Below are 72,089 nucleotides of genomic sequence, written 5' to 3'. Positions count from 1 at the left end.
AACACAATTATTTCTTGATTTTTTAAACTGAATAAATAATTTCTTATATAGTGCACAATTGTTGTTGAACGAGCCAAATTTAGAGAACTATTATTTAATTCTTTATTTTACTTTTTTATTATTATAATATTATTTCTACTATATTACTATTTGAGTCTTTGTCATTTGTAATTATTTTCTAATGTGATATAACATTTAGAATATATAATTAATAAGTTTCTACTTCCGCCCAAATTAATATTTTTTCTATTTTATTTTTTAAAAGAAGTGGTCAATTTTAACTATGTAATTAAAAGTTATTTTAATATTATTTATATTATATAAGATTATTAATTAAATCTCTAATATCTTTTTTATTTTCTAAGTAATATAATATCTAAAACATATTACTGATAAGTATACTACTTTCATCCCGAATTAATAATTTTTTTAATTTAATTTTGATGTTCATTTTCATTTTAAATATTTAATTTAGATTATGATTATTTTTCATTATAATGTTTGCACAAAATTTACATGATAATTCAAACAATCTACTTTATGTTCTAGTGAAAAATTATTAAACTACACTTTTTAAAGAACATGAAAAAAATATTTGATGCAATAGTTCAAATTGGAATAGGAAAAGTAAATTAGTACACAAAATAATTGGATACAAAATGAAATTGTTATTTAAATAATTTTTAGCTACACATAAAAAATAAGGACCAAGTATGTTCATTTTGAACTCTGTAAGACATTAACAGAACATTTATTAGAGTAACTTAATAATCTTGAAAATTGAATATTTATGTAAAATTTAAAATAAAATTTACGATAATACAATATTTATGATGCAATTATATTTCATCAATGATTTCACTTTTATATTAATGTTCGTTATTATGTATTATTTTATTGTAACTTATGCTATTTAGAAAGTTAGAATAAAATATAATTTTATATTAAATGAATAGTTCGAATTTTTATATATATAACATAAAAATTATAGAGTGATTATTTGCCAAAAAATAATAATAAAGAAATGATCTATTGAAATAAGAAAATAAGAATGAAATAGAAATAGTAATATAATATTGAGAAGAGAGAAAAAGAGTCTTGTATACAGATTAAAATAGCGAATTAGGTTGTAATTGATTATCTGAAAAAATGAAAAATTCTATATTTGGATAGTAAAAAAGAAGACATGATTAGAAATGCCCTAGTTACACAAATATTCGTAGATCTACAAACTCTAATGTAAAGACGATTAGGAAAAAGTCAAGATTGGAATAAGAATAATAATTCTATAATATTTTATGAATCATTTTATTTTATGTTTGCTAATAAATATTATCTTATATCAGAATTATTTTGTTTCATATAAAATATAAATGAAAAATAAATCATATAATAAGTTTAATTATAAAATATTTTTATTTATCTGATCCTTGATTACTACAAAATTTTATTTGGTGCTTTCAGGAGGAGCTTGAAAAGTCAAACTTCACAATATTAGAGGGGGAATTGCCTTGAAATGTCATTTATGTTTCATTTAGAATTAAAATATCACTCAATTATTATTATTTTCCTTCAAATATATTTGACATTTCACAAGCATCACTCTCTCCTAGTTGGCATGACATGTTATCAAAGTCTTTTTTTAATAATAGACTAATTTAATTCATTAAATCTATTTAACTACAATAAATCAATAATGATCATATTATTTTTATTTTTTATTAGTTTATTAAAAATAAATTTCACATTTTAAAATCTTTTATCATCCTTAAACATATTATTTTTTTATGTTATGTAGAATACATTTTTGAAACGTACTATAATCTCATCAATTTTGAATAGTTATAAACAAAAAAATATTGATATACAAATCACTCATGAACGTTAATTTATATCAATAAACTATAAATTATATAATGAATCAATAATATTAAAGATCGATTAACTATTTAAGAACTAATTATTTGGGTGCTTTAAAATTCATATATACTTACCATATCTTTTTTTGCAAAAGAAAATAGAAAGTGGATAATATTTATATTAGATTATAAAATTTTAACCTTTATATATCAGTATATTAATCTCATATAATATGTTTATAATTGAATTAAAATAGGAAATTCAATTAATTATTAGTTTACTTATGGGTGTTTAATTGTATGAGAAGTTAAAATATAATATATAATATAAAATAAAAGAATAAAAATAAAAACTAGATTTAAAAGTAAATAATAATTTTTTCTCTCTTACCAACTTTTTTGTCTAACCTTACAAATTTATCTAAATAGTTTTATGAAAAAATTGCTTAATTTTAAAAATAATTCAGTTAGGAATTTTAAAATCAAGTAATAAATGCACATAGTGATTTTTTCATTGGGTTTTGTTTGGTAAAAATGTATAAAGGAATTAGACTTTTAAATTTTTTATTATAATCTGCATAAATTCTCATGTAATTTATATACTATATATGTTTTGTAGAGAATAAATTTGATAAATTAAATAGGTCTATTTAGTTTTAAAATGATAATATGATGAGAAGAAATATCAACTAGAATAGAAGGAGAATTTTGAGGCATTTGGTATTTTTTTTTAGATTAAAAATACAATATTATTCACTTTCTTTTCTTTTTCTTTTTGTCAAAAAAATATCAAAAGCATGAATTTCAAAATACACAATAAATATTATTGTAATAGTTAATTGACCTTTAATATTATTGATTTATCATACAACTTATGATTAATTGATGTAAATTAGCGTTAATGAGTGATTTGTATTTTAATAATTTTTTGAATGTATGTGTTTATAAGTGTTCAAAATTGATCATATTATAAATACATTTTGAAAATGTATTCTTCATTACATAAAAAAAATTTTAATTACGATAAAAGATTCTAAAGTATGAAAATTTATTCTTAATAAATATATATTTTTAAAAAAATAATATGATCATTATTTTGTTAAATGGATTTGATGAACTAAACTATTATTAAAAAAGTTTTAATGATATGTCATGTCAACTAGGAAAGAATGATGTTTTTGAATTGTCAAGTATATTAGGAGAAAAATACTGATAGTTGAATGATCAAGATTCTAAATAAAACATAAATGATATTTTAAGGCAATCAACTTAACTTGGGTGACCGTTTAGAGAATTGACTCACAATCATATATATGTATAAATGAGTAACCTAAGTCCGCTGATGTGGCTTGCCTCATTGCTCAGGAAATGAATTTATTTATTTTTTTAGATTTTTTTATTTTCTTAGCATTTTTTCTTCATTTTTACTCATAATTTTTTTTAAAAAAAATTAAATACACAAGATGAATGGCACTACCATTTTAAAACATTTGCTAAAATGTGGCATACTAAAAGTCAAATTCTAATTAATTTCTTATCTTTTAATTAGACTTTTATTATCATTTAACTCAATTCCATAAAAACCACCACTGAATATCATTTTGCTATTCCTCTCCTTCATTTATTTACATTTTTATTTGAAAAGATTTTATAAAATTATGTTAACATAAATTTTATTCTTTTTTAGGTTTCATAGATAAAGATGTATGATTTTAAATTTGAACATTTAAAAAAGCAAATGACACTATAGAAAAAGGTAAGATGAAGATGTTCCATATTTAAATTGCATAAATATCTGTATTCAATTACGTAAAAATATATTATCTAAATATGTATTCAGAATATTTTTGATGAAGTGAATTCATAATTCATTGTAAACGTATGATTCTTTATTTTTTCTTGTATAATTTGTGATATTTCTGTATAGCATTATTTGTATTCATATTTTACTTTTACTTAAATTTTATAATTATTTTATAAATTATGATCACATAATTTTTTATTCTTTTTCAGATTTTATAGGTAAAGATTTATGATTTTGAATTTGAACGTTTAAAAAAAACAGTTTATACTATAAAAAAGGTAAAATGAAGATGTTCCATATTTAAATTACATATATATATATGTATTTAATCATGAGAAAAATATATTTTCTAAATATGTATCCAAAATATTTTTCATGATGTGAATCCATAATTCATTGTAAAGATATGATTTTTTTGTCTTTTCTTGTATAATGTGTGACATTTCTGTATAACATTTATTTGTATTTATATTTTTTCTTTATTTAAACTAATTATTTCACTGTAAAAATAAAATATAAAATTATTTCAAACATATATATAATAATAAAGATATATATAAAAATGGTGACTTGATCCTCCCTAGGGTTTCAATCCATTTTATCTTCCTTTTTTGAGCCTTTTTTCTAATTTTATCATTAAAAAAAATTGCCTAAAATTATTATTCTCTTTCCTATAATATTTCTCAAATTCTCATCAATTATAACAAACTATTTCATTTGATTTAAAAAGAATTTCTACAAACAATTCACGATAATTAAATTTTATGATTTTTATTTGTTTTATAGTTTTTTCCGTTCTTTGCTCCCTTTTTTTGACTTTTCTTTTTTGTTTATTTAAAACAAAAAATTTATATGTTTATATGATATAAATGTATTTCTTCTATCTACTTTATTTGTGTTATTTCGTTTTATTTTAATTTTTATGTTTTATCTCCATAACGTAAATCTATAAAACTTTAAATTTTTTTATAATATCATTAATTCCGTGACTTTTAAGTTTTCATATTCATAATTTAACTATTAAATTATAAAATTTAAGATACATTATGATATCTCTCTATTTTTAATGAAAAAACAAATTCACAAGTTTTTTGTTTAATGAAATTTCAACTTAAGATTATTCCTTATATTTTATTGTTTTTTGTAGTATTATTATATTATCAAATTCATGCTTTAACTTGACACGGTCAAGAAAACTCTTAAATATTGATTAGTTTGTTAAAGCATTAATTTTGTTTATTTTTTTATCTATTTTCTTTTTATAAGGTTCCAAGGAAGATGAATGTTTATTTATTTTCTTCATGTAACTCTTGTAGTTTAAATTTTTACAACTTTTTATTATTGCAAATATGTAATTTTGTTTAGATGTAAATATGAATTTATATTTTGTTTAAGTTCATAATTTTTTATTTAATGAAACCCCTACTTGAGATTATTTATCTTTTTTGTTTCATATTTGAAATAGTGTTTTTCTTAATTTTTCTTAAAAGTCTTTCTCAGATAACTACTAAGACATAAGTTGAAGAGCCGAAGAGGCACCTATACGTTTCTTATTTCAAGATAAGAAGAGCATTAACTACTACTGAAACTATACTACACCATATTTTTACTTCAAGTTGCTAGATTTTCATTTGAGGAAATGTTTTAGTTTTTAAACATAGAAAGTGTATTTTAATTTTTTATTTTGTTGTGTACTCTTCCGTTCTATGATATTTACCTCTCGTAGTATTTTTTTTTGTTATATGACATTAAATCAATTTATGTGAACGAAATATGAAAAAGTACTTTTTCTTACACAATGTATTATGTTTGTTAGAGGTTAGTACAATGTGAATGACAACATGAATTCAAATTTTAATCTATTTCGTTTAATTTGAACTAAAAACGTTTCTATATTCAAATAAATGAAAAGATTAATTTTATATTTTGATATAATATTTTAAGACCATAAAGGAGGATCATAGAGGAGGTGATGTGACACCTCTCTATGGCCTCCATTTCAATTTCTTTTTTTCCTCCTTTTTTGACTTTTTTTCTCCATTTCTTTTCATTAAATAATTTGTTTATTAATTAAAAAATTCATTCATGTTTATTATTCGAATCATATCTAATAAGTTATAACAAAACCTCTATCTATTTACATTCCCTACTTAAATAATATTTTTCTTCAACTTATTTTTAATTATTCTTATGGTTTACACAATCTATAAATAATAATTATCAATGTTCAATGTTCAATGTTCAATGACCATTTGTCACGATCCAAAATGAGTTTTGAGTGGCACCTACACTTAACCTCCTAGGTAAGCGAACCAACAAACTAAACCCAACATATACCAATAGTTCAACTATGAATAACAAAAATAATGCGGAAGCTCCAAAACTTATTAATGTAACGAATTAAATAAGCTTCTAGAGTTTAACACTTATTATCCCCAAATCGGGAAGTCATCACATCTAGGACATCTATTCTCAAATTACCAAGTATAAGAGTATTTAAGAAACCAAAATAAGCAAAAAGATGGGCCATGTCCGAAATTCAAAGACATCAAGACGTGAATGAGAGACTCTAGCACGAGCTAGAAATAATAGCTCACCCCGAACTTTGATGTGCTGGATACTGGCTAGAGCTGAGGGCGAGTCGAAGCCGATGGTACACTTGATGCACTCCACAAAAGAACAAAGAAGAAAATACAAGTAGGGGTCAGTACAAGGAACATATACTGAGTAGGTATCATAGGACAACTCAAAATAGAAACCAATATATATTGAATAATAATATAAAATCAACTACAATACTTAACAGGTGACAAACAATAAACACACGAACGAGTGACAACAACACCATAGTAGGTGTTGGATTTTATTTGCCCTGATTTCTTACCATAAATAGGTTTTCCTTTTAGGAAAAGGTTTTGGATTAACTAATCATTTTTCTGGTAGGAAAAAGGTTTAGAACTCTATAAATAGAGGAATGTTCCTTCTAACTTAATCAACATTCACAATGTAGTCTTAAAGGCTTTGACAGTTTTGGTTAGGAGAGAATTTATGGGTCACAAGCTTGATACGTAATCACTTGTGTGAACCTCCCATGTATTCCGAGTGAATTGGTTGAGGTCGTTTCCCTCTGTATTTTGTACTCTCATATTTATAGTGGATTGCTCATCTCCTTTGTGGATGTAGGTCGATTGACCGAACCACGTTAAATCTTTGTGTCTTTTGGTATATTTCTCGTTGTCTTCTTACTCGTGATCTTTCGAGGTTTGCATTGCTAGCTTTCACATTTACACCTGCTTATTTTCGGTCCTAACAAGTTGTATCAGAGCCAGATTCAATGATGGAGTCAGGTTTAGTGGTTCGATAATCCATGATTGAACCAGGTTAGAAGGAGGTGTTCATCTTGACGGGTGAAGTTCTAGCCACAACCTTTTTGACAGTAATGAAGATTTTTTTTGGGGAAATTATTTCAGAGAAGTTCTATGTATTAAGCATAAATTTTACAAAGGAGATTATGGAGAGGAGAAGCAAGCTGTTGAAGATTAAGTAAAGAAGGTGGACAAATTTATTTTGTCAGAAATTCAGGCCAAGGGGGAAATTTGTTGGATTTTGTTTGCCCTGATTTCTTACCATAAATAGGTTTTCCTTTTAGGAATAGGTTTTGGATGAACTAATCTTTTTTCTGGTAAGAAAAGGTTTAGGACTCTATAAATAGAGGAATGTTCCTTCTAACTTAATTAACATTAACAATGTAGTCTTAAAGGCTTTGAGACTTTTGGTTGCAGAAGAATTTATGGTTCACAAGTTTGATAAAGTGATCTCCCATGTATTCCGAGTGAATTGTTTGAGGTTGTTTCCCTTTGTATTTTGTACTCTAATATTTATAGTGGATTGCTCATCTCCTTTGTGGACGTAGGTCGATTGACCGAACCACGTTAAATCTTTGTGTCTTTTGGTATACTTTTCATTGTCTTCTTACTCGTGATCTTTCAAGGTTTGCATTGCTAGCTTCCACATTTACACCTGCTTATTTTCGGTCCTAACAGTAGGTACACCATCAATCACAACATCAAGCACACTTATGAAGACTCATGCCTCCACACCATACTCATTTGGAAAATGGGTTCTTTGAGATTGAGTATATTAAGTTAATTCAAAATTCTTTTTCTTTAATGTTGTCTTTTTGGAACGTGACACTCCGATCTCATATACCCTGTCGGAACGTGACACTCCAATTCCATAATACCATGTCGGAACGTGACACTCCGATCCAATAATACTATGTCGGAACGTGACACTCCGATCCAATTATCTCATTAATTTATTTCGTCAAGCCTTCTTTATTCAAGGCGTCATTTTAATAGAGAGGGTTCAAGATCAGAAATTCAACAATCTCATAATTTTAGGCTAACCACAAACCACACAATCAAGACATATAACCACATAATCAAGTACATAGGAGACTTTACAATATCACTCAATACATATCAATTGCTATTGAGAGTTAATTTATCAAATAGAAATAAACCATAACATACCTCCACCGAATAACCAAATTCAAGCAACTACTTCTCCAACTCTTTTTCTTTTCTTATTGCCTCCGAACTCTTGCAATCTATCAAGTATATATATACACAAGGTGTAAGTTGACAATTCCATAAACACTCAGATTATTCTGTGTCTAACCTATACCCATCAATTGACCTAATTATATGATCACTTTCATAAGATTCAAATCTAAGGGTAAGTCTTAATTCCTCCAATTAACATAAATTAAATGAAATTTAAATAATTTGATATACTTAATACTTAATTACCTATCTCCATATATCAAATTTGAATCAAACGACTATAGAATATTGAATAATTATAATTTGAATTGTGCCAGCAATAACCTTAACTACAGAAACGGAGGACAAAAGATGACAAAACACTTACACCCTCACAACCCCAATTCCAATTCCAATATTTATATATTAAATTAATAAACCCACAATAACTCTCATTGGTCAGCAATGTTTGACCTTACTTTCCTATTAACATTCACATTAAAACAATTTCCCTTATACTACATACAAAAGACCATTCAAGATCCCTTTTTATCATATAATAATAATAATAGTTTAACCCTTAAATCAGCCATTAAGCCTTCAATTTTCAGAACATACGACATCACCGTTAACGCCTACAACAATCATTACCTGATTCAATTTTTACATTCTAACACAACGATCATCATACCAACGCGTTATAATTTTCCTACCTTATCATTTATTTATATTTATTGCAAAGTAAAGCAAATTCATGAAATACCTGAAATTGTTATTTCAACCTTTTTGCTACGTCTATGCAACTCTTCAATTTTTCTTTTCTTCTAAAGGTTTTTTTCTATCCTAAATATTATATGATTATTTATAAAAATAGTAAAAGTAGTCCACTAATTTCAAAGTTATCTTCTTTAACCACCAACAAAATGAATTATTAAAACTAACCCACTAATTTCACAATTATAATTATGAATAGTTCAAAATACCCATTTAAAATCTATTGGAAAGTATTTTATCAAAGAAAAAGTTCTAGTGCTCAAACCGATAAATGGATTGTTACACCATTTTCATTTTCTCATTCTTTCTTTTTATTAGTATAGGTTTTTCCTCTTTTAAATTTTTTTCTTCATTTTTTTCATCAATCATGTACTTAATAATTTCACCATATGGTCTTCATTTTGATAAAGATCATAGATATATTTTTCAAGATTCATCAAATGGATGTTTGCATTACTTTTATACAATTTTATCAAAATGAAGAAATTATTTTAAAATTTCATCAAGAATATGGTCATATTAGTACAAAAGTTTGAATGATTTTCAAATATTTGTAGATTCATTCATTCATGTACTGTTTGATTATATTATTCTCTCTTTTTTTATTAGATATATAATTTCATGTTATTCAATAAAAATTAAATTATGAAACTCTACTAATCAACACATTAGAAAACTCAATTAACATTTTTTTACTCATTTTGCTTTGCTTTGCTTTCCTCCTCCTCCTCCTCCTCCTCCTCCTCCTATTATTATTATTATTATTATTATTATTATTATTAATGAAGATGAAAAGTTATACGAGCTTCTTCTTCTTCTTCTTCTTCTTCTTCTTATTATTATTATTATTATTATTATTATTATTATTATTATTATTATGTGAATGAATGAAGATGAAAAGTTATACGGGTTTATTTTTATGTATATCTTTTCGTCAAGTTCTAATTAATATTTTAATTTCTGTCACGGATGAAAGATATAATATTGCACATGATACATTTCTCATAGTTATTGCATATTGATGCTCCTAAAAAGTATATGATATGGTTTATCATATTAAAAAATAGTCATAGAATAAATAAATAAATAAATCATCTTTTGTAGTATTTTTAAAAAATTTAATGAATAAATAAATTATTTAATGAATAGAATGAAGAACGAAATTTCCCATTAGTCAAATTAATTATATTAAAACTAAAATATGTGAGAAATAGAAAAAAAGTGATGTTATAAATCCATTGAATAAGTGGATAGTCCATAAAGTTAGTACATGAACAACCATTCATATTCACTAGATTTCAATGATCTTTTTGAATAAGAATGTATCTATTTATTATGATAATTAATATGGTGATTTCTCACTCTATAAATAGGGTTGTTCATTCACTATTGTATGATATATATATATATATATATATATATATATATATATATATATATATATATATATATATATATATATATATATATATATATATATATATATATATGAAACTTACATAGACTTGAATAAGAAAAGTATTCTCCTCTATCTTATACTTCTTGTCTTCTCCTCTTTAGGATTATATTCTTATGAGCTTGATTTTATAATACGATATCAGCACGAGTCTTTGCCAGTTCAAGTAAAGACTTTAAATAATGCATAATCTTTCTAAACCTGAATTTCCTGCTCTAGACATATCGAGAAAAAGCTATCTATCGTAAGTAATTGATGCTCATCTTGATGAAGTAAATACGACAAATTTTCACAAATCTAGGCGTGAAAAAGGTCGTGGCCCCAGTCGTGGTCGTGGTCGAGGAAGAAATTTCAATCACGGTGATCGTCTTGCACTAAATAATAACATTCAACACCAGCAGTGTAAAAAGAAGAATGAAAAACATGATGTAGTGCAGAAGAAAATTTCAGACAACAAATGTTATTGATGTGGAGGAAAAGGACATTGGTCACGTACCTGTCGTACGCCAAGGCACCTGGTTGAGCTATATCAAGCTTCCCTGAAGGAGGTGAAAAATAACGCAGAAGCCAACTTTATCACGGAAGATACTGTTGAAACCATGCATCTAGATGTAGCGAATTTCTTTGAGAATCCCTAAGGAAAGATAGATCACCTGATAGGTGATGGGTCTGTTATAATGTAAATATATTTCATTTTCGTTGTTTATATGAACTAGTATGAATATGTTTTCCTAGACTTGTAAATAACTAAAAGGTTGTGTAATGTTTTTATTTAGTAATAATATTATAATGTTTATTTCTTTTATATTTTTTATCTTAAAGAGTATATGGATACCTGGATGATCAATCATGAAGATATTTGTGTAATTGATAGTGGAACAACGCACGCCATATTCAAAGATGAGAAATACTTCTCCTACTTGCTTAGAAGAAAAGAAAATGTTACTACAATTCTTGGTAATTCAAACTTAATAGAAGGCTCCGGAAGAGCTACTATATTTCTGCCTAAGGGGACAAAATTTGTTATAGAAGATGTTTTGTTCTCTTCTAAATCCCCAAGAAACTTATTAAATGTTAAATATATTCACCGAAATGGATATCATGTTGAGACAATAAAAGAGATGAATGTTGAATACCTTGGTATTACCAAGTTTGTCTCAGACCAAAAAAAATGTGTTGGAGAAAATATCAACTTTATCTTCTGGTCTGTATTATACAAAAATAAGTATGATTGAAGCACACTTTATCGTAAATCAGAAGTTTACTGACTTAAAGACTTTTGTGCTTTGGCATGACCAAATAGGTCATCCTGGATCAATAATGATGAGACGAATCATTGAAAACTCAAATGGACATCCATTAAAGAACCTGAAGATTCTTACAAATGATGATTTTTTGTGTGTTGCTTGTTTCCAAGACAAATTGATTACTAGGCCATCACAAATGAAGGTTAACATTGAATTCCCTCAATTTTTAGAACGAATACATGGGGATATTTGTGGATCTATTCACCCATCTAGTGGGTCGTTTAGATATTTTATGGTCCTAATAGACGCATCTTCAAGATGATCTCATGTGTGCCTCTTATCATCTTGCAACCTGGCGTTTGTAAAATTATTGGCAAAAATGATACGATTAAGAGCGCAATTTCCAGATTATCCCATTAAGACAATTCGCTTTGATAATGCTGGCGAATTAACATCCCAAACTTTTGATGCTTATTGCGTATCGGTAGGGATAAAAGTTGAACATCCTGTAGCTCATGTTCATATTAAAAATGGCCTTGCTGAGTCATTTATTAAGCGCTTACAACTGAGAGCAAGACCTCTACTTATGAAAAATGAGTTTCCTACTACTGTTTAAGGTCAAGCTATCTTACATGCATCATCACTTGTTCGTCTTAGACCGACTCATTATAATAAATACTCCCCATGACAATTGGTATTTGGCCATGAATCAAATATTACTCATCTTCGAATTTTTGGATGTGCTGTATATGTGCCTGTAGCACCACCTCAGCGCTCCAAGATGGGCCCTCAAAGAAGGTTAGACATATATGTTGGATTTGATTCACCCTCCATGATTCGCTACCTTGAGCCATTGACGGGAGATTCATTCACTACAAGATTTGCAGATTGTTGATTTGATAAAACAAAATTTTTGCAATTAGGGGAAGAGGAAAAGAAACTTAAAATTGAAATTGCATGAAAAGTTTCATCATTATCTCATTTTGATCCACGCTCCCCTGTGTGAGAACAAGAGGTCCAGAAGATCATCCATTTGCAAAACATAGCAAATTAAATGCCAGACTCATTTACTAATTCAAAAAGGATAACAAAGTCACAGATAACTGCAGTAAATGTGTCTATCCGAATCGACGTCCCAAAAGGACCATCTACAAGTGTCATAGCTTCTGAATCACAAATACGCCTGAAGCGTGGTAGACCATTGCGTTCAAAAGATAAAAATCCTTGAAAAAGAAGTACAAAAAATGACACTACAAAAGAATCTCACGAAGAAATTCAAGATCTGGTTAATCCTGATATGTCTGAAGAGATCAGTGAACCCAAGACTCATGTCACGACCCAAATCCGGGCCGCGACTGGCACCCACATTTACCATCCTATGTGAGCGAACCAACCAATCTAAACCTTAACATTTCAATATAATATCAATAGAAAGTAATGCGGAAGACTTAAACTCTTTAATAAAATAAATAACTATTATTATCCCCAAAATTTGGAAGTCATCACCACAAGAACATCTACGATCAAATGACTAAACTAAGAGTATTCTAAAAGCTAAAAATACATAAGAAGCTAGTCCATGCCGGAAGTTCAAGGCATCAAGACTTGAAGAAGAAGATCCAGTCCAAGCTAGAAGCATTAGCTCACCCTAAATTTCCGATGTAGTAAGACTGGCTTGAATTACTGTTGAGTCGAAGGCGACGACACGTTTGCTGCACTCCACAAATAAACAAGAAGAAAACATAAAAGTAGGGGTTAGTACAAAACACGGGTACTGAGTAGATATCATCGGCCAACTCAAAATAGAAAACAGTATATATCAGATAATATCATAAAATCAACTAATATCCTTAGCATGCAACATTTACAATTACCATAGCCCTTGGTTACAACACCAAGCTCATCAATGAGGACTCACGCCTCCTCATCATACTCATTTGGGAATTAGGTTCATTAGATTGAATATATTAACATCTTTCATGATTCATTATCTTTATTCCCCTCATGTCAGTACGTGACACTCCGATCCTCGTATACTATCTTGGTACCGGAACGTGGCACCCGATCCATATTCTATCCTGGTGTCGAAACGTGACACCTGATCCATATTCTATCCTGGTACCCGAACGTGGCACCCGATCCATATACTATCCTGGTGTCGGAACGTGACACTCCGATCCTCATATACTATCCTGGTACCGGAACGTGGCACCCGATCCATATTCTATCCTGGTGTCGGAACGTGACACTCCGATCCTCATATACTATCCTGGTAACGGAACGTGGCACCCGATCCCCTAATCTCACTACTTTCATTCATCAAGCCTTCTTTTATACCAAGGCATCATCATTAACAAAGTAGATTAGGGTTTCTTTTCAAGATTTGGAATTCAATAGCTTCATCATGCTTATTTATTCATAATTACATAATCACATCATTCATGCAAGCATACAATTAAGCATATAGAAGGTTCACAATACTACTAACACATATCATTCGCTATTAAGCGTTTACTACGAATAGCATGAAACCATAACCTACCTCCACCAAAGATTCGTGATCAAGCAAGCAAATTTTCCCAAAGCTTTGTGTTTTTCCCCTTCTCGATCGTCTCTCTCTCTATCGATTCCCCTTCTCTCTCTTTCTATTCTTTTCTTTTTCTTATTCCAACCCTCTTTCTTTTACCCTAATTAGTATATAATTAAGAATAAAAGGTGGCAATAATGACCCACTAATTAACTTAAGGTTACCTCTTTTAACCCCCAAGTAATTAGACTTATTAACATTAACCCTCTAACCTTATAATTAAAGTAGGAATAGTCCAAAACGTCCCTTAAAACGTATCAAGAAATCCGACCCAGAGTGGGATTACGCAGTCTGTGACGGCCCGTCGCGCCTGCGACGGTCCGTCCTGCTGCTCTGTCACAGACTTCAGAGACTCAATTTCTCTGAAGGGTTTGTGACGATCCGTCCTGCCATTCCGTTACGAAGTTCAGAGAGTCGATTTTCAGTACCCAATTTAAGATTTTTTAAGTGTTTTGAAACGAGACCCTGCGACGGTCCGTCGTGCCCATGACGGTCCGTCGTGGGGTCTGTCGCTTCTGCCAGTTTTTCCAGAATTGAAATCTGCTGCTCAAAACGACTAAACCGGTCATTACAATAGATACCAATTTACCCATCGTTCGTCCCCGAACGATCACAAGAAGGAAAACAAGGGCTAAAAGGAGTACATGAATCTGTAAACAGATGTGGGTATTTTTCTCGCATATCCGCCTCCTTCTCCCAAGTTGCTTCTTCAACCGGCCGATTCTTCCATTGCACCTTGATGGATGCAATCTCCCTTGATCTCAACTTACGAATTCCCCTATCTAGAATGGCAACAGGTTCCTCCTCAAATGACAAATTCTCGTCAAGCAGAACTGAATCCCAATGGATAATGTAGTTTCCATCCCCATGGTATCTTTTCAACATCGACACATGGAATACCGGATGTACTCCGGACAGCCCTGGAGGCAAGGCTAATTCATAAGCCACCTCCCCTACTCGCTTAAGTACTTCAAAGGGACCAATGTACCTTGGACTTAGCTTACCCCTTTTTCCAAACCGCATCACCCCTTTCATGGGAGAAACCTTCAGCAAGACTTGTTCACCCTCCATAAACTCCAAGTCTCTAACCTTCCGATCTACATACTCCTTCTGTCTACTTTGATCTGCTAGAAGCTTTTCTTGAATAGATTTCACTTTCTCTATCGAATCCCTCAAAAGATCAGTACCCCAAGGTCTAACCTCGAATGCATCAAACCAACCAATAGGGGACCTACATCTCCTACCATACAATGCTTCAAATGGAGCCATATCAATGCTTGAGTGATAGCTATTATTGTATGAAAATTCTGCTAAGGGTAAGAAGCTATCCCAATGGCCACCAAACTCTATTACACATGCACGAAGCATATCCTCCAACACTTGAATCGTTCGCTCAGACTAACCATCGGTCTGAGGATGGAACACGGTACTAAGGTCCAACCTAGTACCCAATTCCGCATGCAGTGTTTTCCAAAACTTAGAAGTAAACTGCGTACCTCTATCTGATATAATGGATAGAGGAACCCCATGCAATCGAACGATTTCTGAGATATAGATCTTGGCTAACTTCTCGGCATTGTAAGTCACCTTAACCGGAATAAAATGAGAAGACTTAGTTAACCTATTAACAATCACCCAAATAGAGTCGTACTTACCCATCGTCTTTGGAAGACCAACCACGAAGTCCATTGCGATTCTCTCACATTTCCATTCCGGAATGGGCATCCTCTGAAGTGTTCCTCCGGGCCTTTGGTGTTCATACTTTACTTGTTGACAGTTTGGACATTTGGCAATAAAATCCACAAATATCACGCTTCATTCTACTCCACCAAAAGTGTTGCTTTAGGTCACGGTACATCTTGGTTGCACCAGGATGTATAGAATACCTTGAACTATGAGCCTCTGTCAGAATAGTGTTGATCAAATCGTCAACTCGGGGTACACATACCCTTCCCTTGATTCTCAAAACACCTTCCTCATCGATTTGTGCTTCCTTAGCTTGTCCTCGCAATACCTTATCTTGGATTCTGCGCAGTTTCTCATCATCAAACTGTCTTCCCTTAATCTTGTCAAGAAAGGAAGATCTTGCCTCCACAGAAGCCAACAATCCTCCCTTCTCATTTACTTCTAATCTCATCAAGTCATTAGCTAGAGTCTGGACCTCTCTAGCCAATGGGCGTCTAGAAGCTTGCAAGTGAGCAAGACTTCCCATGCTTCCCGCCTTTCTACTTAAAGCATCCGCTACAACATTCGCCTTCCCCGGATGATACAAAATAGTGATGTCGTAGTCCTTCAGTAGTTCTATCCATCTCCTCTGTCTCAAGTTCAAATCTTTCTGAGTAAAGACATACTGTAGGCTACGATGATCCGTATAGACCTCACACTTAACCCCATATAAATAGTGTCTCCATTGCTTTAATGCAAACACTACCGCGGCCAATTCCAAATCATGAGTTAAATAGTTACGTTCATGCACTTTTAATTGTCTTGAAGCATAAGCAATCACATTCTTCTCTTGCATTAGCACTCCACCCAAACCCGAATAAGATGCATCACAATAGACAATGAAATTCTTACCTTCCACTGGCAAGGTGAGAATGGGTGCGGTAGTCAACAAAGTCTTGAGCTTCTGAAAGCTTTCCTCACACTCATCCGACCATACAAATGGAACATTTTTATTAGTCAAGTTCGTCAGTTGGGAAGCAATAGAAGAGAATCCCTTGACAAATCGGCGGTAGTAGCTAGCTAGCCCAACAAAGCTCCTTATTTCTGACACATTAGTAGGTCTTACCAAATTCTTCACTGTCTCAATCTTAGAAGGATCCACCATCACTCCATCCTTAGAAACCACGTGCCCCAAGAAGGACACTGCATCTAGCCAAAACTCACACTTAGAGAACTTGGCATAAAGCTTTTTCTCCCTCAACATTTCCAATACCATTCTTAAATGCTCCTCATGTTCTTTCTTGCTCTTTGAGTATATCAGTATATCATCAATAAATACGATCACGAAGAGGTCCAAATATGGCTTAAAAACCCCGTTCATCAAGCTCATGAACACAGCAGGGGCATTCGTAAGACCAAAAGACATCACTACAAATTCGTAATGCCCATACCTCGTTCGAAAAGCAGTCTTTGGCACATCCGTTGCCCGTATTTTCAATTGATGATAACCGGATCTCAAGTCAATCTTAGAGAAGACACAAGCACCTTGTAACTGATCGAACAAGTCATCAATGCGAGGAACAGGATACTTGTTCTTTATGGTTACCTTGTTTAGTTGTCTGTAGTCTATACACATTCGAAAACTCCCATCCTTCTTCTTCACAAACAAAACCGGAGCACCCCAAGGAGATGCACTTGGTCTAATAAAGCCTTTGTTTAACAACTCTTGAAGTTGGGCTTTTAACTCTCTTAACTCCGCGGGAGCCATTCTATAAGGGGGTATAGAAATGGGGCGAGTACCCGGTTCAAGATCAATACAGAAATCAATATCCCTATCTGGTGGCATACCAGGAAGATCTGCAGGGAACACATCCCGAAACTCATGGACCACCAAAACCGACTCAATTGAAGGTACTTGGGTAGTGTCATCCTTGAGATGTGCCAAGAAAGCTAAACACCCTTTACTAACCATTTTCTTAGCACGAAGAAAAGAGATGATATGCACCGGATTGGAAGTGTAGTCACCCTCCCACACTAACGGATCTGTCCCAGGCTTGGCTAACGTCACCGTTTTAGCATTACAATCCAAGATCGCAAATTGCGGAGAAAGCCAAGTCATACCCAGAATTACATCAAAATCATCCATTTCTGAGATAACCAAATCTACATAAGTGTTGCTCCCCACAAAGTTCACCAAACAAGACCTATATACCTTTTCAACTACCACAGACTCACCCACCAGAGTAGAAACACGAATAGACATATCAAGTAATTCACAATGTAAATTTAGACCACTAGCAAATGAGGAAGATACATAAGAAAATGTGGATCCAAGATCAAACAATACAGAAGCCATGCAATCACAAACCAGAAGATTACCTGTGATGACAACATCAAATGCCTCCGCTTCAGATCTCCCAGGGAAAGCGTAGCAATGGGCCCTCTCACCCGTCTGTCCGTTGCCCCTACCATGTTGTGATGTAGTGGCTACAGGTTGCCCATCACCTCGGCCGTTCTAGTGACCACCATTACCTCGACCACCACGTCCTCCAGAATAACGGCCTCTACCATGACCACCTCTACCTCTAACATTTGGAGGTCTGTAACTCTATTTTGGACAATATCTCTTAATATGTCCAATCTCCCCACATCCATAGCACTCTCTGGGTTCATGCATAGGTCTCTTAGAGAAGTGTTGACCGGTCGGAGGTGGACCCCCAACTACAGTCTGTAGTGAAGACTGAATTGGTCGGACTGAGTAACCTCCGGAACCTTGTCCTCTAGAGTAAGAACCATTAAACTCACCTCCCTTTCGAAACCTCTTTGATGTCTATGCCATGGTGAATTCACCTGGCTTCACTCCTTCCACCTCTACCACGAAATCTACCACTTCTTGGAAGGATTTTGCCGTAGCCGCTACCTGTAAGGCTGAAATCCGCAACTCTGACCTCAACCCCTTCACAAAGCGACGAATCCGCTCTTGTGGACTGAAATAAAGTTGAGTGGCATATCTGGATAGTGCACGAAACTTAGCCTCATATGCATTGACCGACATCCTGCCTTGCTCTAGGCTCAAGAACTCATCCCTTTTCTTATCCCTCAAAGTTCGGGGGATATACTTCTCCATAAACAAGCTAGAGAATGAGGCCCAAGTCATAGGTGGTGCCTCTGTTGGTTGACACTCAACATGTGACCGCCACCAATTTTGGCATTCCCTTGAAACTGATAACTCACGAACTCAACACCAAACCGTTCTACTATACCCATCTTGTGTAGTAGCTCATGACAGTCAACCAGAAAATCGTAAGCATCCTCAGATTCAGCACCCTTGAAGACTGGAGGTTTCAATTTCAAGAACTTACTGAAAAGTTCATGCTGATCATTTGTCATTATAGGCCCAGTAGTCAGACGTGGAAACGTGCTTATATCTAATGAGGCATCCATACAAGGAGCCATAGTGGCTGCATGTTGTACCTCTGAAACCGGAGGTGTTGGTGCAGAAAACACTGGAGGTGCCTGACCCTGATCAGACAATCCACTAAGATAAGCGAGAACCTGATTGATCATCTCTGGGGTAGGTTGGGGTGGCAATCCCTCATTCTGCACTTGTTCATTTTCCCCTTCCTCCCCTTCTCTTATTACCTCCTCAGTCGGTGGAGGAGTCACTGCCCTAGTACCAGATGGACTAGGTTCTCGTCCTCTTCCCCTAGAGGACGTCCTCCCACGACCTCTACCACGGCCTCTTGCCGCTGCTCTTCCTCGAGCTACAGCCCCAGTGGCTGGCTCAGACGCACCCTGTCCTGCCGGTGTTGGTGTTGGTGTTGGCGTAGTCGTTGCTCTAGTTCTAACCATCTGCGAAAGAGAGTGAAGATGGTCAGATACCAATTTGTATCACCTAGATACCAATTGGATTCAAGTAGTAGCACGAAAGAAAGAATGAAAGAATGGAATTTTCCTAAAGTCTTATAGCCTCTCAAAGAAAAGTAAAGGCGTCCCCTACCGTTCCTTAAGACTCTACTAGACTCGTTCTTGTGTGATGAGACCAACAAACCTAATGCTCTGATACCAAGTTTGTCACGATCCAAATCCGGGCCGCGACTGGCACCTACACTTACCCTCCTATGTGAGCGAACCAACCAATCTAAACCTTAACATTTCAATATAATATCAATAGAAAGTAATGCGGAAGACTTAAACTCTTTAATAAAATCAATAACTATTATTATCCCCAAAATCTGGAAGTCATCACCACAAGAACATCTACGATCAAATGACTAAACTAAGAGTATTCTAAAAGCTAAAAATACATAAGAAGCTAGTCCATGCCGGAAGTTCAAGGCATCAAGACTTGAAGAAGAAGATCCAGTCCAAGCTAGAAGCATTAGCTCACCCTGAATTTCCGATGTAGTAAGACTGGCTTGAATTACTGTTGAGTCGAAGGCGACGGCACGTTTGCTGTACTCCACAAATAAACAAGAAGAAAACATAAAAGTAGGGGTCACTACAAAACACGGGTACTGAGTAGATATCATCGGCCAACTCAAAATAGAAAACAGTATATATCAGATAATATCATAAAATCAACTCACTACTTTCATTCATCAAGCCTTCTTTTATACCAAGGCATCATCATTAACAAAGTAGATTAGGGTTTCTTTTCAAGATTTGGAATTCAATAGCTTCATCATGCTTATTTATTCATAATTACATAATAACATCATTCATGCAAGCATACAATTAAGCATATAGAAGGTTCACAATACTACTAACACATATCATTCGCTATTAAGAGTTTACTACGAATAGCATGAAACCATAACCTACCTCCACCAAAGATTCGTGATCAAGCAAGCAAATTTTTCCAAAGCTTTGTGTTTTTCCCCTTCTCGATCGTCTCTATCTCTATCGATTCCCCTTCTCTCTCTTTCTATTCTTTTCTTTTTCTTATTCCAACCCTCTTTCTTTTACCCTAATTAGTATATAATTAAGAATAAAAGGTGGTAATAATGACCCACTAATTAACTTAAGGTTACCTCTTTTAACCCCCAAGTAATTAGACTTATTAACATTAACCCTCTAACCTTATAATTAAAGTAGGAATAGTCCAAAACGTCCCTTAAAACGTATCAAGAAATCCGACCCAGAGTGGGATTACGCAGTCTGTGACGGCCCGTCGCGCCTGCGACGGTCCGTCCTACTGCTCCGTCACAGACTTCAGAGACTCAATTTCTCTGAAGGGTCTGTGACGGTCCGTCACACCTGTGACGGTCCATCCTGCCATTCCGTTACGAAGTTCAGAGAGTCGATTTTCAGTACCCAATTTCAGATTTTCTAAGTGTTTCGAAACGAGACCCTGCGATGGTCCGCCGTGCCCATGACGGTCCATCGTGGGATCCGTCGCTTCTGCCTGTTTTTTTCAGAATTGAAATCTGCTGCTCAAAACGACTAAATCGGTCGTTACAACTCAAGTAAATGAAGAACTCTCAATAAGTTCTACATGTGATGGGATAAGTTTAGATCGTAAAAAAATCATAGTAGATAATGTTTTCGCATATGATGTTGCACTTAACATTATGCAAGGAAATGAGGATCTTGAACCTCTATCTGTTGAAGAATGTCGACAAAGATGTGATTGGACAAAATGGCAAGAAACAATTCAATCAGAATTAAATTCACTTGCTATGCGTGAGGTTTTTGGACCAGTAGTCCAAACGCCTATTGATGTTAAATCAATTGGCTATAAATGGGTCTTTGTACGAAAAAAGAAATGAAAGAAATGAGATTGTAAGATACAAGGCACGCCTTGTTGCACAAGGATTCTCTCAAAGACCTGGTGTTGACTATGAAGAAACATATTCACCTGTTATGGATGCAATAACTTTTCGATATCTCATCGATTTAGCTATACATGAAAACTTTGAAATTCATCTAATGGATGTGTTTACAGCTTACCTTTACGGTTCACTTGATAATGAAATTTATATCAAAGTTCCGGAAAGACATAAAATGCCTGAAACATGTACTTCAAAATCTCGACAAATATATTCAATCAGATTAAAAAAGTAATTATATGTCTTAAAACAATCAGGGTGCATGTGGTATAATCGCCTCAGTGAGTACTTGATAAAACAAGGTTATATAAACGATGCCATTTGTCCTTGTATATTTATTAAAAAAACAACATTAGGGTTTGTTATTCTTATTGTTTATGTTGATGACATTAATCTCATTGGAACTCAAGAAGAGGTTCAAAAGGCAATTGAATATCTAAAGAAAGAATTTGAGATGAAAGACCTTGGAAAGACAAAAATTTGTCTCGGACTACAAATAGAATATTTAGTAGACATGGTCTTCATCCATCAATCTGCCTATACTGAGAAAATCTTGAAACGATTTTATATGGACAAAGCACATCCATTAAGTACTCCAATGGTTGTCCTATCAGTTGAAGTGAGTAAGGATCCATTCCGACCTCAAGAAGAGAATGAGGAACCTCTTGGTCTAGAATTACCTTATCTTAGTGCAATTGGAACACTTATGTATCTTGCTAATGCTACGACACCTAACATATCATTTTCTGTTAATTTGTTAGCAAGATATAGTTATTCCCCTACACGAAGACATTGGAATGAAGTTAAACATATATTGCGATATCTAAAGGGAACTAGTGATACGAGTTTGTTTTATACTAACAAAGATAGTGTGGATCTTGTTGGTCATGCAAATGCAGTTTATTTATCTGACCCACATAAAGCTCGATCACAAACAGGCTATCTGTTCACATACGGAGGTACTGCTATATCATGGCAATCTACGAAGCAGTCTATTATTGCTACTTCTTCAAATCATGCTTAGATAACAGCCATTCATGAAGCCAGTAGAGAATGTGTATGGTTTATATCAGTAATACATTTTATCAAAGAAAGATGTGGTTTGAAGTGTGACGTCAAGATACCCACAATGCTCTTTGAAGACAATGTTGCATGCATAGCTCAATTAAAAGGAGACTTTATAAAAGGAGATAGAATGAAACACATTTCACCAAAATTATACTTCACACATTATCTCCAAAAGAATGGTGATATTGATGTGCGACAAATCCGTTCGCGTGATAATCCAGCAGATTTATTTACCAAACCTTCACCGGCCTCAACTCTTGAGAAGATGGTTCACCAAATTGAAATGTAGAAAATTAACCATCTGAAACGTGATTTTTATCAGGGGGAGTAAAATATGCACTATACTCTTTTTTCCTTAGTCTAGGTTTTGTCCCACCCACTGGGTTTTCCTAGAAAGGTTTTTAACGATGCAGCAAATAATGCGTATCAAAATATATGTGTACTCTTTTTTCTTCACTAGAATTTTTTTCCACATGATTTTTATAGTAAGGTTTTAACGAGGCACAATATCTATGGACATCCAAGGGGGAGTGTTATAAATCCATTGAATAAGTGGATAGTCCATAAAGTTAGTACATGAAAAACCATTCATATTCACTAGGTTTCATGAACCTTTTTGGATAAGAATGTATCTATTTATTATGATACTTAATATGGTGATTTTTGAAGTGATTTCTCACTCTATAAATAGAGTTGTTCATTCACTATTGTATGATATACATATGAAATTTACATAGACTTGAATAAGAAAAAGTATTCTCCTCTATCTTATTCTTCTTGTCTTCTTATCTTTATGATTATATTCTTATGAACTTGATTTTATAGCAATGTGACATTTATCTTTTATTTTATTTTTTTACCCTTTTTCTTATTTAAATTAATTAATTTTTTGTAGAAGTAGTTTACTCAATTAATTAAAAATAATTTTTTTACTAATAGAGGAACATTTACAACAAAAACTTTTCACATACTAATATACTAATTTATAAGGAGTAAATAATAACTATCCATAACTCACATCTTTCTAATTTCCACTCTTAATAGATTAATTTTCCATTTTCTTTTCCTTTTTTTTTTGACCTTCTTCTAATTATAAATTTCAAAATAACAATTTTTAAAAAATATTTTAAGTTATTTTCTCTTTATTATTTACTTACAACCAATATATCTATTTACATATAAAGTTAGAATGTTAGATATATATAAGATGATGCGGTACATTCCTATCACCTTCAATTACATTTATTTTTTTCAAAGTTTTGAGCATTTTTTTAAATATTTCTTCACCAATGTGATATTTTAAAAAATAATTCAAAATTTCCTCTTCAAATAATTACTCAATAGTATTATTCTGCATAATTCACATTTTCTTATCTATGTAATTTTTATTTTTAATTGGTAATTACTAATATTGATGACTTCAAAACCTTTCATGTGGATAACCCCCTAAAGTAATTAATGAGCAAGTTATGAAGTTTTTCTCATCTTACTTAGTTGCTACAAGTAACAATTTTAAGGAGATTTTATATAGAGTTTTGTACTTTATTATCATTTTTAAAATTTTTTATATATTATATACTTGTAAGTGTGTAGTAATAGTTTTGGTGTATTGCAACTGTTGCTTTTTTTTCCTGTTCTGTAATAATTATTGTGTTGCTATTTTTTTTTATCTTGAATGTTTGATTTTCATATTAGATTCATGTTAAATTAAAAAAAATAAATGAAGTATATTGTTAGTTGAATAATGCAAATGTAATACTCCTATTGAATTGCTTATGTAGTATTGACATGATTTCTCAATTTACCAAAGATGATTTTTACAAAAATAAAAGTCTACAATTTATCATTTTACAAGCAATAAATTCTAAAAGATATAATTATTCTAGATAAAATAATATGATAAGCATGACTTGAAATTAATTGTGTATTTCCACTCTAGGAATTTCATTAATATATATATATATATATATATATATATATATATATATATATATATATATATATATATATATATATATATATATATTAAATTATTGGTTATCTATTTATTTAGAGTAAAATTTTTCATTAATATTTTTTATGAACACCGTGTAATTTAACTCCGTCCTAAAAATATATTTTAGAATTTATTACAGCAGGAGAAACAAAAAGAAATTTTTCTTGAAATTATTTTTCTTTCTTTACACGTTTCTAAAGATAACATACCAAATAGATTATAAGAAATCAACTATTATAGTACTAAAAGCATAGATAGTGAAATATAGAGCTGCAGTATGGGCTAGCCCACCCCATCAGGGCTAACCCATATATGCTTCGACATTTTACGGGCCAGGCCGGGCTAGCCCATTTTTTGTGTGGGCTAGAAAATGGTTGGCCCAGCCCACAAGTACGTGGGCTACAGGCTTGCCGGGCCGGGCCAGCCCACTTTTTAATTTTTTTTTATAAATATTAAATTAAATTATAAATTATAATTTAAAAATATTATCATAAATATCGACAAAACAATATTACATTATGTTAGGCCTCATTTGTTTGCACTTAATGGGGTTTGAATCTTAATCATTCAGATTTGCCTCATTAAGTATGTTTGTTTTTAAGAACTGGATCTTAATTATTCAAATTCAATTCATTAAGTTCGTTTATTTTATTTTCTTATAAGCCTCTTAAAGGGTCTGGATATATCTGAATGAATCAGATTTGTTAAACACCCTTAACACTATTCAGACTAAAAAATAAGACCATCCTATGTTAATTCAACTATATCACGACAACTCATAAAAATGTTTTCTTATTTAATTAATATTAATTACATGCTTGCCATTATAATTTCCTTTATTCAGATTAACTTAATATACATCTTTTACTTTATAAATTAATCAATATATTTGAATTGATAAGCACTCCCATGATATAATATTTAGCACGGTTTTCAAAAAATTAGAATGTATTAGTTATTTGATCGATAACAATAAAAAACTTCTATAATAAATAAAATAAAATATTTTCCTAAACTATATATTTACTACTCTATATAAACTATTTTAAATTGCATTATATTAGATTCTTAAAGTATTTGAGTGCAAAAAATAGTCATATTAATGATGTAACTGTCACGACCCAAAACGAGCCGCGAGTGACACCCACACTTATCCTACTATGTGGGCGAACCAACAATTCCAAACCCCAACATTTACCACCATTCCAAGCATATATGAACAAAATATAAAGCGGAAGACTCAAAATCTTATTAATATAACCAGTACATAAGCTTCTAAAAGTTTATCAACTATTATTCCCAAAATCTGGAAGTCATCACACCAAGAACATCTATCCTCAAATTTCTAATTCTAAGAGTATTCAAGAAGCTAAAATAAGTAAAAGAGATGGTCCATGTCCGAACTTCAAGACATCAAGACGTGAAGGAGAGAGTCCAGTACGAGCTAGAAACAGTAGCTCACCCTGAATTATGATATACTGAAGACTAGCTAGGGTTGCGGACAAGTTGAAGTTGATGGCACGTTTGCTGCACTCCACAGATAACAAAGAGAAAAATACAAGTAGGGGTCACTACAAGGAACACGTACTGAGTAGGTATCATCGGCCAACTCAAAATAGAAAGCAATATATATCGAACAATAATATAAAATCAACTACATTACTTAAAAGGTGACAACAACAAGTACAATAACCATTGGCAACAACACCCAACACACCTATGAGGACTCAAGCCTCTACACCATACTTATTTAGGAAAAAGGTTCTTCAAAATTCGAGTATATTATCATAATTCAAGATTACTTCTCTTTATTATTATTGTGTCGGAACGTGACACTCCGATCCCCTAATACTACGTGTCGGAACGTGACACCCGATCCCCTAATTCTACGTGTCAGAACGCGACAGCCGATTCCCAAATGCTACGTGTCAGAACGTGACACCCGATCCCCCTAATTCTACGTGTCGGAACGCGACACCCAATACCCTAATGCTACGTGTCGAAACGTTACACCCGATCCCCTAATTCTACGTGTCGAAACGTGACACCCGATCCCCTAATGCTACGTGTCGAAACGTGACACCCGATCCCCTAATTCTACGTGTCGGAACGTGACACCCGATCCCCTAATCTCATTGTTTTAGTTCATCACGCCTCTTTTATGTCAATGCATCATCTTATAAGAGAGGATTTAAGGTTTAAGATTCAACATCCTCATCATTCAATCCATCACAATTTCATAATCACATCATGCAACCACACAATTAAGCATATAGAAGATTTTACAATATCACCCAATACATATCAGTTGCTATTTAGAGTTTACTATGAACTAGCATAAACCATAACCTACCTCCACAGAAGAATCGTGATCAAGCAAGCTACTTCTCAATGCCTTTGCTTTCCTCTTCGTTCTCTCTCTCTCGCTCGTTCGTTTCTTTCCCTCTTCCTGTTCTTTTTATTTTCTTCTACTGATTCTTTTCCTTTTACCCTAATTATCATATAATTCATTATGATAAAAGTAACCCATTATTTATTTCAAGGTTATCTCCTTTAACCCCCAAGTAAAATAAGTTATTAAACTTACCCCGCTAATTTCATAATTATAATCATGAATAGTCCAAAACGCCCCTTTAAAACTTTTAGCAGAAATCCGACCCAGTCGGGGTTACGCAGCTCGTGACGGTCCGTCGTACCTGCGACGGTCGGTTCTGCAGGTCCGTCACAAAGTTCAGAGAGTCAAATTCAGTAAAAGGGTTTGTGACGGTCCGCCGTGCCTACGACGGTCCATGCTGCAGTTCCGTCGTGAAGTTCAGAGAGTTGATCCCAGCACCCAGATTTTTGAGTTTAAGTGTTTTGGAACAGAGATCCTCGACGAACCGTTGTACTTATGATGGTTCGTCCTACCTGTCGTAGAGGGAAATGAGGAGAGCAGCAGGAGAATTACACAAGTGTGGGACAACGGAGTCCATGACGGTCCGTCATGACCATGACAGTCCGTCGCGTGATCCGTCGACCCAGTCCGTTTTTATCACAAATGATTCTACTGCTCGAAACGACTAAACAGGTCGTTACAGTAACTTGATGTTGAGTTCTTAAAAGATAAATTATATTACCTTGTTACGATAAAAATGTTCAAAATATCATTTTATATGAAAAAAATTATTTTACTAACAAGGTTTTTATAATATTTTATTGATATAATGTTTAATTTCAAATGTACATTCAGATATTGAAAACAAACTGTCCCAATAATTTAGTATTTAGATTCAGAGACAATATTTTAATATTCAGATTTACACATCTAGATCTTAATACACATCTTAATATTTAAATGTGTATTCAAATTCAAACGTCTTAATCTTAATGGAAACAAATGAGACCTTGTCACTACTTGTTAATCAAATTCACAAATAAAATTATCTTTATAATATTTAGGGAAAATGAACAAGTACCCCCTAGACTATGACCGAAATCCCAAAGACACGCCTTACTAAGGTCGTATTACCCCCTTGAACTTATTTTTTTTGTAATTTTGTGTACCTCTTTGGCCTACGTGGCATCCAATTATCTCTGACGCGCCTCAATTGCGTGGAGTCACATAGAGTGCCACATAAGACAAAATGTGTATAAAATTTTAAAAAAAAATTCAGGGGTAATAGGACCTTAGTTTAGTTAAGGCGTGTCTCTGGAATTTTAGTCACAGTCTAGGGGTACTTGTACATTTTCCTTAATATTTATTAAGTTTTTTTTCAACTAAAAGTATAAATATCTAAATAGAAATATTAACCTAATTGTTTTGATTTGGGATCTCTTTATTTTTAAATTTTAATATTATATAATATTTTTAAATTAATTTTTATTGGCCCACGGGCCGGCCCTACCAATATTTCTCAAGCTCACCAGATGAGCAGACTTATTCAGGCCGGGCTAAAAAGTCCATTTCCTTAAATGGGCTCCAAAAATCTTAACCCAACTCTATTAAATCCAAGGTTAGGCCAGGCCGATCCAACGGGCCTAGCCCATATTGACGTCTCTGGTGAAATATAAGTTGAAATATAATTTATTTGCTTTAATGATAATAATATTTGACTCAAAATATTTTTTTTAAAAAGATTATTCATAAATCTAACAAGGATACATTTACTAGTATAGTTTAAAGGAGAAACATACCAAAGGTGATGTGACACTTTTTTATATCCTTCATTGCCATTTATATCTTCTTCTTTTTTTGAAGTTTTTTTCTCTTCATTTTTTCAATAAATAATTGTTTATAAATTTAAAAATTCAATCATATTGAGTTAATTTCCTAAATGGTCATCCAAGTTTAGAGATTTGTCTTGAAATATCATTTATGTTTCATTTAGGATCAAAATATCACTCAACTATCACTATGTTCCTCCAAATATACTTAACACTTCAAAAGTCTCACTCTCTCTTAGTTGGCATGTCATGTCATTGAAACCTTTTTTTTTAAATGATAAACTTATTTAATACCACTTGTCACATGGTCAAATTTTCACCTCGTGGGACAGTATATGAAGGCTTGCACAGCTCTTCAAAACTCAGTCCAACAGCCAACCAAACACACAAGGAAACAACAAGCAAGACAGTCAAACAAACAAGGCCACAATACAGTGAGGGAAGCAAGTAAGGAAGACAAAGTTCTTTGGGAGGCAAGAGCCAATTTTCCAATATTTTCTCCAAGTATATTTTTACAAGATGAGATACAAGATATATTGCCTAAAACAATATACAAAGGGCTTATAAGTAAGTTAAAACGTTTGGGAACAAATTCCAAAAGAAAGGCTACAAGTGGCAGTCTTTACACAGATTTGTTTTTTTGCTTTATTGCCACTTGGAGAAACTGCTGCACAGATTTTGTCCTCAGCATGGTGGGGGGGGGGGTATTCTTGGCTGGACATTGTGGGCATTAAATGTTCATCCTTGCCTACAAGAAACCCCTAACGGTTGGGCTGAGTTTGGCACAATCTCTTGACCCTCCGAGCCTTGATAGGATGTTGCCGCGTTAACGAAGGGGCTGAAATCGTCGGATTTTAATGTAACGCCTTACGGGGCGGTACACGCTCCCCCACCTAATTTGGCGACGACCCCGACGCCACACAACTGCAAATAATTGTGGACCTTGTCGCGAAACTGCCACAAGTCCTCATACATTTCCCATGTTGCCTCCTCCGGTGCCGTCCCTTTCCAATGAACTAGGAACTGCGAGCTTCAGTTGTTGCAGCCCCTTCCACGAACAAGTTGATGATCAATTATGGCCTCAATTTGCTTGTCCAAGGTTGACGGTGTGATGAAAATTCTAGCTCTTCCGGACTGCCCGCGCTTTTTTTCTTCCATATCTTTAAAATACGATTTCAATTGGCTCGCATGGAAGACGGGGTGAATCTTCAAATGATGGGGCAATGTCTACTCGATATGAAATCTTTCCAGCCTTGGCAATGATCTCAAAAGGCCCCTCATACTTGCGAATCAAACTTTGACTCACACTCCACAATGACTTGAACTGCCTTGGATTGAGTTTCACCTCTTATTATTTTCTAAAAAATATATATTATTTTATTAAGAAGAAATTTTCATACTTAAGAATCTAATATCATAATTATTTTTTTTTTATTTTTTTATACTATGAAGAATAACTTTTAAAAACTTCTAATAGTATCATCAATTTTAAATAACACATATATTCAAAAATATTGATATATGAACCACTTATGAATGTTAACTTACATCAATTAATTATATATTATATAACTAATTAATAACATTAAAGGCTAATTAATTATTAAAAAATAATTAATTAGGTGTTTTGGAATTGTATATACTTACAATGTCTTTTTTTTAAAAAATAAAATAGAAAGTGAATAATAATTATATTAGAAAATAAAATTTTTTCTTGACTTATCAGTATATTAATCTCCTATAAAATGTATACGCAATGCAATTAATTATTACTTGTATTTCATAATTTGGGATGAGATCAAAATATATATTGATGTTTGATTGTATGAGAATTAAAATATAATATAATATAGGAAAAGAGAATAAAAATAAAAAATTAATTTAAAAAGTTAAATAATAATTTTCTCTTTCTTATCTATCTTTTTTTGTCAGCATTAAAAAATTATTTGAATACTTATGTAAAAAATTGCTTTAAATTTTCAAATAATTTATTTAAGAATTTTAAAAATCACCAGATAATAATTGCGCATAGAGATTTTTTTATTGAATTTTGTTTGACAAAAATATATAAAGAAAATTAGATTTTTTTTTTTTTTTATAATCTTCATAAATTCTCATGTAATTTATATATTTGGATTGTATTAGAGACATAAATTAATGAATTAGGTCTATTATTTTTTAAAATGATGATTTAATGACATGACATATTAACTAGAATAGGTTGATACTTTTGAGGTATTTACTTTTTTTTTTCTTTTTGGATAAAAAGTTAATATTATTCACTATTTAGTATTTTTTTTTTTAAAAAATATTGTAAGCATGAATTTCAAAATACACCGTTTATGTTATTGTAATAGTTAATTGACCTTTAATATTATTGATTCATTGTACAATTTATGATTAATTAATATAAGTTAGCATTAATGAGTGATTTGTATATCAATTTTTTTTAATGTATGTGTTTATAAGTATTTAAAATTGATGATATTATAGTAAATTTTAAAAACTTATTCTTCATAACATAAAAAAATAAAAAGTTTAACTATGATAAAAAATTCTTAAGTATGAAAATTTATTCTAAATAAACTAATTTATTTATTTTGTAAAAATAATATGATCATTATTTTAGCTAAATAGATTTAATGAATTAAATTAGTCTAATATTGAAAAAAAGATTTTAATGACATATCATGCCAACTAGGAGAGAGTGAGTCTTCTGAAGTGTCAAAGTATATTTGGAGAAAAATAGTGATAGTTGAGAGATATTTTGGTCCTTAATGAAACATAAATGATATTTCAAGTCAATTTCCTTAAGTTGGATGACCATTTAGGAAATTGACTCAATCATATTTACTATTCTAATTATGTCTAATAAGTTATTAAAACCTCCATCTATTTATCTTCTTTGCTTAAATAATATGCCTCTTCAACTTATTTCTAACTATTGTTATGATTTACCTAATTTTTAAATAAAAATCATATTTAGAGATGTTCAATGTCAATTTCCATTTTTCATTCTTTCTTTTTCTTTTATCGTTCATGTACTTAATAATATCATGATATGATCTTTACTTTGATAAAATTTATATATATATATATATATATATATATATATATATATATATATATATATATATATTTAGAGATGTTCAATGTCAATTTCCATTTTTCATTCTTTCTTTTTCTTTTATCGTTCATGTACTTAATAATATCATGATATGATCTTTACTTTGATAAAAATTATATATATATATATATATATATATATATATATATATATATATATATATTCTTTAAAAATTAATCATAGACATGTTCACATTAGTTTGGTACAAGTTCATTAAAATGAAGAAGGAAACTTAATTATCTTGGAAGATTTATCAAAAGAGATGGTTATATTAGTATAGAAGTTTGAATGATTTTCGAAAATTTTGACATTCAATTTAATTAATATTACTGTATTCTTTTGTATTATGTTTTGTTTAATATCTACTAATTAACATTGTTATTATGTGAATGAATGAAGATGAAAAATATCATATTTTTGTTCTTGTTTTTGTGTCTATCTCTTTGTCGATTTCTAATTAAATTCTATTTTTTTTTTGTCATTGTTGAAGGGATAATATTACCTATAGTACATTTCTCAATAGCTATTAGATATTATTATCCCTAAAAATATATTATATGATCTATCATATTAGATACCAATCACAAAATAAATAAGTAAACCGTCTTTTTAGTATTTTAATACTCTTAATTAATAAATAAATTATAATGAAAAGAATTAAGAAAAAATTCTCAGAGTTATTTTATAGTTATGTTATTATAAAAGTGCATTTGTTATTAATATATACTTAACTTATAATTATTTAAAGTAGAAACTATCTATCTTATTTTTCACATTAAAAAAGGAGTAATCTTTTGAATAGTTATTGTCATATATTATTTTAGTTATTGTCATATATTATTTTTTTAGTGATGATTACATCGATAATCAAAATAATGTTATAAAACTCATCCATTCCTTTATATGTGTGCATTCGTTTGTCAATTTTTAATTATTATTCTGTTTTCTTTTTGTCATTGTTGAAAGGTATAACATTACTAATGGTACATTTCTTATGGCAATTAAATAGTATTGTTGATAAAATATTTTTATTATCTTAAAAAGTATAAGAAATACATTTGAAATTATTGATTACATATTTTTATCTTAATTACCTTAACCTATTAACATTATATTAAGGCATTTAAGTATGTTGCCAACGGTTGATTTTCTTATGGCTGTGATTGATTGCCGTTGTGACATTAATCCATTACCATTTAAATGGGGAGTTAGAGAATTCCATAGAATTTTTGGTAATATATATAGTCGCAATGATTTTTTCTTAAAGTGCACGGTTAATGGAATGAATCTACCATATAAATATACACGTATACATAGTACTTTGGTGTAGAAAAAAGTGAGAAAGAAAGATTACATTAAAATAGTTTTTCTTCCTTATTAATTTGTTGAGTTTTCTTAAGTAAAATATATTTTTTTGTTAGATCGTGACTTTTAGTTTTAGTACTAGAAGAGCTTGTTAAATCGTAGGGGATACACCTTAACCGGTGAAATATACTTAAGGACAGTGCCATAGGCACGCCTCAAGCTAAGTGATGTTCGTGATTTCCAATCATTTTTACAACAATCTTAAGCATATTTCGGTTAACTTGGTTCATGGAAATGATTTATTTACCTACTATTGTTACTAATAATACCACCATTGATGCTCAAACATCTCATGGTGCCTTCACATGATTTTACCAAATACTTCCATGATAAAGGTTTTTGTGAACAAAATTTTAAGAGATGGCATGAACAAATTTTCTCTGCTCTCAACATGTATGGAGTGACGTCTGCGCTAACAAAATCAAAATCGAAGGAATCTGCTCCTGAGCAACTAAATCAATGAATTTATGCAAAGTAAACAGAATATTAAGTACTCTTTTTAATGAATTATTGTATGTATATTGTTCTTATAAGGAAGCAAAGAAGATTTGAAAATCGCTACTTGCTAAATATACTGCTGAAGATGCTACAAAACAAAAGTTGTTATTGGTAATTTTTACAAATGGAGATGACTGAGGAGAAAGATGTAAAGGTACAAATCATTTTACCGGAGCAGTCCGTGGCTGATTTATTGATTGAAAAACTACCAAAATCTTGGAATGACTACAAACAAAATTTGAAGCACAAGCAAAAGCTATTATCACTTCAAGATTTAGTGAAACACGATGTGAGGATACCAACATAAAACAATCATAATTTGCCAAAGCAAAAGAAATTGCTGCAAAAGTCAATCTTGTAGAAGACAATCGCAACAAAGATAACATGTATGAAAAAGAACTTGATTATAAACTCAAGGTCAACAATCAAAATTTCAAAAAAAAAAGGTTATTGTTTTGTGTGTGGAAAATCAGGCCACCATGCAGTTCAATGTAGAAACAGAGCTGGTAAAAATGACAATCATGCTAAGCGAAGAGTAAATCTGGTCGAAGCAGATGATACCATAGTTGCGGTCATTTCCCAAGCTAATCTAGTGGCCAATGTGAGTGACTGGGCGATAAATTCAGGTGCTACTAGGCATATTTGTGTCAATAAAACAGATTTTGTATTTTACACCCAAGTCAATGAAGGAAAAGAAGTTGTGTATCTTGGTGATTCTTCAACCACTCAAGTCCTTGACAAATGAATCAAATTCACATCTGAAAAAATGTTGGCATTGACCGAAGTGTTGCATGTTCCTAGTATCCGAACCAATTTGGTTTTCGTGAAATTATTAAAATATGTGGGGGTGAAAGTTGTTTTGAATCCGATAAGGTAGTGATAACAAGAATAATTTGTTTGTGGGTAAAGAAAATTATAATCATGACTTATTTATTCTCGATGTTGTTGGGTTATCCCACACCGGAACTGGAAGGGGCTGGTGGTCAATTTATAAGTGTGAGGGAAAGCCTCAACCTTTGAGCTATCTTTTGGGTTGAGAAGGCCCAAGACCACCCAACATTGGTATCAGAGCCCAGGTTGTCAACAAGTCTCAGCCCATCGGGAGAAACTGGGTTGTCGTTCTCTCCAGCTCAAGGCCCGATGTGTGAAGGGGGAGATTGTTGGGTTATCCCACATCGGAAGTGGAAGGGGCTGGTGGTCAATTTATAAGTGTGAGGGAAAACCTCAACCTTTGAGCTAGCTTTTGGGTTGAGAAGGCCAAGAGCACCCAACAGATGTTTCTCAAGTCATGAAAGAAGAAGCTAGTACTTAATTATTTACTTTTGATATGCTAAATTTGAACAAGTTGAATAAGTAAATTTTTATGTTTTGATAATAAACTTTTATCCTATGTTAATGATTAGTTTTTAAAATCTTAAGGATTGTAAAAATAAAATAAAATATATTGTTCTTTTAATGATGCAATTTGATTCTGTAATTTTTTTAATTGTAATCACTTGTTGAATGATGATATATAATGTTTAATTGAAGTTATATTTTTCGCTTATTATGATGATATGCTTATTTGAAATATTGGTTAAACTTGTTATTTAGATATATTATTTTTTAAGTTGAACTTTTTGAAATATGGAGGTAACGTGGTCTTGTTATTCCAAATTAAATATGTGTCCATCTCGAACCCTCTCTCTCCTTTTTTGCTAATTGAATAGATTTTTTTATTTAGTGGTTTTGCTCAATCTGCTCTCCAACAGAAAAGGGAATGACTCGGTTATCCCACCTAGCTAAGCCAGAAAAATAAATTAGATATAAATTGGATAAAATAAATGAGTTTAAAAAAGAAAAGAAAAAAGGAATACCTAATCTGATTCCAAGGTGTATGATTGAATCAAAGTAATTTGTACTCATTCAAGAATTGAATCTCCTATCTCATATCAATTAAGAGGGGTCATGAAAAGAACAGGTTCAAAGTCGTGCTGATGATTTAAAATCAACTAATATAATGAAGTTGATAAGTGGTTAAGTAATCTTCATATGGTAATTACATAAGTTTGAGAAGAAGAATAATAGAACATTGTTAAGAGATAGAAATTAAATTCATGAATCTTGTGAAGTAATAAGTGAATTTGGTCAATTCTCTGACTTAAAATTTGGTAGGATAATTAATAAATGAAGCTTCAACGAGAATCGGACTATTGTCAAGTTGTAAATCAAACATGATGTTAACCCAACCTATGTTTGGAGATCCCATGAATTAGATTCATATGGATAATAACAAGTCAATGTTTGATTTGTGCACTATAAATTTTTGTCACATCTGCAATCTATTATGGTGTGCATATAGTGCAAATCTGCAAGGAAAGTGAGATTGAGTTGTGAACTCTTGATCCATAACCATATCCTTTATAGCTGGTGTATTGCTCTGCAAAATACACTTGATGGGTGGACCTATATGAGTATAGAGTGGTGCCGCTTCAATGAAATTGTGACGGATTTCTAAAGCATTCATGAATAACAGGACACGCGCATGACCTCTTAGCGCAAAATCGCGATATCGACAAAGATTGTGCAAGTATAATGTGATAGAGTAAGACTCTAAGCTTACAACAGAAATTTTGGTTCAAAGAAGTTTTAAACTTCACCATTTGTTCTGTAAGCTTAATTTTATTTATCTAGGTCTGATTCATAGTCTACGAGACACCGAATTCAGCACATTTTCTTTCTATTGAAAAATTCAGCGATAAATAATTTTTTATATAATTTTAATTATTATATTATATCTTCATATTCTTTTTAAGATATATGGGGGATTGTGGATAAATTATCATTATCATCTTAAAAAGTATAAAAAATACATTTAAAATTATTTATTACATATTTCTATCTTAATTACCTTAACCTATTAGTATTATATTTATTAGCATTATATTAAGGCATTTAAGTATGTTGCCAACGGTTGATTTTCTTATGGTTGTGATTGATTGCCTTTATGACATTAATCTATAACCATTTAAATGGGAATTTGCAGAATTTCATAGATTTTTTTGTACTCCCTCCATTTAGAAATATTTGTCATGTTGCGTTTATTAAAAATCAATTTAACTAATTTTTAAAGGTAAATTAGATCACATTAATTCGATATTTAAACAAAAAAATTAGATATTCTAAAACTATATGAAAAGTACTATAAATTACAATTTTTTCATAAATATGATGAAAAATACATCTTAAAATGTTAGTCAAAATTTTTATAATTTGACCTTATAAATAGAAATAATGATAAACATTACCGAACGAAGAAAGTAATATGTATGACCTTTATGACAATGATTTGGTCTTAAAGTGGACGGTTAATGGTATAAAATTTATCATATACATATATATTATAATTATATATAGTACTTTGGTGTAGAAAAATGTGAGAAAGAAAGATTACATTAAAATAGTTTTTCCTCCTTATCAATTTGTTGGGTTTTCTTAAGTAAAATATATTCTTTGTTAGATCCTGACTCCTAGTTTTAGTACAAGAAGAGCTTATTGAATCGTGGGGAGTACACCTTAATTGGTGAAATCCTTAAAGACAGTGCCATAGGCACGTCTCAAACTACATGATTTTCAATAATTTTTACAACAAGTATTGTCCCTAAAAATATATGATATGGTCTATCATATTATAATAATAAATAATTAAATAAATAAATCATCATTTAGTATTTTAAAACTTTTATTTAATAAATAAATTATTTAATAAAAAAAATAAAGAAATAAATCTCATTAATCTGTTCATATAATAAAAACTAATTTTATAGTTATGCTATAATAAATGTGCATTAGTTGTTAGAATGTATTTAACTTGTAATTATTTTAAGTAAAAATTATCTATTTTGACTCATTAAAGGAGTTGTATTTTGAATAGTTGTTATCATATAATATTAATTTTTAAGTAATGTTAAATGACCAGAAAAATTTGGCCATAATTTGGTGATAAATGTAAAAATACTAAAATGTCACAATCCAAAAATGGACGTGATGACACTTGTCTTATCTCATCAAGAAAAGTCAGCCTAAAATTCAACTAATAACGTAAATAAAGGTCTAATACTATAAATCCTGCGGAAAACAAGGTTAACTTGAAAACACCCCAAAATCTGGTTGTCACGTGTATAAGTCTCTAATGTGTTATAACAAAATTGAAAGAAAAATACAAGTTTCCAATGACCTTGTTTCTAGAATAGACCAAAATCATAAATAAGGAGAAAGGAGGTTTGCTGCTACCTCATAAATCTCCAAGAAGTCTTGAAAAATAAGAGAATAACAAGTGCCACAAAATCCAGGCTCATAACCATAAAAAAAATTGTAGAAGCAAGGGGTGAGTACCAAACCACACGGTACTCAGGAAGTAAACCTCTAAACACAAGATAAGGGGATAAACTACGGGTACTCCTTACTCCTCAACCTGCATAACACCAGCCCAACCTAACATTTCACTATTTACAAGCACATATCTCAACAACGACATTTTAACAATCACATATTCTCAACAACAAGCTCAATATTTATCAACTATTACCTTCACAAAAAGACATTCACAATATCAGCAACACACACGATCAAGTTCATCAAATAGAGGTAACCAAATGTCAAGTACTTTCCAACCACCAGTAAAATACATATTCATAATGCATGAAGGATATCATGGGATGCAATGCAATATGACACTATGAAATGATATGCCTCAAAATATCAAGTACTCTCTCAACCGTATATACATGATACTCCTAGGAAATACATCGAGAAATCATGACTCATGGGGGACTCGCAAGGTCCATATACCGACACGGAAGATCTCCACATGTCTGTGCGGATGATCTAACGCACTATCATAAATTAAATAAAATTCGCACGGACGACCTCCACGTGCCCAAATTGTAATCATAACTTCTACGTCGCACGGACGATCTCCACGTGCCCAAATAATTATAACTCAATCTCAACACGGACGATCTCCATGTGTTAGATATTAAGTCAGACTCAAGCTCATGACAATGCATGTGCACAATATAATATCAAATAAAAGGGGATGATGCAACATCTCAATAAATCAAATGTCGTTATGACATATATATAATCACCTCATTAATCACAATTATACGGGTTCAGTAAAGAACATAATATCACATGATAAATCAAGTCAATAATATATCAACTAATGCCCATATGCTTTGGCATTGTTGTATTACAAACCACATTCTATAGTAATAAACTTTGTCTTTATAACAACGCTACTCGTACCATTCTCAACCTATCATAAACAAACAATATATTACAATGCCTTTTATTATCCCTTTCATCATTAGAATTAACCAACGTGGACAAGTCAACCCTTCACCAAGTCTCATTACTCCCAAACATATATCACAAGGAAAATACATCAATTTCATACATTTAACAAAGGCTTAGAAATTCACTTGTCTCATTAATCAACAATTCACTCCGGGACTTGAGTCTTCCCCTCTCGTTGATTTTCCAACTCAAAGCAATCTATTCAAATAAATGACCAAAATAAGATTTCAAAACTACATATTACTATGTGTTTTAGCCTTGACCCAAAAATTCACTTGCCTCATTAATTAACAATTGGTGGTGTATTGGCTTGGGTGGTTGTTTTATATTTAAGGCATAATACATATATTGAATCCTAAACTTATTTTCAAATTTTAACTTTGACCTCCAATTTTCTTAATGCACAAACAAACACTTTAGCTATCCAACTTTTAAATAAATAGACACATGAGTCCTACATGACGCAACACGTGTAAGACACCACCTAGGATAAAAAATGATATGTAGGACATGTGTGTCTATTTATTCAACTTTATACAAGTTTAAGTGTCTATTTGTTCACATCCAAAATTAAAGGGCATAAATATAATTTAAAATTAAGTTAAAGGGCACATTTATACATTATGCATATATTTAAATACACCGGTTACACACTAGAGGGGGTAAATATGTAGCGTCTTTATAAATTTTTGACCAATTATATTTTACTTGTAAAAACACCTGTTTTATTGAACTTTAATTTTAAAAAGTATAAAGAATATGTTCTTTGAACTAGTTCAACTAACTCTCGTAGCAAGAAATGGTATAATAAGGTCAAGTAATGTTTGATGACCTTATAGATTCATGTCTTGTGTAATATGTAAATAATTTATGGTGGAAATCTATTAAAATTATATACTTATTAAAATAATAAAAACAACAAAGCTAGCTGTCAATTATTTTTATTTTTTAAACTATCAAATAAAGCAATGAAGTGTGCCCAAACAAATATTTTCAAGAAAGAAAAATTAAGATTGACGGAAATGTGCGACATCCAGACTTTTTACCCACGAAACTTCTTCAGAGTACTCTCCAAAAATAAATCAAACTTAAAAACATTGAGTTCTAAATAATAATTCAACTAAAGAACATGATAATACATTTTAAAAAAAAACTTATTTGGAGGTTTTCAAATAATTATAAAATATATTTACTCGGATTCTTCAAACGTGTCGAATTCTTTAAAATTAGTATAATTTAAAAAATCTAATTAAAGTACGAGGTTTGTCGGATAAAAAAGTCGATTGAAAATATTAGCTAGGTTATACTTAATTGTTTTATTTGATAATTTTAAAAAATAAAAATAGTTGACTGCTTTGTTATTTTTATTATTAAGATGAGTATATAATTTAAATGATTCTCAACCATAAATTATCATATAGTACATATGACATGAATTTATAATGACATTACTTGATTTAATTACACTTGGCAGAATCCTTGTCCGAAATCTTGATCCTTCTAGAGGCTCTCTCTCAAAACTACACTAAAACAATGAGATAACATAAGATACTAAAATCAAAGACACTTAACAATCTATACAATCAATTCAAATCGATTGAAGCTAAACCTCCAGGAGAATTCCAGCTCAAAAGTGACAGTTCATTTATGAATAGACCTCATAATAATGCTTCTGACCAGTTAAAAAAATGAACAGGAATAAATTAGATTAGAAATGAATATAGAAGGAAAATAAATTTTTCTAGACCTAGAGAATAAATGAAATATGAAAAAGAGTCACACGCTTTTCTACACATTAGTTGAACTCCAATTATGATATTTAGCCTTCCATTGATCGAGTGCTCCATGAACAATGTGCATTTTCTACTTCATCCACTTCTGAGTGAAACTAATATGGAGTGATTGATTATCAAATTTTTTTATTAGAGTGATTGACTATCAATTTTTTTTTTAATTATTTGAGACATTTATTAAATCATGTAGCGTGAAAATACAAAATATTTATTAACTCCTTCCTATATTTGTTGGAATTAGGTGTATGTAGCAAGTTCTTGTCCTTCCATAGGACATAACCATATCCACCGAGTTTGTTAATCATCAAAATCAGTATTCAATAGATATGTCATACAAGATATAGACATACTTGAATTATTTTATTATTATCACAAAAATATAACATTTAATTTTATTATATGTATGATCATTCATCATCAAGAGAAGTAACTCATGGCAATTGACTCATCAACATCGTCATGCCATAGGCAATCTTTGAGCAAATATATGTATGAATTATTTTGATTTGTAGCACATGGTATGTCCAAAACTAAACAATAGACAAGAGTGTGTGTATTTTCAAAACAATCAACTGTTCAAGTCTTTTATGTTTTATAACTGCCAACCGTTCAAATACTCCACAGAGCAATCCTGCTGTATTGACCAATAATAATTTTTTTCTCTCCCTCCGTTTTTATTTGTCATATTACGTTTTTCAAAAATTATTTTTATTGTTTTTTAAAGTTAAATTAAATTTAATTAATTCAATATTTTAAATAAAAAAAATAAATATTCAAAAAGTACTATAAAGTGCAATTCTTTTGAATATCAATGTGATGAAAAAATACATATTAAAATATTAGTTAAAGTTCTTATAATTTGATTTTAAAAATAAAACTTCACAAACAATAGTTAACGTAGGGAATTTGTGATAAAGATGAGCATTTATAACTTCGTCAGAAAGCCATAAACATCAACAACTCTACTTTGCAAAAAGTAAACATTATAGTTCATCAATTCCTTAATCTTTCTCATGGAGAAAAAAACAATAATTTTAGATTCCTACAAGCTTTTATGGAAACAAATTTCTTCAACTTTGATGGAGATACTCAAAGTATTGGTTTTTTTGCTTTTCTTTACCATGGAGAGTTGTATTATTTTGCAAAATCTTCGACCTATGTTTCATATGATACCTTTTTCTGTTCTACTGATATATTTTATTTCCTTATCCAATATTTCAAAAACATCCCATGTTTATGTTGTTGATTTTACATGTTTTAAACCACCAAATTGCTTGATAGTTCCTTATACATCCTACATTGAACATGCAAGAATGCTTGATTTCTTTGATGATAAAAGTGTGTCTTTCATTTCCAAGATTCTTCAACTTTCAGGTTTGGGAGATCAAACTTATTTCCCACCAGGTCTTTTTTATATGCCTCCAAAATCTGGTCATAAAGAAGCTATTAATGAAGTTCACATGATCCTTTTCTCTGTTTTTGAAAATCTCTTGTCCAAAACAAACATTTCTCCTCAAGATATTGATATATTAATTGTTAACTGTAGTGGCTTTTGCCCCAATCCTTCTCTTTCTTCCATCATTGTCAACAAATACGCGTTAAAAGAAGGGGTGAAAAGCTACACTATAAGTGGAATGGGTTGTAGTGCTAATTCACTAGCTGTGGACATGGCTAGAAACATAATGTGCACACATGACAACTCCAATGCCGTCATTCTCAGCACGGAGATCTTATCCACTGGGTGGTACCCCGGGAGGGAACGCCCTTTCATGATCTTAAACTGCATTTTCCGCGTTGGGGGTGCCGCCATCTTGTTGAGTAACAAGAAACAGGCCAAAAACCAGGCTAAGTACAAATTACTTTGGACACTCAGGACACAAGGAGCGTTTGATGACAAGGGTTATTACTCTGCTTATCGTGATGAGGACTCCAGTGGAATCACTGGAGTGAGGCTCAACGGAGATGTGTTGCAAGTGGCTGGAGATACTCTCCGGACCCACATGCCCGTTCTAGGGGGGAGATTCCTCCCACTAATAGAGAAACTAAGGTTTGTTAGATCTGTGTTGATGTATAAAAGAAGTAAAGAGATTTACATTCCTAATTTCAGAAGAGCATTTCAACATTTCTGTTTTCCGGCAACGGGGAAATCGGTTGTGAGAGAGACTGCAAAGAGGTTGAAACTTGGAGATAGAGATATGGAGGCAGCATTGATGACATTACATAGGTTTGGGAATCAGTCATCAGCTTCATTGTGGTATGAATTAGCTTACTTGGAGGGCAAGGAAAGAGTGAAAAAAGGTGACAAAGTATGGCAATTGGGAATGGGAACTGGGCCTAAGTGTAATAGTGTGGTTATGGAATGTATAAGGCCTATTTTGGGTGAAGCTCTTATTGGACCATGGGCTGATACCATCAATACCTGTCCACTCACAATTCCATGATCCAAGCTTGTTCAAAGTTGATGTATTTCTATTTAACTACTATATACATTTTCCTTGTAATAAAATTTAATTTTTTTTTTGTCAATTGGTTATTGTGTCTATGTTTGGACCATAAGTTGTATTATTAGGGCAATAGTGTGAATAATTGAACAACGCATGCAAATTTATGTGTACCCAAAACTAAGTTATTGAACTATCTTTTGATAGGGCATAACTCGGTAAGTTTTTTCAAATGGACAAAACTTCTCTTGTTCACACTTAGTTACAAATTATTCAAAAGTCCAGTTGGATTGACAAAATTTGAAGTTATAGAATCTGAAAAGAGATGAATATTCCACAAGAGTCATGAATATTGTTAATGAAATGATAAATCATGGTGATACAATTTCTGAAACAACAAGTTGTGAAAAAAATTCTAATTAGTGTCACAGAAAAATATGAGTACATTGTTGCTTTCACTAAAGAGACGAAAAATCTTTCTAAGCTTTTCATCAAAGAGATAGTTGGATCATTTCGTGCACATGAGAAGCGAAGATTTTTTCGTGAAGATCAACCCAAAAAGACGACTTTCCATTCTAAAACAAATGAGAATTCTAAAAATTTCTCAAAAAATCAATAGAAGAAGAATTACAAGCCAAAAAAGAAGCAGGATTATGATGGTTCTTCTAAGAAGGTTGAATAAAAAGGTGAGAAAAACTCTAGTCTTTTTTTGTAAAGTTTGCAAAAAGACTAATCATAATGCAGAAAAATGTTGACATCCAATGTAACTTTTGTAAAAAGTTTGGCCACATTGAAAAGGATTGCTGCACAAGAAAAGGAGCAAGCAAATTTTGTGATAAACAGGAGGAAGAAAGGGAAGAAACTCTTTTCTTTGCTTTTAAATCTGATTCTTCAACAAAAAACAATGAATGGTATGTTGATAGTGGTTGTAGTAATCACATGACTGGAGATGAAAAGACTTTCCTCTCAATTAATAATAACATCACTTCTAAAGTGAGAATGGGAAATGGAGCCTTAGTTGATGCAAAAGGTAAAGATACCATTTCGATCAACATGAAAGGAAGCAAATTCATGATGTTATTTTTGTAGAAAATTTGCTTAGTGTTGATCAACTCATAGAAATTGGATATTATCTTGTGTTAAGAGATAATTATTGCAGAATTTATGATAAAATTGAGCCAAATCACGTCATTATTGAAGTAAAGATGATAAAAAGAAACTTTCCTTTGCAATTTTATTACATGCATAAAAAATGAAATTTGTAGATGATTCATGGTTTTGGCATAAAAGATTTTGTCACTTGAATTTTCATGGTTTGAAGATTTTTAAGCAAAAGACATTGTGCAAGGCCTTCCTGAGATACATACTGAGGTGGATCCCTGGGAAAGTTGTATAATGGGAAAATAACATAGGAAGTCTTTTCCAAAAAGGGTGTCTTGGAGAGAGCGTACTTTTGGAACTAATTTATATCGTCTTTGAAGTCAAAGGTATTTTCTAATATTTATTGATGATTTCTCAAGAATAACTTGGGTTTATTTCTTGAAAGAAAACTCAGAAGCATTTGCTACATTCAAGAAATTTAAAGCCCTTGTTGAGAAGCAAAAAGGTTGCAACATCAGAACCATTCGTAGTGATAGAGGAGGTGAATACACAAGCCGAGAATTTGAAGAATATGGCAAAAATGAAGGCATTCAGAAGTAACTTACAGCAGGGTATACTCCTCAATAAAATGGTGTATCTGAAAGAAGAAATTGAATAATTGTTGAAATGACCAGAACTATGATGAATGAGAAAGGGCTGCCAAAATATTTTTAGGCAGGAGCAGTGCATACAACAGTGTACATTCTTAACAGGTAACCGACAAAGGCACTAAAGGATAAGACACCTGTTGAAGATTGAAGTGAAACGAAACCTTCCGTAAGTCATTTATAAATCCATTTTAGACTCACAACTTCTCTTTCTATGGGTATAGCTGCAAACTCCCAAGTATTATTTTCATTTTAAATTTTTTGGGTGTATTTGTTATGCTCATGTACCTGCTGAGAAAAGAAAAAAATTGGATGAAAAAAGTGAAAATGTATATTTCTTGGTTATAGTGATGTGACAAAAGGATATAGGCCTTTCGATATCAAAACTAAAAAACTTGTTAGTAGAGATGTCAATTGTGATGAAAAAATAACATGGAATTGAAAGGATAAAAAGATAGAGAATACTGCTATCATATCTTCAAATCAAGAAGAGGATGAGGAAGAGGATGATGTCCCTCAAAGGGGAGAAATCCCAGATTCAGATGATGAAGAACCGCCTCAAAGAGGAATAAAAATGTTGAGTGACATTTATCAGAGATGTAACTTTGCCGATGTTGAGCCAGAAGATTATGAAGAAGCTATATAGCATGATGTTTGAACGAAAATCATGGAAGAAGAAATTCGAATTATTGAAAAAAATAATACTTGGGACATTGTAGCTATACCCAGAGAAAGAGAAGTTGTGAGTCTAAAATGGATTTACAAAATCAAACTCAAAAGAGATATTCAAAAGCACAAAAAAAGGTTGGTTGCTAGAGGCTTTACGCAAAAATCAGGTTTTGATTTTTATAAAAAAAATTCTCCAGTTGCTCGTCTTGAGACAACTAGAATTGTAATTGTTGTTGCTGCAGAAAAGAAATGGAAGATATTTCAACTTGATATTAAATCTGCATTTCTTAATGGAAAACTTGATGAAAATGTTTATATTGAGCAACCTCAAGGATTTTTTGCTCAAGGGAAAGATAAAAGGTGTACAGGCTAAAAAAAATCTCTTTACGGGCTGAAGCAAGCTCCAAGAGCCTGGTACAAATGAAATTTATACATACTTTCTGATAAATAATTTTCAGAGAAGTAAAAGTGAAGCCACCTTGTATGTGAAGAAAGAACATGACAACATTATCATTGTTTGTCTCTATGTGGATGATCTGCTTTTTACAGGAAATGATGTGAAGATGATGCAAAAATTCAAGCAAGATATGATACAAGCCTATGAAATGAATGATCTTGGATTGCTAAATTATTTCTTGAGCATCGAAGTTTCTCAAGTGAAAGAAGGAATTTTATTTCTCAAAACAAGTATGTTAAAAGTATTCTTCAAAAATTCAAAATGATGGATTGCAGGCCTGTGGCCATACCATTAGCAGCAAATGAGAAGTTCATAAAAGATGATGAGAAAAGAAAGCTAATAGCTCACTTTATAGGAGCTTGATTGGATGTTTGTTATATCTTACTTTAACAAGGCTAGATATTATGTTTGCTGCTAGTTTATTATTCAAATTCATGCAAGAACCAAGCTAAGTGCATTTTGGAGCTGCAAAGTGTGTTCTACGCTACTTGCAAGGAACAATGAATTATGAGATAATTTACAAATTTGATGGAGATTTGAACTTAATTTGTTATTCTGATAGTGATTGGGCTGGAAGTATAGATGACATGAAGAGTAATTCTGGTTATGCTTGGATCAAGTATTTGTTCTTGATTATCAAAAAAGCAAAGTGTTGTTGCTCAATCCACTGCCAAAGCAGAATATGTTTCAACAGCTAAGGCTACTTATCAAGCTATTTGGCTTAAGAGAATATTTGAAGACATTAGTGAAAAACAAAAAAGATGGACCGTTTGTATTGTGATAACAAATCAACAATAGCAATTGTCAAGAATCCAGTCAACCATGAAAGATCAAAGTATATTTTCATCAAGTATCATTTTATTCGAGAAGCACAAGAGAAAGACGAAATTCAATTGCATTATTGTCAGATAGGAGAAAAACTTGTTGACATCTTCACCAAAGCACTTTCTAGATTTGCTATCTTCGAGAATGGATTGAAGTTATCAAGCAAATGCATTAAGGGAGAGTTTTGAAATTAATGCATCTATGTTTAGTTTTCCGAAATTATCTCTTAGTTTTTCAAGAAGTCTTTTTAGAATTTTGTAATACATGTATCTTGTAAATTGTGATATATGTATTCAGTTATTTGGATAAGACCTTTGATTTATATTAGTACTAGTATAAATACAGATGTAGTTGATGATAGTAATCATCTCAAGTGGCCTTAAGTAGCCTATAATAAACTTGAGTATTCTCGAAAGAAACTATTTTCCTTCCATGTTTCCAACAATTTTTAACATTTACACATGTCTTAAAAAATTATTAGCTCTATAGACATGTCACATCCGGAGAGCATCCCCAGATGCGACCAGCGGCGGCGTCCTCTCAGAGAACTCAGACAAGCCCTTAGCATTTTTCGTAACATGTCATCAGTTCAAATTTGCGAAAAAATTAAAAACTTCTAATACTATGTGAAGTATAGTTATACTTCGTACATAATTATCATGAAAACATACGTAGCGATATTTTAAAAGTTGTCTCATATAAAAACCATCTAAAGAGTAGGAATATGGACTTATCCAATGAAACCAATATGTCATATAGGCCTTAATACAAAAGAATCCAAAGTGCGCAAACGGAATCAAAAGTATTCTTAATAACTACTAGTCTTCTTAAGCTACAGTACGAAAAGATAGCAAGCTTCTTCAATCGACCTTCTTATTTTTAATGGTTGGACCCTACATTGTAGAAATATAAAATAATGGGGTTAGTACGCCACATGTACTAAGTATGAATATATGCACATAACATTTAAGGACATGCATGAAAACGATCATTTCTTAAAAATCGTGCTAAATCATTTAAAAATCTTCAATGCACATACCATAGAACATATGCAAGTTAAGGATTTCATCAACAAAAAACATGATCATAATCAAAGACATATTATCATAGATTCATGTTAACATTTCATATTCAATAGATCATATGCACAAAACATAAAAAAACACTTACCAATGATCCCATACCCAACATACAAGTGCAATGGTCATGTGAATCCCCATAACCCCACACAACCAAGTAGATAAGATAGAAGACCATAAGTAAAGCTTTGCTCATATAACTTGTAACATAAGTAGTTATCACCTCATAAAGCAATATAGACCAATAACATGTTCATTAAATGTAACCAACTTCATATAAGAGTAACAACATGTATCATAAGTGTTGACACCCAATTTTGGCCCTCCATTATATAAACTAATCATCAAGATTCTTAAATTTCAAACGATTTGAAATAATTGAATCTATAAAATTTTAAATATTTTTGAAGTCATTTTAAGTGATTTATCATTTGGTCATTTTAAAAATAATTTATAAAGACTATATAATTTGTATATATTTATTATATTAATATTTGAAAATCATCTCAAAAAGATTTTAGTTTTACTTAAATACTTGGTTAATTAATTTAGCCAATTTATAGTTTATATTTTTGAGTTAATTATCTTATTATGAAATTAATTATTTTATTTCGTTAAGATTAAAAAACTCCTTAACTAATAATTTATAAACAATTTTGGGTCACTTCGTAAACCCATCAAAAAACCAAAGCTTTGGGCCTTTTCCTTCAAAGGTCAGCAACCTAACATAATTTTCTTTCAGCCCACTTTTAAGTCAACAAAGTTCCAGTCCATCCCAATACTACATATGCAGAAGCAATTCCATACACAGCATACCCGACCCGACCCGACCTGACCCGACCGATCCATCTTCTTCTTCTTTCCTACGCCCCAAGACCTAACAACCAGCGAACAAATCACGTGTCCCTTTTCCCTCAACCTTATCCTTTCGTACAAGAGCCGTTCGAGATTCGTGAGGTGTTAAAATCTCATAACTTTATTATCCTTGCTCCAAGATCGAACGGATCCCCTCTCGCATCCGTTTGGAGATTGTATTACTGTTGATAGACCTTCCAATGTTTCTTTTTCCAAGAAATATTTGAATTTCGAATTTAAAATCCAATCTTCTTCACCCGTCTCCCCCCTTAAAAATATGCATTTTCGCCTTCTATAAATACATCCTTAGTTTTCATTGAAAAAGGGGAGAAAACATTAATTTACTTCCCGGCTCATAGTGATGGAGTTCTTCACAGTAAAGCTCGTTGCTGCTCCGAAGAAGGTAATATTCCCTTTCTCTTTGCTGAATTTTCCTTCATCTCGTGTTATTGCTGTTTCAAAATTTTCATTTCTTATGATCATGTTGCTGCTGTTTTTATATCTGATTTCCTTGAAGATACTAAGTTATGGTTTTAACATTTGAATATGACGCTCTTCCCGCTAACGAGTAATGTGTTATACCATAAATTTAGTTTAAGCTTGTTTGAATGTGATTGCTGTGATTTATTAGACCATTGGCTAGCCAAAAGTTATCATATCTTGATGCTTTTCTTTTATGGTTGTTGGTATACATGTAATATAGAGTTACTGTTGTCTTTTTCTCCAAAAATCTTGATATTCCTTGTCTTGATATGGGTAGTTATTTGTCCTCCTTTGTTTGTTTAATATAGAATAGTGGTACAAATCCAATTGTGTTCTTCATTATTGAAGCTTCTCTTCAACTCATTCCATTTTCGCTTTTTTCCTATTAACTCTTGTCCCTTTGTTTGGTGTTAGATTCCTTACTCTTTTCATGAACTCACACTTTGTCATGTTGGGAGTCATAAATTGGGTTCATGTTGTGACTCGTGCTTATTGTCCGAGTTGGATTTCAACATGATTTAGAATCGGAAATTTCATGATATTAGTTTATTCGTGATTTAAGATCGGATATTGATAGTAGAGTTTTAATAAGCAAAATCACCAATGTGCTCCGCGAGATTTGCCATTTTCTTGGTTTCTTTGGGAAACATATTTCTATAGTATGATTTGTATGGTGTTTAGCTATTTTCGGGAAACATTAGCAGTAGATCATTTAATTAGTGTAGTTCAATTATTTTGGTTTTGATTGTCACGACCCAAACCGGGTTGCGACTGGCACCCACACTTACCCTCCTATGTGAGCGAACCAACCAATCTAAACCTTAACATTTCAATGTAATAACAGTAGAAAATAATGCGGAAGACTTATCTCATTAATAAAATCAATTCAATAACTATCAATATTCAACATCTATTATTCCCAAAACCTGGAAGTCATCATCACAAGAACATCTACGATCAAATGACTAAACTAAGAGTATTCTAAAAGCTAAAAATACATAAGAAGCTAGTCCATGCCGGAAGTTCAAGGCATCAAGACTTGAAGAAGAAGATCCAGTCCAAGCTAGAAGCATTAGCTCACCCTGAATTTTCGATGTAGTAAGACTGGCTTGAATTACTGTTGAGTTGAAGACGATGACACGTTTGCTGTACTCCACAAATAAACAAAAAGAAAACATAAAAGTAGGGGTCAGTACAAAACACGGGTACTGAGTAGATATCATCGGCCAACTCAAAATAGAAATCAATATATACCGAGTAATATCATAAAATCAACTATGATACTCAACATGTAGCAACAACAAATACTATATCATTAACAATTACCGTCAAGTTCACACATGAGGACTCAAGCCCCAATACCATACTCATTTGGGAATCATGTTCGTTAGATTGAGTATATTAACATCTTTCAAGATTCATTATCTTTATTTCTCTTGTGTCGGTACGTGACACTCCGCTCCCTCATATTCATTACTCCTCTTGTGTCGGTACGTGACACTCCAATCCCCTAAATCTACGTGTCGGTTCGTGACACCCGATCCCCTAATTCTACGTGTCGGTTCGTGACACCCGATCCCCTAATTCTACGTGTCGGTTCATGACACCCGATCCCCTAATTCTACGTGTCGGTTCGTGACACCCGATCCCTTAATTCTACGTGTCGGTTCGTGACACCCGATCCCCTAATTCTACGTGTCGGTTCGTGACACCCGATCCCCTACATGTGTCGGTACGTGACACTCCGATCCACTAATATCATTCTGTAAATCATCAAGCCTTCTCTATACCAAGGCATCCTCAATCCCATTACTTTAATTCATCAAGCCCTCTTCTATACCAAGGCATCATCATTAATAATGTATATTAAAGTTTCCTTTCAAGATTCGGGATTCAATATTTTCATCATGCTCATCTTGTCACAATCACACAATCATATTCATGCAAACATACAATTAAGCATATAGTAGGGTTTACAATACTACCAATACATATCATTCTCTATTAAGAGTTTACTATGAAAGCATGAAAAACCATAACCTACCTCCACCGAAGATTAGTGATCAAGCAAGCAAATTTTTTCTCCAAGCTTTGTTTCTCCCTTCTCGTTCGATTCTCCCTCTCTCTCTTGTTCTTTCTATTTTCTTTATTCCAACCCTCTTTCTTTTACCCTAATTAGTATATAATTAAGAATAAAAGATGGCAATAATACCCCACTAATTAACTTAGGGTTACCTCTTTTAACCCCTCAAGAATTTGAGTTATTAATATAAACCCACGAAATCTATAATTAAGGAAAGAATAGTCCCAAACGTCCCTTAAAACGTGTAAGGAAATCCAATTCTGCCTGGGATTTGCGCAACCTGTGACGGGCCGTCGTGCCTGCGACGGTCCGTCCTGCAGGTCGTCGCAGAGTTCAGAGACCCAAATTTCCACCAAGGGTCTGTGACGGTCCGTCACACCTGTGACGGTCCGTCCTGCCATTCCGTCACAAAGTTCAGAGAGTCGATTTTTAGTATCCAATTTCAGATTTTCTAAGTGTTTTGAAACGAGACCCTGCGACGGTCCGTCGTGCCCATGACGGTCCATCGTGGGGTCCGTCGCTTCTGCCAGTTTTTCCAGAAATAAAGTCTGCTGCTCAAAACGACTAAACGGGTCGTTACATTAGATACCAATTTACCCATCGTTCGTCCCCGAACGATCAAAAGAAGGAAAACAAGGGCGAAAAGGAGTACCTGAACCTTTAAACAGATGTGGGTATATTTCTCGCATATCCGCCTCCTTCTCCCAAGTGGCTTCTTCAACCGGTCGATTCTTCCATTGCACCTTGATGGATGCAATCTCTCTTGACCTCAACTTGCAAACTTCTCTATCTAAAATAGCAACAGGCTCCTCCTCATAAGACAAGTTCTCATCAAGCAAAACTGAATCCCAACGGATAATGTAGTTTCCATCCCCATGGTATCTTTTCAACATCGACACATGGAATACCGGATGTACTCCGGACAGCCCTAGAGGCAAGGCTAACTCATAAGCCACCTCCCCCACTCGCTTAAGTACTTCAAATGGTCCAATGTACCTTGGACTTAGTTTACCCCTTTTACCAAACCGCATCACCCCTTTAATGGGTGAAACTTTCAACAAGACTTGTTCACCTTCCATGAACTCTAAGTCTCTAACCTTTCGATCTGCATATTCTTTTTGTCTACTTTGCGCCGCTAGAAGCTTTTCTTGAATAGACCTCACTTTTTCCATCGAATCCCTCAAGATATCAGTACCCCAAGGTCTGACCTCGAACGCATCAAACCAACCAATGGGAGACCTACATCTCCTACCATACAATGCTTCAAATGGGGCCATATCAATGCTTGAGTGATAGCTATTATTGTATGAAAACTCCGCTAAGGGTAAGAAGCTATCCCAATGACCACCAAACTCTATCACACACGCACGAAGCATATCCTCCAACACTTGAATCGTTCGCTCAGACTGACCATCGGTCTGGGGATGGAACGCAGTACTAAGGTCCAACCTAGTACCTAATTCTGCATGCAATGTTTTCCAAAACTTAGAAGTAAACTGCGTACCTCTATCTGATATGATGGATAGTGGAACTCCATGCAATCGCACCACTTCCGAGATGTAAAGTTTGGCTAACTTTTCTGCATTGTAAGTCACCTTGACTGGAATGAAATGAGCAGATTTAGTTAACCTATCAACAATCACCCAAATGGAGTCATGCTTACCCATTGTCTTCGGAAGACCAACCACAAAATCCATTGCAATTCTTTTCCACTTCCATTCCGGAATGGGCATTCTCTGAAGTGTTCCTCCGGGCCTTTGGTGTTCATACCTTACTTGTTGACAGTTTGGACATTTGGCAATAAAATCCACAATGTCACGCTTCATTCTACTCCACCAAAAGTGTTGCTTTAGGTCGCGATACATCTTGGTTGCGCCCGGATGTATAGAATACCTTGAATTATGAGCCTCTATCAGAATAGTGTTGATCAAACTATCGACGCGGGGTACACATACCCTTCCCTTGATTCTCAAAACACCTTCCTCATCGATTTGTGCTTCCTTAGCCTCTCTTCGCAATACCTTATCTTGGATTCTGCGCAGTTTCTCATCATCGAACTGTCTTCCCTTAATTTTGTCAAGAAAGGAAGATCTTGCCTCCACCGAAGCCAACAATCCTCCCTTCTCATTTACTTCTAATCTCATTAAGTCATTAGCTAGAGTTTGAACCTCTCTAGCCAATGGGCGTCTAGAAGCTTGCAAGTGAGCTAGACTTCCCATGCTTCCCGCCTTCCTACTTAAAGCATCCGCTACAACATTCGCCTTCCCCGGATGATACAAGATAGTGATATCGTAGTCCTTTAGTAACTCCATCCATCTCCTCTGTCTTAAGTTCAAATCTTTCTGAGTAAAGACATACTGTAGGCTAAGATGATCCGTATAGATCTCACACTTAACCCCATATAAATAGTGTCTCCATTGTTTTAATGCAAACACTACCGCGGCCAATTCCAAATCATGAGTGGGATAGTTACGTTCATGCACTTTTAATTGTCTTGAAGCATAAGCAATCACACTCTTCTCTTGCATTAGTACTGCACCCAAACTAGAATAGGATGCATCACAATAAACAATGAAGTTCTTACCCTCTACTGGCAAGGTAAGGATAGGTGTGGTAGTCAACAAAGTCTTGAGCTTCTGAAAGCTTTCCTCACATTCATCCGACCATACAAATGGGACATTCTGCTTAGTCAAGTTCGTCAATTGGGAAGCAATAGAAGAGAATCCCTTGACAAATCGGCGGGAGTAGCTAGCTAACCCAACAAAGCTCCTTATTTCTGACACATTAGTGGGTCTTACCCAATTCTTCACTGTCTCAATCTTAGAAGGATCCACCATCACTCCATCCTTAGAAACCACGTGCCCCAAGAAGGACGCCGCATCTAGCCAAAACTCACACTTAGAGAACTTGGCATAAAGCTTTTTCTCCCTCAACATTTCCAATACCATTCTCAAATGCTCTTCATGTTCCTTCTTGCTCTTTGAGTATACCAATATATCATCAATAAATACGATCACGAAGAGGTCCAAATATGGCATAAAAATCCCGTTCATCAAGCTCATGAACGCATCAGGGGCATTCGTAAGACCAAAGGACATCACTACAAATTCGTAATGCCCATACCTCGTTCGAAAAGCAGTCTTTGGCACATCCGTTGCCCGTATTTTCAATTGATGATAACCGGATCTCAAGTCAATCTTAGAGAAGACACAAGCACCTTGTAACTGATCGAACAAATCATCAATGCGGGGAAGAGGATACTTGTTCTTTATGGTTACCTTGTTTAGTTGTCTGTAGTCTATACACATTCGAAAACTCCCATCCTTCTTCTTTACAAACAAAACCGGAGCACCCCAAGGAGATGCACTTGGTCTAATGAAGCCTTTGTTCAATAACTCTTGAAGTTGTGCTTTTAAATCTCTTAACTCCGCGGGAGCCATTCTATAAGGGGGTATAGAAATGGGGCGAGTACCGGGTTCAAGATCAATATAGAAGTCAATATCCCTATCCGGTGGCATACCAGGAAGATCTGCAGGGAACACATCCAGAAACTCACGAACTACTGGAACCGACTCAATCGAAGGTACTTGGGTAGTGTCATCCTTGAGATGTGCCAAGAAAGCTAAACACCCTTTACTAATCATTTTCTTAGCACGAAGAAAGGAGACGATGCGGACCGGATTGGAAGTGTAGTCACCCTCCCACACTAACGGATCTGTCCTAGGCTTGGCTAACGTCACCGTTTTAGCATTACAATCCAAGATCGCAAATTGCGGAGAAAGCCAAGTCATACCCAGAATTACATGTAAATCATCCATTTCTAAGATAATCAAATCTACATAAGTGTTGCTCCCCACAAAGTTTACCAAACAAGACCTATATACCTTTTCAACTACCACAGACTCACCCACCGGAGTAGAGACACGAATAGGCATATCAAGTAATTCACAATGTATATTTAGACCATTAGCAAATGAGGAAGATACATAAGAAAACGTGGATCCAGGATCAAACAATACAGAAGCCATGCAATCACAAACCAGAAGATTACCTGTGATGACAGCATCAGATGCCTCCGCTTCAGACCGCCCAGGGAAAGCGTAACAATGGGCCCTATCGTTCGTCTGTCCGTTGCCCCTACCATGTTGTGATGTAGTGGCCCCAGTTTGCCCATTACCTCTGCCGTTTTGGTGACCACTATTACCTCGACCACCACGCCCTCCAGAAAAACGGCCTCTACCATGACCACCTCTACCTCTAGCTATTGGGGGTCTGTAACTTGGTCTGGGACAATTTCTCCTAATATGTCCAATCTCCCCACATCCATAACATTCTTTGGAGTCGATCATATGCCCCTCGGAGAAGTGTTGACCGGTCTGAGGTGGTCCCCCAACTATAGTCTGTAGTGAAGACTGAATTGGTCGGACTGAGTAACTTCCCGAACCTTGTCCTCTAGTGTAAGAACCATTAAACTCACCTCCCTTTCGAAGCCTTTTTGATGTCGATGTTGTGGTGAAGTCGTCTGGCTTCACTCCTTCCACTTCTATCACAAAGTCTACCACCTCTTGGAAGGATTTTGCCGTTGCCACTATCTGTAAGGCCGAAATCCGCAATTCTAACCTCAACCCCTTCACAAACCGGCGAATCCGCTCTTGAGGACTGAAACAGAGTTGAGTGGCATATCTGGATAGTGCACGAAACTTAGCCTCATAAGCATTAACCGACATCCTACCTTGCTCTAGGCTCAAGAACTCATCCGTTTTCCGATCTCTCAAAGTCCGGGGGATATACTTCTCCATAAACAAACTAGAGAATGAGGCCCAAGTCATAGGTGGTGCCTCTATTGGTTGACACTCGACATGTGACCGCCACCACATTTTGGCGTTCCCTTGAAACTGATAAGTCACAAACTCCACACCAAACCGTTCTACTATACCCATCTTGTGTAGTAGCTCGTGACAGTCAACCAGAAAATCATAAGCATCCTCTGATTCAGCACCCTTGAAGACTGGAGGTTTCAATTTCAAGAACTTACTGAAAAGTTCATGCTGATCATTTGTCATTATAGGCCCAGTAGTCAGACGTGGAAACGTGCCTATTTCCAATGGAACATCCATGCGGGGGGCCATAGTAGCCGCATGTTGTACTTCTGAAACCGGAGGTGTTGGCGCAGAAAACACTGGAGGTGCCTGACCTTGATCAGATAACCCGCTAAGATAAGCCAGAACCTGATTGATCATCTCTGGGGTAGGTTGGGGTGGCATTTCCTCATTTTGCACTTGTTCATTCACCCCATCCTCCCCCTCTCTTATCACTTCCTCAGTCGGTGGAGGAGTCACCGCGCTAGTATCAGATGGGCTAGGTGCTCGTCCTCTTCCTCTAGAGGACGTCCTCCCATGACCTCTACCACGGCCCCTTGCCGCTGTTCTTCCTCGAGCCACAGCCCCAGTGGCTGGCTCAGTTGTTTCTTGTCTGGCCGGTGTTAGTGTTGACGTAGTCGTTGCTCTAGTTCTAACCATCTGCGAAAGAGAGTGAAGATGGTCAGATACCAATTCGTATCGCCTAGATACCAATTGGACTCAAGTAGTAGCACGAAAGAAAGAATGAAAGCGTGAAATTTTCCTAAAGTCTTATAGCCTCTCAAAGAAAAGTAAAGGCGTCCCCCTACCGTTCCTTAAGACTCTACTAGACCTGTTCTTGTGTGATGAGACCAACGAACCTAATGCTTTGATACCAAGTTTGTCACGACCCAAACCGGGTTGCGACTGGCACCCACACTTACCCTCCTATGTGAGCGAACCAACCAATCTAAACCTTAACATTTCAATGTAATAACAGCAGAAAATAATGCGGAAGACTTATCTCATTAATAAAATTAATTCAATAACTATCAATATTCAACATCTATTATTCCCAAAACCTGGAAGTCATCATCACAAGAACATCTACGATCAAATGAATAAACTAAGAGTATTCTAAAAGCTAAAAATACATAAGAAGCTAGTCCATGCCGGAAGTTCAAGGCATCAAGACTTGAAGAAGAAGATCCAGTCCAAGCTAGAAGCATTAGCTCACCCTGAATTTTCGATGTAGTAAGACTGGCTTGAATTACTGTTGAGTTGAAGACGATGACACGTTTGCTGTACTCCACAAATAAACAAAAAGAAAACATAAAAGTAGGGGTCAGTACAAAACACGGGTACTGAGTAGATATCATCGGCCAACTCAAAATAGAAATCAATATATACCGAGTAATATCATAAAATCAACTATGATACTCAACATGTAGCAACAACAAATACTATATAATTAACAATTACCGTCAAGTTCACACATGAGGACTCAAGCCCCAATACCATACTCATTTGGGAATCATGTTCGTTAGATTGAGTATATTAACATCTTTCAAGATTCATTATCTTTATTTCTCTTGTGTCGGTACGTGACACTCCGCTCCCTCATATTCATTACTCCTCTTGTGTCGGTACGTGACACTCCGATCCCTTAAATCTACGTGTCGGTTCGTGACACCCGATCCCCTAATTCTACGTGTCGGTTCGTGACACCCGATCCCCTAATTCTACGTGTCGGTTCATGACACCCGATCCCCTAATTCTATGTGTCGGTTCGTGACACCCGATCCCTTAATTCTACGTGTCGGTTCGTGACACCCGATCCCCTAATTTTACGTGTCGGTTCGTGACACCCGATCCCCTACATGTGTCGGTACGTGACACTCCGATCCACTTATATCATTCTGTAAATCATCAAGCCTTCTCTATACCAAGGCATCCTCAATCCCATTACTTTAATTCATCAACCCCTCTTCTATACCAAGGCATCATAATTAATAATGTATATTAAAGTTTCCTTTCAAGATTTGGGATTCAATATTTTCATCATGCTCATCTTGTCACAATCACACAATCATATTCATGCAAACATACAATTAAGCATATAGTAGGGTTTACAATACTGCCAATACATATCATTCTCTATTAAGAGTTTACTATGAAAGCATGAAAAACCATAACCTACCTCCACCGAAGATTAGTGATCAAGCAAGCAAATTTTTCTCCAAGCTTTGTTTCTCCCTTCTCGTTCGATTCTCCCTCTCTCTCTTGTTCTTTCTATTTTCTTTATTCCAACCCTCTTTCTTTTACCCTAATTAGTATATAATTAAGAATAAAAGATGACAATAATACCCCACTAATTAACTTAGGGTTACCTCTTTTAACCCCTCAAGAATTTGAGTTATTAATATAAACCCACGAAATCTATAATTAAGGAAAGAATAGTCCCAAACGTCCCTTAAAACGTGTAAGGAAATCCGATTCTGCCTGGGATTTGTGCAACCTGTGACGGGCCGTCGTGCCTGCGACGGTCCGTCCTGTAGGTCGTCGCAGAGTTCAGAGACCCAAATTTCCACCAAGGGTCTGTGACGGTCCGTCCTGCCATTCCGTCACAAAGTTCAGAGAGTCGATTTTTAGTATCCAATTTCAGATTTTCTAAGTGTTTTGAAACGAGACCCTGCGACGGTCCGTCGTGCCCATGACGGTCCGTCGTGGGGTCCGTCGCTTCTGCCAGTTTTTCCAGAAATAAAGTCTGCTGCTCAAAACGACTAAACGGGTCGTTACATTGATCTAGAATAAGCTTGAGTTATAAGAAACACACACACACATATATAAATAATAATCATTCTGGTCTTTGGTTTGCTGATACGTGTCTTTAGTTATCATGGCTCTATTTATCTGCAAGTATTTGTTGTCCATCCACTTTTGTTGCAAGTTATTGTATTGATTCATTAGCTTGTAAATAATCAGTATTCTCCCTTAATTAATCCCTTGAAGTTCGATAGTTTTCAAATGTGTCTCTGTATAATATGATTTAGTGGGACTATAAATGTTGAATTAAACTAACTTGAGTTCCTTCACATTGTTTCTTTTCTCTAAATTAGTTATATAGCATTTTATATAGTAATATTCTCAAGTTATAGCATTAGAGTCTAAATTTCAGATATAATATTTAATATCTCAATCTATAGCATTTTATTAATAAATATAATATTAATTATAATTTATTAAAAGAGTTGTTATTAACAATTAATTAAAAAAAGGAATAAACTAACAATGGATAATCAATATACCTAATTAACACACAGACAAACTAATAATGAAAAATGGGATACTTTATTAATTACATTAAATGTAGTTAGCACGTTTTGAAACTGTACACTAGCATGTTTTAAGAGATTTTAATTAAAAGTTAATATTAGATTAACACGTTTTTAGGGATATCAAAAATATTTAGATTAGCATCATTGCCTTGAATATCTCTAGTTAGTTTAAATGATATTAGTTTTTTTTATTTAATTCCTTAAAAAACTCTACCAAATTTTAACGATTATTTTCAGAATTGCAGATTATTTTCAGATTGGCATTTTGAAACCTATTTGCATCATCGTTATAATTCATCTTTTTTCCAAATTTTCACGATTATTTTCAGATTGGCATCAACTTAGAAGTCATTTTCCCCAAAATTTCGCGATTATTTTCATATCTGCATATTTCAGTTCATTTTTTTAGTAACCTGATAAATTTTGGCGTTTGAAACAATTTGATTTGATCTGATGGCGAAAATTATGTCAATATTAATTAAATATGGTGCAAATTGAAATTCATCAGGTTGATTTTTTTTCTTTTGATTTGTTTCTTTTAATTATGAATTGTTGATTTTAATTAATTTGATGTTTTTTACATGTAGAACAGTGTTCGACTTTTTTATAACTGTATTATCTGAAAACAGTTTGTATATTTCATTTTTTTTAATGAAATAATTATGTTACGTATAACCTGTTTGAAGTCTGAAGTTTGTATTATTAGTGTATGAAAAGTATACGAAATGTGTATCAATTGTTTATGAAAGTCCCCTTTTTTTTAAAGAAGAATATTCTAGTTTCTATTGAAATTAGAATATATGTTTTTGTATTAATTTGGTATTGAAATTATATTGTGTTTGTTTAATTGGAGTAGTTTGTAGGACAGTGAATGATACATTAAATGTGTATGAAGTATGTATGAATTATATGAACTGATTATAAACGGTCATCTTCATCCCAAAAGTTTTTCAATTTAAATTTGTGGTAAAAATTTGACTTGGGGACTTTGTCAAAGTCTCCGAAATTTTCTGCAGTTACTCTTTTTGGAACAGATGGATCAGAAACAAAATCAAAAATTGGTTCAGATTTTAGACCGGTTTAAAACGACCAACTCTTTAAGTCAAAATGTAACTCTGTACCATTTACATTGATAATGAACATGTCATGCCTGCCATTTTCAGATTCAAGAAGGAAAGTAGAACGCAACAATTTACATCGGATTTTTATGTTATGTAAATCATAAAAAAATCCAAATGGGATTTCTTGTAAAAATTGTTGAAACTTTGACCAAGGAAGGTCAACAAATCAGCGAACACAATCATGTTGATACAAAAAGATAAATGTGTTTGAACCTTCTTCTCCTATAAAATTTGTAAAACTAAATTATTATTTTTTATATACTAGAACTTTCAAAGAAAAAATCATATATACAATGCTATATTAAATTGACATTCAATTAATTCATACACAAATCATACAAATTATATACAAAATTCATACAATATTAATACATATTCGATGGACATTTAATTCAATTCATACATAAATCATACAAACTATATGCCTCTGTTCATATATAATTCATACAATATTTATAAATATTTGATTTTAAAAAAAATTAATATGTGACTTTTAAACTGCAAACTAATCTCAGTTAGTATGAATACGTCAATTCATACATCATAATCAAAAAATAAAATATACAGTTACAATATTTATTATAATAGTCAAAATTATAGGATACACAACATTAATACATCATTCATATACATATTTTACTGGACAAGAATATCATTTTATACATATATGTACAAAGGTAATATATAATGCATAAACTCCAGTATTGATAATGACCAATTATTTCATACACAAAATCATACAAAATTAATACATTTATTATGTATCAAATCATATACTGATATATTCAAATTATATCATATACAAAACATACAACACTAAATCATTCAATATTCATATATAATTATAATATAAAATATTAAAAACTCAACTCATACATAAATCATACAAATTTCATGTAGTATACTATTGACAAATAAAAGCAAAAATTTAATAACTAACACAACACATTGTAATCCAAATTTGAAATAATTTTTTTACTGACTTTATCAACTTTTTTGAGTTTATTTGTAGCTTGTATCTCTGATACTTTTTTTTGAGAACTTTTTTGTTGATCGATCAATTTTAATGCCTTTTATTTTTTTTTGATTTTGTATTTTTTAATCCTCAGCAAAGTCAGAATTGAATTCTGATGATGTTCTAAATTTTTTTTCTTTCCTCTTCTTGCCTCTTTCCTTTGCCTCTTGATTTTGTTTTCCATATTCGAATTAACTGAACTACACTTCTCTTTTTCCTTTGATTTCTGTGTTTGAGTTTGTGACAATATATCGAATAAAAGAACATGAAAGTCATCAGACTCATAGACTAATCTTTTAATGTACTTGGGATTTCACTACCTTTCCTAGATATTCTATATGAACTAAATGGGGAACTGATCTGAGAGGGACGTTTGGGTTTTGGGATGAACTGATCTGAGAGGGATAATGGGGAAGATGAGTGAGACGGGATTTGGGTAAGAACAAAAAATCTTTGCGTGTTGGAAAGAGATGATGAGTGAGGCAGGAGTTTGGGGAAGATCAAAATATCTTCGCATGTTGGGGAGAGATAGAGTGTATTAGGGGAAGATACCTGTGTATGTATTGGTTGAGATGGGGTGGATAGTTATTGAGCAACTGTATAATAGGAAATTAATTAAAATTAAACATCCGTATTATTTATATTTTGTTTTTTAAAAGGTAACTATATAATTTAAAATTTAATTAATAAATTTAATTAATAATAATTTATTATTTATATTAAAAGCTTTAAAAGGTGATAAAGTGAAAAAAATGAAAAAAAATCATGTTTTAATTTGATTTAAACTAATTTGAGCATTTTAAGGAAACTGAATAATTTAAATCCTTTTTGAATTCCTTAATAAGTGCTAATTTGTGAATTATCTATTATTAATTAAAAGTAATTCAAATCCCACTATTAGTGCTACTTACCAATTTATACATAAACGTTTTTTCTTTTTTTATTTTATTTAAAAAATAAAAATAAAAAGTTAATTGTAAAAAATAAAAATAAATATTTAAACATATTAATTAGTATTTAAATAATTACTTATAATTTACTTTTAATTAAATATATTTTTAATTGATATGCTATAACTCGACAATAATCTGCTATAAGTAATTTATTTTTGAAAACTATGTTTATAACTTGATATATATAACCTCAAATGTGTATAGGGTGTTATTTTTATTTTTTTATATTAACTCTTTTCCTTTGTTTTGTTTGCATGTGAAAACTCTTTTTAAGTCACCATGGACTCTTTCTCCTCTCCTTTATACTTTAAATTGAGCCATAGGCTCAATTATTCCTATCGAGTTGACCCCATCATTCGAAGGAATTGGAAGCTGAGGCAGGTCCCGAAAGCACCCAAAAAATGGTTGTATACGAGATGTATACAATGTATACATTCATTACACATAAATATGCAGGTCGAAAAATGTGAAATTATAAGTCTGAGGCAATGTTTGCTATATGTGAAAGTTGCCCCGAGAAGGGAAAATTGTATATAATAGCAAACTAATAACCTATATTAAATGGAATAGCTAGGGTTTGATTTAATTGTGCTCCATAGCGAACATTAGCTAAAATTTGCCAGCGTCTCTCTCCCAAAAATCTCGCTCGCCACTCTCCGTTCTCGCTCGCCTCTCTCGCTTTATACACAGAAGTGTATAGTTTTGTTTCTGTTCTGTATAAAGCGAGAGAAAATTGTATATACACATGCAAAAATGTATATCTTCGTGTTATACACTTAATTATACAATTTACAAACATTTTACTTCAAATATTGCAGAGAAAAAGGCCAATGAATTATACAGTTGCAGTGAAATACAATTTTCTCTAGCTTTATACAACAGAAGTGTCTATATTGTGTTTTTATTTTTGTATAAAGCGAGAAAAACATTTATCTTCTTGCTATACACTTATAATTATGCAATATACATACATTTTAATTCGATTCAACTGTATGCAAAACAAATTATACAATTGCAGCGAAATAGACCAACGAATTATACAATTTAGGCCAGCGAATTATACAATTTAGGCCAGCGAATTATACAATTGTATATGTATAGCAAATTATACAGTTTTATGTTTGCTATGGAGCGAAATTATGCAAAGTTTGCTATAACATACAAATATAAATTTTTTGTTTGCTATATGTGAAAGTTGCCCAAGCGAAAATGGGCTGGAACAAGTCCAAATAGTGCGGCTGGCCCAAAGTTTCTTTGTAACAATAGGCCCAAAGGACTAAGAGCCTGTTTGGCTCAGCTTAAAAGCTGGTCAAACTGGCTTAAAAGCTGGTTTTTGACTTATTTAACTGTTTGACAATACTCAAAATAACTTATTTTAAGTTAAAAAAAAACTTATTTTAAGTCAAAAGTAAAAAGCTGGGGTAGGGGTGTTTTTTTTTTAGCTTATAAGCTATTTTAAGTTGACCATATTTTTACCTTTTTGCCCTTAATATTTTTATACAATCTCTAAATTACCCACATAACTCTAATATTTCTTTCTTCCATTTTTCCGTTTTCACGTTTGGCATAGCAACTTCAGCACTTTTATCCAAACGCATAACTGCTTATTTTAAAAATAAGTTTCAGCACTTTCAAAAGTACTTTTTTAAAGCTGTTTTTATTAAGCCCATCCAAATGGGCCCTAAATCCTTCTCTCCCTCTCTTTATCATTTGATTGCATTGTTTTATTTTAATTCTAACTTAATTAAATTCCCAAAAGATGAGTTATTTTTGTTATGTTGGTTTACTCTTAACACCCTTTTGTGTTCACTTATTTTACTAATAGAAATTTATATCATAAATTGAATCAGAACTCTTTGTTCTTTAAAAAAAAACATGTATATAATGCTTTTCACTTAACACATTTTTAGTTAGTTTAAAATTGTTTTAAGTTAATTTTTTTGCTAAATAAACTTCAAAGAACTTACATTTACTTATTCATTTTTCTTTAAAAAAGAAAAGTGTTAAGGAAGCTTTTTAATTATGTTACGATCAAAATAATATATAATTATTATTATTAAAATAACTCAAATAAAAAATAGAAATTTCAATATCTCAATTAACCTGAGTCGTAGGTTAATCGCTTGTTAGCGGATGTTTCAAATGCCTTAAAATCCTTTTTGAAGCGTAAATAAGCCTCTTACCTATATTCTCTAAATTTATTAAGACTTAATCTATTAGAGTTTATTTTAAATTAAGTTTTCTTGATTTAAAAATTAAGTGACGATTCTTTTCTATGTTTCTTAAATTGTTTTATACTTAGAACATTTCAAAAAGTGATTTTTTCTAAAGATAGATAAATTATGGCGTAAGAACAATCTCCTAGGACTTCCTTTGAGTCAACTTGCGCAATATCGAGGTAGAGTATCATACCCCTACTACTAAATACTCTTCAAGTCACTCAGTCAACGTATATTATTTTGTTGTCTTTCATTTTACTTGAGGGAATATTCGCCTTAATCGACATTAGACCAAGTGAGCTAAACATGAAATCTGGTGTCATAAAATCTCACACCGAAAGAAGGTGGTTTACCAGCAAAAGTAGAACCAAACATGACAGAGCTTTCTAGGTGAATCCACTAGCTATTATCCTATGGTGACAACATAGTTCAAGAACTAGGAGATGTATTAGAGACCCATAATTCCACATTACATGACAACCTCTATCTCATGAGAGTCATTGCGAATCTACCTTCCATCTAGGGAACGGACACCTCTCGTATCTAGTTCACTCGGTGCTAATCTAAAGTCCCATTTTATTTAACCTTTAAGTCATCATATATTCATAAATCTTATCATATGTCATAGGAGATAAACTACTTGTATAAACATGATCATGACTCTTTAGGATTAGATGAGAATTTCCTTTCATCGTAACACTTAGTTTGTGAGATTATGTAACGATCATTTTCGATCGTTTTGAGCACTAGAACTTTTATGTCAGAAAATATTTTCCGATAGATTTAAATGGGTGTTTTGGACTATTCATAATTATAACTATGAAATTAATGGGGTAGTTTTACTAATTTATTTAGTTAGTGGTTAAGAAAATAATATTAAAATAAATAATGGGTCATTTTTATCAAATTGTATAGTTGATTATATGATAATTAGGGTAGAAGTTTGTCTTTAGAAAAAGAAAAAAAATAAGAAAAGGGAGACCGCAGACTGCAGCCTCAAAGAAGGACGACAATTTCAGATAAGGAATTAATCTTCGTATATTTCATATGCATGAACATAAATTGTAGAATTAATAATTTAATAATGGCAATGATCATTAGCCGTATAGGACAGGTTTTAAGGGAACAAATATATTATTGTTTTGGCTTATGTACGTTGTTCTCCAATACAAGTTACCTATTGTAACTTAGTGATCATGCTGTATAGTATGGTTATAAGAATAATATTATTTTAAATTATTAGTGTAGTTGAAGAGTACCATATGGGAGTGACTTTCTTTGATGGTAGGAATTGTACGTGTGGATTAGATGTAATGCCACTGTAACAAGTGGCCTAAATTTAAATTATTACTAACTTTATTTATATTATATTACAAAATTAAGGGTGTATATGTATAGTAATTAATGTTAGATGAATGGTGAGAGGAAAATTTAGGCCTAATTATTAATGGTGTAAAGAATTGGAATATTGAAGTGTAGGTGTATAATGAAGGTGTTCATTGCCATTGGTTTCATAACCAGTGGCTCGAAATTTTAAAAATTAAAATGTTTTGTGTTGTAATAAATTATATGTTGATATATTGAGATAGATAATTAAATATAAAGTGTATTATATTAATTTAATATCATTAAGGTTAAGTATATCAGAGGAATTAATGTGTATTCTTAGGTTTGAACTTTAGAAAATTAATTGTAGAATTATGCAAGTTTTTGCGTCTAAGGCTAGACATAGGTTAATATGAGTGTTTATAGAATCTTCACTTACAAATTATGTATATATATTTCATAGATTGAAAAGGTTCAGAAGCATTGAGGAAAAGGAAAGTGTTGGAGAAGTAGCTTGCTTGACTTCGCTTCTTTGGTGGAGGTAGGTTATGGTTTAAATCTATAGGATAGATAAACTCTAAATAGCGATTGATATGTATTGAGTGATATTGTAAAGTCTCCTATGTACTTGATTGTGTGGTTGTATGTTTTGATTGTGTGGTTTGTGGTTGGCCTAAAATTATGAGACTGTTGAATTTCTAATCTTGAAACCTCTCTATTAAGATGACGCCTTGAATAAAGAAGGCTTGATGAAATAAAATAATGAGATAATTGGATCGGAGTGTCACGTTCCGACACGGTATTATGGGATCGGAGTGTCACATTCCGACACAATAACGTTAAAGGAAAGAAATCTTGAATTAACTTAATATACTCAATCTCAAAGAACCTATTTTTCAAATAAGTATGGTGTGGAGGAATGAGTCCTCATAGATGTGCTTGATGTTGTGATTGATGGTGTACCTATTATGGTGTTGTTGTCAATGGTTCATGTGTTGTTGTTTGCCACCTGTTAAGTATTGTAATTGATTTTATATTATTATTTAATGTATATTGGTTTCTATTTTGAGTTGGCCGATGATACCTACTCAGTACGTGTTCCTTGTACTGACCCCTACTTGTATTTTCTTCTTTGTTATTTTGTGGAGTGCATCAAGTGTACCATCGACTTCGACTCGCCCTCAGCTCTAGTCAGTCTCCAACACATCAGAGTTCAGGGTGAGCTATCATTTCTAGCTCGTGCTGGATTTTCTCATTCACGTTTTGATGTCTTTGAATTTCGGACATGGACCATCTTTTAACTTATTTTGTTTTTTTTAAATACTCTTAGACTTGGTAATTTGAGGATAGGTGTTCTTGATGTGATGACTTCCAGATTTTGGGGATAATAAATGTTAAACTTTAGAAGCTTATTTAATTGGTTACATTAATAAGTTTTGGATCTTCCGCATTATTTTTGTTATTCATAGTTGAACTATTGGCAAATGTTGGGGTTTAGATTTGTTGGTTCGCTCACCTAGTAGGTTAAGTGTGGGTGCCACTCATGACTCGTTTTGGGTCGTGACAAACTTGGTATCAGAGCGTTAGGTTCGTTGATCTCATCACACAAGGACAAGTCTAGTAGAGTCTTGCGGAACGGTAAAGGGACGCCTTTACTTTTCTTCGAGAAGCTATAGGACTTTAGGAAAGCTCATTTCTTTATTTCTTTCATGCTACTACTTGAATCCAATTGGTATCTAGGTGATACAAATTGGTATCTGAACTTCTTCACTCTATTTCAAATATGGGTACTACTAGAGTATTTGAAGTTGAAATAACAACAACAGAAAGAAAAAAAAATGTTCTTAGAAATAGATATATTTTCTCGATCGCAAAATGTGGTGGTAGTCTCATGTCGAGTGTCGGTTAATAAAGACACTACTATGACTTCATAGAGTGAGGCTATATTCGAGAAAGTCATCGATGCTTACTTGGTTAGAGTTAGGAAGTGTGTTATTTTGTTATTGAATTGATCTAATAAGTAAAACAAATTGTTTGGTCTAGAGAGAGAACATATTCGATAATGTTTTGCAATTATTCAATGGGTAGAAATATGTGGGCTATTTGGGTACGATATTATGGATAGGTATGATGTGTTCTAGTGAGGTATCTAATGGACTTTCACGGTGTGGCAGTACTAGGGTTATGTGGAAACAGGTACGTCGATTGTCAAGTATGAATACTAATTACTAAAGGAGTTACAAGTTGTACGACATGGTCAGATAATAAGATTTAGTGTTGCATTCACATTTAAGAAACCAACTAGTTTATTACTACAGGAACTTAGATGGAGCATTATTTTAAAGGAAAATTGTAGTGGTGGATATTTGATACAATACTAATATATTTTAGGTTGTGAAATATATTTTGAGGGTTCTGAATGAGGACTGACGATTTTATCTTAAGTTTCAAAAGGTAGATTGATACTAGGATGCCAAACTTATAGGGAAAGAAAGTCTTATTGAGTATACTTGGGTGAACTAAATTGAAGATTTAAGTAAGAAAATGCTTATAAAATTGAGTTAGTCCCTTAAATTTGAGTGGTATACCTGAGTTTAAGGTGTCATGTCGAGGAAAATGTTCACTTCTTGATGATGAAAAGGTCTAGCTAAGCATGATGGCAAAAATATAAAGTAATATATTACCTTTATGATTTATGTTTATTTGTACTAGTATCGAAAATTCTCATTTAGAATTAGTTTTAGTGGCAACAAAGTCTTGAAAGTTTTTCACCGATTCTGATATCGAATTAAGTATTTGCCTTAGAGTTGGAAACTAGGCCTAATCCTCTTTGAAAAAGGAGTGAAATTATTCTTTTTATTTTGTTTCCAATTTTATTAGGAAAAAGACTGGAATTGTAATCCTATTTGTAGTTGGTTTTGACTTTGTGAGGAAAGACACAACTGTATAAATAGAGGATGGTCTTGAGAGAAAAATTGAACTTCTCATTGGTTTTTTTTCCTTGAAAGACATTAGGACATAAGAGAAGTTTTGAGAGAGCTTTCAACAAGAGAGAAGAGGGAAGAGAGAAGAAAGAGATTAATTTTGCTGCATACCTTTTCTCCGACCAACAACCTTCAAATTGTGTTTCTCAATTAACAGACCGTTGGATCGGGATAAAATTTAAACTATGTGTTTCAGCATCTTTCTGGTTGATTTGAACGGTGGAGATTGGATTAGGATGTTTGAAAGATCATATTTTTTGTCTCAAACAATAGCTACGCTTGGGTGGTGCTTGCATTAAAATTGTAGAGGCAATGTATTTGTAGTGTGTATTATGAGGTATTTCAATATAATATTTAATAGAAGGAATCTTAATTTAAGATAATGGAGGTGATTAGAGTTCTCAAGAATGATGGAATGACAATTGTTTATCAATTTGACAAAGTGAATATGGTAGTAGATGTCTTAGGTTGAAAGATAGTGTGTATACGTAGTCTACCTTTGGTACATGTGGAAGAGTGTCTCATACATGCCAATAACTTTGTAAGACTTGTGATACGCTGAAACTTACTTCTCAAATAGGAAGTAAAGCGGTCGTGTCAAGTAAATAACCCAACTAGTGAGGTTGGGATCGTTCCCACGAGGAAAATAGTCTAGACTTAACTTCAACCTGTTATTACTATTGTTTGGTCAATGACTTCCTTGGAAAGTAAAAACAATAAAGGGGGGGTTTCTATTTCTAAATGAGTGAAAATAACTAACACACTTGAAAGAGACACTTAACAGCTTTGAGTGTTGGATTTTAATCAATTAATCAAAGTAACTAGGGTTTACGTGTTCCCCACAGGTTCATAACTTGATAATTCTAACTATAACAATTCTTTCCTAGTATCTTGCATGCAAAGTGATAAGTTATGTGTTTCTAAATCCCTTGTCCAACATCTAGAAAATCTCACTCCGCACCTTGGTCCGGCTACGTGTGTTGCTTTCCTAACCCTTATCTTTACCTCATATTAAGCATCGTATTCGATATTTGACTAAGTTATTACCTAGTACCAATTAATACTAGCCTATTAGATAGTATACACTAAATCTATGTTGATAATTCTTTTCCTATTATCTACCTCCTTGGTCCGGCAAGTAGCATTAAGGCGAGTTCTAACGTTGGCCATCCATTAAAAAGACTTCTAAGCAAAAGACTTATTAATACATGCAAGAGACACCATTCTAGAATTGTCATTTTAGTTAGCTTTTATCTCATTATTTGCCTATGGTTCCCACAACCCTAGTTATGGAGTTTAGTTACTCATAGTCATAATCACAATATTCAAATATATTAAATAAGAATTCATGTACTTCAATGAGAAAGAGTAAAATCCGAAAGTTTGCTTGATTAATCACCAAAAATCACTTGCAAGAATCTCAAAGTAATCAATAATCTCACAAAAAGTCTAATGATAATCAAGAATCTAACAATACAGTATCTACTAATATGATGTCTAACAATACGGAGTCTAACAATGATACAGAGTCTAACAATGGTCCCGAGTCTAACCCCAAAAATGAGGTTTTTTAAACTATTTATAGAAAATAAAAACCTAATTAAACAAAGACTCTATTTGCTGGAAATCTGCCAAAACGCGGCTGGATTGACGGACCTCGCGACGGATCGTCGTGATCACACGGACCGTCATGGACTCCGTCGTCCCATACTTATGCAATTTCTTCTGCTGCTCTCTTCATTACCCTCGATGCAAGTATGAAGGACCGTCATAGGCACAACGGTCCGTCGAGGGTCTTCGTTCCAAAACACTTCAACTCTTGGAATATGGATACTAGGATTACTTCTCTGAACTTCATGACGAACCTGTAGGACGGACCGTCATAAACACGACGGACCGTCACAAGCTTCGTAACCCCACACTTGGTCAGACTTCCCCATCTTCCTTCAGCAGCTGCACTACGCTTCCACCTACGGACCATCACATGCACGACGGACCGTCATAAGTTCCGTAGGTGGTCTCTTCTTCATTTCTTCGCTCAAAATCTCCGAATTCATCTTTGGACAGATTTCCTGCAAAACAAAGAGAAAATTATATAAAAATTAGCACAAAAACGCTTTTGGACACACTAAACTTAAGGAAAAACTATTAATAATACCGTGAAACCAAGGTATATCAATACCCTCAACTTAAATTCGTTGTTTGTCCTCAAGCGACACACTATGAATCAATACAGAATCTTTGTACAATAGTATCCCTGTTTCATCCTTTGCAATCATTTGGCTATCAATCCCGATTAATCTCATCAAATCTATGCATGCTATCACTATTATGCTTGAATTATGAGGGATCAGAACATGACACAGACTCAACATGCACTAACACCTATCCTCTTCAATTTCTCACCGAGGTGCTAACAATTCCGGTATTGCAACTAGTGTCCTCACTTTAAAACAAAATCCTTATTTTTCACACAATGATTTCAGTTTGAGTAT

The 72,089-nt window shown here is 32.8% G+C and overlaps 2 protein-coding genes across 2 annotated transcripts; both read left to right on the top strand.

Moving 5' to 3' along the window:
- The first annotated feature begins 22,284 nt into the window (after positions 1-22,284).
- Positions 22,285-22,794, top strand: LOC138347610 (secreted RxLR effector protein 161-like). Its single transcript, XM_069295911.1, has one exon. The coding sequence runs from the start codon at positions 22,285-22,287 to the stop codon at positions 22,792-22,794; it is 510 nt and encodes a 169-aa protein (XP_069152012.1).
- A 19,326-nt stretch (positions 22,795-42,120) lies between these two features.
- LOC101268746 (3-ketoacyl-CoA synthase 5-like) lies at positions 42,121-43,686 on the top strand. The gene has a single exon (XM_004235089.5). It carries the CDS (start codon positions 42,174-42,176, stop codon positions 43,599-43,601), a length of 1,428 nt encoding a protein of 475 aa, XP_004235137.3. The 5' UTR covers positions 42,121-42,173; the 3' UTR covers positions 43,602-43,686.
- Positions 43,687-72,089: the final 28,403 nt, after the last annotated feature.

The sequence above is a fragment of the Solanum lycopersicum genome, chromosome 3, assembly GCF_036512215.1.
Source record: "Solanum lycopersicum chromosome 3, SLM_r2.1".
Lineage (NCBI taxonomy): Eukaryota > Viridiplantae > Streptophyta > Magnoliopsida > Solanales > Solanaceae > Solanum > Solanum lycopersicum.
This window is presented reverse-complemented; position numbering and strand designations above follow the sequence as displayed.

Bases quoted from the DNA above. Each gene is read 5' to 3' on its own strand.
- LOC138347610 (XM_069295911.1), top strand. From the start codon at position 22,285: ATGGTCTTCATCCATCAATCTGCCTATACTGAGAAAATCTTGAAACGA.
- LOC101268746 (XM_004235089.5), top strand. From the start codon at position 42,174: ATGGAGAAAAAAACAATAATTTTAGATTCCTACAAGCTTTTATGGAAA.